Source organism: Rhodamnia argentea, chromosome 6, assembly GCF_020921035.1.
Source record: "Rhodamnia argentea isolate NSW1041297 chromosome 6, ASM2092103v1, whole genome shotgun sequence".
In the NCBI taxonomy this organism is placed as follows: Eukaryota; Viridiplantae; Streptophyta; class Magnoliopsida; order Myrtales; family Myrtaceae; genus Rhodamnia; species Rhodamnia argentea.
The window spans coordinates 18,163,827-18,220,801 of NC_063155.1; the positions used below are offsets into that span (position 1 = coordinate 18,163,827).

General features: G+C 38.8%; 3 protein-coding genes and 1 non-coding gene across 6 annotated transcripts; 2 read left to right on the plus strand and 2 right to left on the minus strand.

Moving 5' to 3' along the window:
* Positions 1-1,319: 1,319 nt before the first annotated feature.
* Positions 1,320-1,392, minus strand: TRNAA-CGC. Its single transcript has one exon. It is a non-coding gene; the product is annotated as a tRNA-Ala (tRNA).
* Positions 1,393-4,959: 3,567 nt separating this feature from the next.
* LOC115751709 (piezo-type mechanosensitive ion channel homolog) lies at positions 4,960-24,034 on the plus strand. 2 transcript variants are annotated; one of them, XM_048281388.1, is made up of 21 exons: positions 4,960-5,510; positions 6,163-6,243; positions 6,992-7,151; positions 7,253-7,410; positions 7,663-7,819; positions 7,930-8,116; positions 8,836-8,951; positions 10,006-10,087; positions 10,770-10,985; positions 11,062-11,239; positions 13,319-13,447; positions 13,660-13,833; positions 14,009-14,242; positions 15,344-16,885; positions 17,392-19,883; positions 20,288-20,683; positions 21,168-21,326; positions 21,918-22,421; positions 22,540-22,681; positions 22,771-22,915; positions 23,308-24,034. In XM_048281388.1, exons 1-21 carry the CDS (start codon positions 5,462-5,464, stop codon positions 23,441-23,443), a joined length of 7,437 nt encoding a protein of 2,478 aa, XP_048137345.1. In that variant the 5' UTR covers positions 4,960-5,461; the 3' UTR covers positions 23,444-24,034. The 2 variants fall into 2 exon arrangements, with proteins under 2 accessions (XP_048137345.1, XP_048137346.1); XM_048281389.1 differs by lacking the exons at positions 6,992-7,151; positions 7,253-7,410 and having other exon boundaries at positions 5,464-5,510; positions 7,766-7,819; positions 7,930-8,001; positions 8,864-8,951.
* A 91-nt stretch (positions 24,035-24,125) lies between these two features.
* LOC115751710 (protein DMP3) lies at positions 24,126-24,821 on the minus strand. Its single transcript, XM_030689672.2, has one exon. It carries the CDS (start codon positions 24,819-24,821, stop codon positions 24,294-24,296), a length of 528 nt encoding a protein of 175 aa, XP_030545532.1. The 3' UTR covers positions 24,126-24,293.
* Positions 24,822-34,830: 10,009 nt separating this feature from the next.
* On the plus strand, positions 34,831-43,810 carry LOC115751712 (phenylalanine--tRNA ligase beta subunit, cytoplasmic). 2 transcript variants are annotated; one of them, XM_030689675.2, is made up of 20 exons: positions 34,831-34,938; positions 35,069-35,124; positions 35,228-35,325; positions 36,068-36,197; positions 36,281-36,396; positions 37,066-37,132; positions 37,718-37,759; positions 38,226-38,267; positions 38,441-38,517; positions 39,044-39,170; positions 39,255-39,422; positions 40,493-40,621; positions 40,713-40,814; positions 40,916-41,047; positions 42,030-42,104; positions 42,676-42,783; positions 42,968-43,063; positions 43,143-43,226; positions 43,365-43,444; positions 43,558-43,810. In XM_030689675.2, exons 1-19 carry the CDS (start codon positions 34,881-34,883, stop codon positions 43,437-43,439), a joined length of 1,782 nt encoding a protein of 593 aa, XP_030545535.1. In that variant the 5' UTR covers positions 34,831-34,880; the 3' UTR covers positions 43,440-43,444; positions 43,558-43,810. The 2 variants fall into 2 exon arrangements, with proteins under 2 accessions (XP_030545535.1, XP_030545534.1); XM_030689674.2 differs by having other exon boundaries at positions 34,838-34,938; positions 43,551-43,810.
* Positions 43,811-56,975: the final 13,165 nt, after the last annotated feature.

The window sequence follows — 56,975 nt, forward strand, 5'->3', positions numbered from 1 at the left end:
TTTCACGTTGACTTGCATCTTAATTTCATATTCGTCTTCTTTTTTCTTTTTCCTTTTTTTTTTTACTTTTAAGTAATGTGTTCCTTGCTTGAGAGGCAAGTCAGTTAGGACAATTTGAAAAGCTCATGTACAATTGTCTACCCTTCTAAAATTTAATTCTTATTTCACCTGCTTATACAATATTTTTTTTTTCTTTTGGGATAGAAAATCCACATGGATCCATCCAATTAGGTCATTCCATAAATAATTTGCGATAATTCAAGCCACATATATTTATTAAGATGGGCCATTTCTAATTATTATCCGATATGAAGAATTCGGGATATATAGATATTCAATATTCTTTTTATAGTTATAATATGAACTTCACTTGTTAACTGAATTATAATTACGAATCAACGTCAACTCAATAATTATACTTTGAACCATTATAACACTCCATGTGAATACGTGTGACATTTTGAATTTTTGCCTAATTAATTAAAGGCAATATCGATATTAGAGTCAAATTACTTGACTTAGGATTGACTAATATCATGTAATTATTGAGTTGATAATGCGAGCTTAATTTTTTGGGGAGAAATACCAAGTGATCATAGTACAATTGTGACTACTAGGACTTTTCTTGATCGACTAAGAGTGATCGCGCTGTTATATTAGATATTAGCTATTAGCTATTAAGAGGCTAATTAAGGGACTATAGTGTAAAGTTGACCTCTAAAGATGGAAAAGTCGATTTTCATATATTGAATCTGATAAAAAAAAATATGATGGAAGTCGAGACAATCATTTTAAAGTGTGATTTATGCTCTGTTTGTTTCACGATGATTTGGAAACATTAATAAAAAGTTATCGTTTATATCGCTTGAAATAATTAATCATTATCGACACCGAAATTATGTCTAAAGTAGATGACGAGAATAATTTTCATTCACTCATTTTTGTAAGAGACATAAAGATCGGAAAATATTTTTCAAATCAATTATTTTTTGCCGGAAAAAACAAAGACTTAAATCAAAACATACTTGCAAGAAGTGGATCCCGTATATTTTTTTGCGAAACAAATGGAGCCTAAGTTCAACTTTAATTTGCAAGTTTCTAGTTTGCAATGAAATTATATTTTTTTGTTAAACAAACGGAGCCTAAGTTTAAGCGTAATAAAGCGCAGACTTAAATCAAAACATACTTGCAAAATGTAGGCCCTATGTATTTTTTTGTTAAACAAACGGAGCCTAAGATTAACTGTAATTTGCGAGTTTCTGGTTTGCAATGAAATTTATATTGTCATTAAATTAAAAACGAAGGAAATGAAAATAAAGTGGAGACGCGGGGAATCGAACCCCGTGCCTCTCGCATGCGAAGCGAGCGCTCTACCATATGAGCTACGTCCCCCGTTTGTTCTTTACCTGAGAAACAAAAATATGTATCCAAAGATATTGTTATGCTGTGGTTCATTGCAAATCAAACCCAATCATATATCTTCAAAATTATTTCTTTCGACAAACGTTTTAGAGAAAGAAGATATCTGAAAAATTATGCTGATTTTCGTTATCTCTTGTGACAGTGGTTACTATTTTAACTCTTGAGCAGCAAATTATCAGAGATCCGATAGTGATGTGTTTGACAATAGTACAATTTCTCTATGTTTGAAAGAAAGATTAAAATTTCAACGTTAAAACTTTCTCGAACATTTGTGAAATGCCGCTCTGGATGTTGAATTCTAAGAATGTTACAGTGCAATTATAAAGCAAAACAAATCGTAATTTGAAATTTCAAAGATGATTGTCTTATGACATCGGGACGATATTGCATACTCAATTTGAATTTGAATCTTGGTCGTAATACAGATTATTCAATGTATTTTTTCAAAATCCATTTATGTGACTTTTCATTGTACGAAACCCAAAAAGAAAGGATAAATAAGAGAATTCAGAACAGAAATGAATCAAATTTAAAATAAATTTTATGTTTTCAACAGTACAACTATTCAATGGGATTACTAATTGGACCAAACTAGTATTTCTCTAACTTGATGTTTGGTTCCAATACAACGAGTGTAGAGGAATAGAGTTACAATAAATGTTATATCGTTGGATTTTGATAATGTAATACCTATCACTTTGTTTGATTGACACGATCATGGGAGCACGGATGAAATGCCCAAGATGTCTTAAAATATGTATCCTTACCAAGCAAGACAGGTAATTCAAGGTTATGTGGTTATAGTTTTATACAGCACATGGAAGCATCAAAATAGTTCTAGTTATCTAATATTAAATACTCTAATTATATGATCTAGGGATACGATCATAATTAGCCGGTTAATTGGATGAAATTAGCATAGAAACCCAACACCATAGCTCTCACTTAAATCCGAGTTCCTCAAAGTATAAACCAAAGTGCAATCACCAATTCTGGAGCCGAAAATGTAGACACGCGCTTACCACTAGATCAATCCCGTAAAGTGTATTTGATAGTATTATACGGTGCGAATATTTCTTATAACTACATGCGTGTAATAAATCGTTTAGTGATGATTAGTCTATTTGTGATCAGTGGCTTAGTATAGGAGATAGGAGGGATTATATAGTATAGTAGCATAAAATATCTTGTTGTTAGATCAATAATGTTAATTTAATGATACTAGGGTTATTACCATGAAAAATCCTAAACCGATACACCCGTGACAAATTTACGCCAAATTATTTTTTTGACCACAAAAAATCCCAAATTGGTACACACGCGACAAATTTACCCCAAACTATTTTTTTGACTATCAAAAATCCTAAACTGGTATATCTGTGACAAATTTACCATGAATTAATTCTTTTGACCACGAAATATCCCAAACCAGTATACTTGTGACAAATTTACCCAACATTAAATTGAATTAATATCACAAAAAACCCCAAATTGATAAACTTGTGATAAACAAAGGGCAAAAATCCCAAAATGGTATACTTGTCAACCGCCACGTGTCATCCAACTCAGCAATTTGACAGTTAAATTTATCGAAAACTAATAGAGGGTAAATTTGTCATAAATGTACCAGTTTGGGGTAAATTTGTCACAAGTGTACCAGTTTGGGAGTTTTTTGTGATTAAAAAAATAGTTTGGAGTAAATTTATTACAAGTATACCGGTTTGAGATTTTCTATGATATGAACCCATGATATTATTATACAATTACCATTAGAGGTGTCAAAATTGAACTAGAAAATCGAACCGAACCCCTAACCGAACTAAAAAGTTAGTGCATTTCGGTTCGGTTCGGTTTCCAATTCAAGTAATTGAAAAGTAACCATTCTTTTTTTTTTTCCAGTTTGGTTAACCAAATCGCATTGAAAATCTCTCGCAATAACCTTTTTTTTTTATTTTTTCCTTTTTCTTTCTTTTCTTTTATTTTTCTCTTTTTTGGGCTGAGGGCTAGCAAACTGGTTGAGGATCGGCTGCTCCTGGCAATGATCGGGGTGGTTCGCCCGACCCTAGTGAGGGTAGGCAACCCCCGACAATACTTGGGCAAGAGGTGCAACGCCCTTGCCTAGGCCCTCCTCTAGTGTCGGAGGGGGCCGCGACGCCCTCACCTAGGGCCGGTGAGGGCATGGCGGCTCCCCCATCCCTCAGCCCCAAAAAAGAAAAAAAAAATAAAACAAAAGAAAAAGGAAAAAAATAAAAATAAAAAATCGAACTAAACTGAATCTAACCGAACTGAATTTTCAGTTCGGTTCATATTCAGTTCGAGGCCAGATTCGATTTAGTTCAAGTTGACAAGCTAATGGTTCAATTGGGTTTTATTTTTTTTAAAAATCAAACCGAACTGACACATTGACACCCTTAATTTTTAGGGGTGATCCTTGGTAACATGGTTATAATTATATTGGTGGTTTTCTAGTTAGCTTGTCCTACCAGTAGAAGGGAGAGGAAATAAAGATGGAGAGGCACTTGAGAAATAGCTTTATATCACAACCAAGCTGCAACAATGTTCGAAAAAAACTACTCACAAAAAACTGAAACAAAAATAACCATTGCTAAAAGAGCCAAAGGACATTAGTTAAGATCACTAACAATAATGAAATTGCATTTTGAAGTATTCTGAAACAAGTTTCAATAAAAGACACGTTTCACATCAAATATTTACCTATTCGTACCATAATGTTTTACCCTTGACTAGCACTTTAGACCAGATTAGGAGTAATAACTCGCGGTCACCAGGTCGTCTCGGTGTAAAGATGCACTACAGAACATGTCAACTCAAAGCGGCATGATTTAGAAAATATTTTTTTTTTAAATAATTGTTTATAATATTTACAAAAATGACTGAATAAAATACTTTCATCGTTTGCGAAAATGATTAGATATAAATTATTGACAATGATACAAATATTTTTTATAAGCTAATTCTTTTCAGCGATACAAATGTCATTTTTAAACAAATATTTCTTCAATTATTTATTTTTTGGAAAATAAATGGACCATAATGTCATAATTTTTTTAAAAGTGCGCTTGCAAATTATTGTAATATGTCAACACCATATCCCATCGACTGAAACCAAACAACATGTGACATATGGAGTATCATTACTTCAAAATCCGAAAACACATGGATAGAAGAGTGTTTTAAGTATCAATACTTACTCGTCAATCTAAATGAGTTACAACGTTCTATTCGATGTCTGGTGAATTTGACACCTAGAGGACAAGATTATCAATCGTGTCCTCTAGGTCAACACGAAATTGACCTGAGCATGATTAGGCTTGAGCGGGCTCTTCGTTGTGTTCGCGTTACTCCATTCGCGTCGGAAATTGTTGCCCTTCCTCTAAACAGGATTTTAAAAACATTTCCTAAGAAGATTTGTAATTGTAAAAATAAATGAGCTTCACGCGATAAAGGACAAAAAAAAACATGGCTAAGCGATCAAGAGATTTGGCGGGGTCCACATAGACGCATCGCGTAAACGAACATAACGACATGACATTTTCGTTCTTCTGCTGCGAAAGAAGGGGAAGAAGCAGAGAGCCTGAGCACACCAGCATCTTGCTCGCTCCATCGACGCCAACACCGATCTCTCCCACGATTTCCTTCGTCGGAATCTGCGTATTTCTCCACAGCTGTTCCGCCAATCAGCGATTGACGCCCCCTCCAGCTCTCACCACCCTCGAGGAAATCCGCCATTCTCATTCCTCGTTAGTCGATTTTGCTCTGTTCTGATTTCTGAGACGCTTTCTGATTTCCTCACGATGATGTCCGGGAGCTGATTGATGGGGATTCGTTTGTTTTTCCGTGTGGTCACGTCCGTCGTGGACTTCAGTTCATGCGAAGAGATCCTGATTAGCCTTCAGGTTCAACACTGGTTTGCAAACATTTGATCTCGTTGGTGTTATGGTCTCTGGGTATTGACTCGTCCGTTGCGTTTGGGGACTTCTTCGAACTGGAGAGGCAGCGGACCGAGAGGGGTTTGGCAATGGGGAAGATCTTGAATGGATTTATGTTGCCACTGCTTCTTTTAACAGGTACCATTTTGCTTGTCGAAGTTTACAGGAGAATTCAGTTGGTGCTTGGGCATGGCGGCTCTGGAATGACAAGGTCGAGGTTATGGTGATGTAACTGTGTTCACTAACAGAGATTCACTGAGATCGTTTTAGGTGATACGAGGGATTAGTTCTTAATATTTGTGTGCATACTCGTGGGTATACTGTTCGAGGATGATGGACAGTTTATCTGTTCGGTGTCGCTCGGTTGTTTTACGCTGTCATTTCGATCATGCTGCACATACATAGTATGGCATTGGAGGTATAAGGAAAATAAAAGCGCTGAGCGTTTTGTCCGATGGTCGGTTGAGTCATTAACATTTTATTTTGGTTGATTGGATTCTAAATGCTTCTGATTTTGGTCCATTGTACGCATGATGCAAAGCAACCAATATTTCAAGATGTGAAATAAATGTTGCGCTGGACTCTAACAAGCTAAGTTTTCAAAGTAATTGGTTGTGCACGTAATCAATTAAACACTTCACTCAGAGAAGTAGGAGCAGAGAAACCACAAATCAAGTCGATGTTTGCCTTAAGTGGGTTATCATGATGACTTGATTCCTCATGGGTTTTCTTATAATATTGTTACTTGGTTCTCTAATTGAACTTCATTTTCCTTTCATGATTTCTCCAGCTGCTTTACTCAGTTGGAATTTGATATCTCTTGTTGATTTGTCGGCTTTCCTTATCATGCAGTTTGATGGTTCAAAAGCAGGTAAAAATCTATGCTAGTGTTTCTTTTTGCAATGTATTCATCTCCTTATTAATACTATCTTAGTAGATGTTTTGATTTCACATTAAATGGCAAACGCAATGTTGTGTTTAGTGTACTTTTTAATCATTTTTATCTTCTGTGGGGAGTGGAGATGCTACTTGCCTAACTGAATTTGTATTTGCTTTCACACTTTGGTACTTTTTTGTACAGATTGTATGGTTATGCCCCCACTATGTCTCTTCTATTCGAGCCGTCTACGCCCCCCCTACTTGAGCCGTTGAGAAAGTTAGTTATTGCTTTCGTGGAAAAGAATCACAATAGACACTTCTAGCCCTCTAATGTCCTCATGCCTTGCCTCTTGCTGGTCTCCAACTTGCATTGTGCTAGTTGGCAAGTTATTCATTCGTCCAGACCCTCACAGTTGTAGCAGCCATTTCTTTGGTTACACCAGTTTCCCTTTCTTATACTCTCATTCTCCTCTTTTGTACTCTTGAACTACTGCTGTGGAAGTGTGTTCCCATGAATGTTCTTTTTCTTATTAAGTGGTATTTGACGCTCTCCATTTTTCTCGGACTTGTATTTTGCTGCGGAAGTGTTTTCCTTTCATAGTTGTTTTTTAGATTGTCAGGAGCATTATCTTGTCATAAATTTTTATGATAATGGGTTATTGGTCCAATTCACTTTCCTTTGCCAAAAAAGAAATCATTCTGATGATGGTAAGTATAATGTTGATCTGGGCTCCTTTCAGGTTATCTATCTAAGAGGCACCATTTTGTGTCATATTTTATTTGCATCTTCTCCTTTCTGGCTGTGTTTTTACATGCCATATTCCACTTCATATGGGCTGTTGAGGGAGATCAATGGTTTGCAGTCAATTCTAAGTGGGCAAAGCTAGCCGGATTTGAAAGGTGACTTTTATAAGTATTCAAGTTCTTGAAATTTTTGCAAAGATCATCAGTAGTGCTTCAGTGATACACAGTCATAACAAAATTTGGTTTTAGTTTTGCAGAATTTACTCATGGACACTGCCTTCTGAACTGTACTTTTTGCTCGTTCAAATATCCATAGCTTTGGTTGCTCTAAGAAGAATATTAAGGGGTAGGCTTGGACAAGACTCGCAGGGAGATTCACGGTTGGAACGTTTTTGTTCTTCTCTTGGCTACATAGGTTGGTTTTATGAGTATGCATTTTAAAGTTTCAGTTCATTTAGTCGATCTCTGCATTAGTTGGTTACTATGCAATTGCTTTTAGTTTGTCCTTTACTAAACAAATCATGATATTGATCAAGACAGTTTTATATAAGAAAACATCATATATATCTGTGATCTCCATAGAGAGTATTAAATCAACAGTGTAGTACTGACTAAAAATAATCAATACAGTAGATGGTTGTCTGATTATTGTATAATTTCTTTGAAGGGCCTCATCTCAGAACGCCATGCTGCCTGTTGTTGCCTGTTGTACAGTTAGTTGTGGGTATCAGTAGCCCATCCTGGACTTCTTTCCCATTTTTTATTTGCAGCTGCATTGGCCTCGTGGATTGGTCTTTAACAAGCAATTTTCTTGGGCTCTTTTGGTAAGTTGTCCGTATTTCACCTTCCAATATCAGCAGCTCTAGCTTCCGTGACTACTACCCATACTATTTACTTTTTAATCTGCTGATTGCACTCAACCGTCCATTTCAAGGTGGTGGAGGTTTCTTTTGCTTTATGCAGGTTTTAACATTCTCCTGTTGTATAGTTATCAACTTCCAATAGAGTATTCTGAACTCTTTGTGAGGATTGCGGACTTTGTTGGCTTGTTCAAAATTACTGCTAAGTCAGAGTGGTCACAACTGTGTTGTGGTGTCTCTCTCTTATCCTTCTACATATTGGTGAGCAGATCCTGTTCAGAATGAGACTTCCTTGATAAGTTGTTATTCTTGACTCTTGCTTCTTGCCCTTACAGTGTCATAAATAGATCCATCAGTCACGTCTCATGTGTGCAAATTTGAGAACGAAAATTTAGGAAAATATCATGAGAGGTCTCAATTGGGAGATATCTCAAACAAATCTTCAAAATCATATATGCCTCACGATTGGAGCTATGGAGGATGTAGAAGCTGAATATATTCACTACTGGCCTGCAAAGGCTTATTAGTATTGAAGTTATGGGTCTTTCACATACTGGAATATGGTTTACTGGTAGAATTCCTACTTATATGCGAGACGTTTGAGACGTTGAGACAACTTGTGACAACCTGTAGTTCTTCTGGGTTAGCACAAGAGAGTAACTGTAATGGCTTTCTAATTATATGTGAGACATTTGAGACAAAAGCATCTAGGGATGGTCCACTGTTGGAGGAGTAGGTCAAGTTATTTTCAGCCTTGTTACTTCTGTGTTAGGGAAACTTGTGTTTCTTCCCAATCAGAAGTGCGTGTCACAGAGCTCTACTCATCTTATTAAAGTCCATATTCGGTGAACTAGTCCAACCTTGTTACATGTTACTAAGTCATGCGTGAACTAGTCCATATATGTTTCTTCCTGAGTAGTATTATCTGCTTTCCAACCTGATGAACTTCTTAATAGTCACTTCATTGCTGCAATTCTCAGCTATCATTGATTCGTCACTATCTTGAAGACATGGATGTCATAATGTCCACTTGGGAAAGCGATTTAACTGAGCAGCTTCTTCCCTCAAAGCATTCCTTTTTATTCGGTGAATCAAGGTACAGTTCATATTACTTCAAAGTTCAAGGTGCTTTTAAGAACCAAGGACTCTCCTGTATATAATAGTTACGCAAAGAGATATTATTTCGCCAACATAAAAATGTTACAGGCATTCTACAGGAGATGGATCTTATCTGCATACATGATTTGAATGGCCATTTTGTGGAAAAAGAAAATTGTCCAACTTCAATTTCTCTCGAGGAGACTGAAATATGGTATATGACAAGCCCGATGGCTGCATGAATATTTATGCATGTCCCTTAATGGCTATATTGACAAATATTTGATAAGTGACAAACAACTGAAGTGGTCAAGTAGATATTTGAACCGAAAAAGAGCTCTGAGAGTTCTGTCTCTATATTTGTTCCTCTTGTAAATTACGATCATGTGTCTGAATTAGAGGTTCAGTTACTCAAAAACTATTTCCAGAAGTTTTGGAAGTGTAAATTGCTTTTTGGAGCATTATCAATCTCTATTACCTGAGAATGAGGTGCAAGAAGTAGTAGGAAGTTTGCTGGCGTTCAAGGAACCACAGGAAGTCTTTTTCATGGTGAGAGGTGGCAAAAGTAGAAGTTTTGCGACCAAAACAAGCATGTCCTGGACGTGCGGAAAAGCACAACACATTTCCCAGAAAGGGGAATAACCTGGTGCCATTAGTGACATGCCGATTTATTTCCTCACATAGAGTGGTTGCATGTCCTTCTATTGATTTTTGATGGCATTTGACTTGATTAGGCACATTGCATATTATTGTTTCTTGCTTTATTTAATGTTGTTTTTTCAGTTCTTCTTCACTGCTGCAATTAGTCTCCACCTCCACCAGACAGTTCCTGTGTTGTGAGAGAGTTGGAACTGGCAGTGATGTTATGTACCCGTTTTGCACCTTGTAATTTGTTTTTTTTTTTATTTTTAACCAACGTCATCTCACTGAGTAAAACTGTGAGACTATCTGCAGTAGACATGCTTAACCTACAATCTAATGTTTCACAGTGAGTTATGATGTTATCTACTATTCTGCGTAGCTTTTCCAATATCATTTTTTCAAATTTGCAGGTCTGATTTAAGGTACAGTAACCTATCAGGGAGGACTGTTTTCCAGGCATTTAGCATCAACTTCTTTACTTATGGATTTCCGGTAGGAGTTCCACCTCTGTTTCTCTAGAATCGCATTATCTCATCTCTAAGAGGCTAAATTGCTTTGACCTCTGTAAGCCATCCATAATTTTCCTGTTGCATCGCAAAAGTGTAAATGGAACTTTCCTGAGTAAAAAATGTTAGGTTGGACAACAAAAATAAAGAGTGCCTCAGCCAAAAAAAGAAAAGTTAAACTATTTCTGTCCAAGGAACATTAGCATAATTATTTTAAACACGCAGAAGCAAAATTCATGGAGAGCTCAGCATAATCACTCCAGAAGACCAGCCAATAGTTAGAGCCAGGGGACGGGTTACTTCCTAAAGTAGCTTCACATGTATATGCCATATGGAAAGCTCTTCTTCTTCTTTTTTTTTTTGGTTGCGGGAGAAGATGGTTGTTGGGGGAAGAAAATGTTGGCTTTATTGATTTGTACAAAAAATCTACATAAATGAACCATCCTTGTAATGCTAGTTCTAAACTATTAATTTTATAAGAGCATTTTACAGTTACAATATAGAATCAGGGAAAGAAGATATATTCATTTCAGTCGATATTATGTTGACCTCATCTGTGCAGTGTAGTTAAGCTGCATGTTTGAACCTTTTCTGTTATTACGAGTTCTTATAGCATGGGCAATGAAAATACTTGAATTGTCGACTAAAGCTTGCTTTGGAATATGCAGGTTTTATTGCTAGCTCTGACATTTTGGAGTTTCTACTTTGCAAGTTTATGTTCTTTTGGACTACTTGCTTATGTTGGCTATGTTTTGTATGCCTTCCCTTCCGTGTTTCTCTTCCATCGGTTAAATGGCTTGCTGCTCGTATTCATTCTCCTCTGGACTGCTAGCACTTATGTCTTCAATTTGGCATTTGCTGTCCTCAATATGAAATTACGGAAGGTACTTTCAACTATCTTCTTGCTTTGATGGCTTGCTTATTGTCACATTTTATTGTTCTTGTAAACCATTATTGCAGGATATGGAGATTTGGGAAACTTTTGGCTTGTGGCATTATCCCATCCCAGGATTTTATCTGCTGGCACAGTTTTGCCTTGGAATTCTAGTTGCTATGGCTAATCTTGTGAACAGCTCTGTCTTCCTCTTCTTGTCTAATCAGGACAGACAACTTGGCAATGACAACCATACTGTAGAAGGTACAATGATGGTGTTCAGTTGGTAATTTAACTAGTTCCTGGAACACTACGGTTAAAATGTTTGCTGGATTTTTTTTTTTTTTGGGTACTTGGTCTTGCATGCTTGTGACTCCTTTTTGATGGAACTTTGACGCTATCAGTTGTTGATTGCTGATTAAACATTGACCGTCTGATGGAAGAATTGGAAAAAGAAATTAGAGAAAGCAACAAGTACTTTATGCTTGAGCATGGTCGTTTGCCAATTTCATTCTTCGCAAGTTGGCTAAGATAAGTGAATGGGAAGACCATTCCAGTCACAAGTTCTTGACAGCAGCTGTGAGGGTTCTATGAATTCTTTTTGGTTGTGATGTCAATAGGAAATGTCATAGCATACTTCTAGTGTTTTTGAAAAGGTAACATTCTGCTTTCATCCCTATACTTTCGTGCCTTTTCTAATTAAGTCCCTGTTGTTTTAATCAATAAAATAAATTCCTTTTAGATTTTTTAATTGTAAGGACTTTAGGATCATCGGCACGAGGGCGGGGGGGTTGGGGTTGGCGGCGGTGTGGAAATCCAAAGGCTACATCTTTACCGAATGACTCAATGAAAGAGTACATAAGATGAGACACTAAGAAATCCTAATTACCTTAATTAAGACTCAACAGCTGACTACTGACTAGCACCACTGAATATACTGTCTACCACGACCTGAGAGAGCACAAGATGGGAGGCATAGTGTTGATGGCGTTGAATGAGGATGGTGGGACCAGGAGCATGAGGGTGAGGAACAATAGAATTTTTTGTTACTAACAGCAAGAAGGAAGAAAAAGTTAGGGTTTTGATTTGGTTCCCTCTCTTGGTAACTTCGATACCATGTAAAGATTCTAGGATCTTCCAAAGAGAGAGAGAGAGAGAGAAAATATTCAGAGGCTTTATCTTTACTCAACAGCTTAATGAAAATGTACATAAGGTGACTCTAGACGTCCAAAAACCCTAATTACCTTAATTAAGACTCACCTACTAACTACTGTAGCTCCACTTAATATACTTCAACACTAATGAAACCCCTTAAACATCAAATCCCACCAAACTTAGCTCAGTGACCATCCTACAATGCCAGATTACGATGTGGATAAAATTTAGTCATATGGATGCCTACATGGATGCCACAATGGAAAAATTTAACCAATGTGAATTATATTGGAGTATGATGCTGATAAGATTTAGCCAATGTGGATGACCGCGTTGACATCTATGTTGGAAAAAGTTTGTCCATGTCATACTTTGAAGGCCATGTTGGCTGGATTAGGCACAATTTGATGTCGGAAGGACTTGATTAGAAAATTTGTGCAAGTAGGACTTAATTAGACAAATTAAAAGTGTAGGGATTTGATCAGAAAATGTGTAAAAGGACACTGACGAAAGGTAGTATTTATCCCATAAAAGAACAATTTTGACACATCTTGGCCCAGCAAGAAGAGCACGGTCTTACTTTTGCCATTTGGCCATCCTCTCACTAGAGGATAAAACCCAGAAAAATTCATGGAAAAAGGAGACATAGCCTTCATTTGTTTGGTTGTATATAGACAATGAGTAATATCCTGTGTTTCCTAATTTCATCAAGCATCTTAGCGTTTGATTTGCAAACTCCTAATTGCTTGGAAGTTCCAAGATAATTATTTCTAGAACATTTGGATAAAAAGGACAAAAGGAGTATGAAATTCAGGAAATTAGTCAGCCTGAAATTTGCTTTTCACCCCAATTGAAGTCTAACATGAGATAATTCCGGAATTCATCTCCTCAACTGAATATGATGAGGGTTATTCAGTTAGTCAAAACCTTGGTGTGAGGTATGGTGGGGTACTATTTATCCTGGTCCTTTGTTGTCATGCAAGAAAGGTGAGACTCATTTGATATTCTTGACTTCTAAGCTAAATGCAAACTTTAATTCTCCGGGCTCTTCGGAATTTTTCTGCCATTCAATTTGACCATTATGTTTCATTTTTGACTAACGCCAGTTTTCTTTTTCCATCTCCGGGATGTTACTGGCTATTGCACTATACAGTGGACCAATAACATTACTTTTGGTCTTCATTTCAGATGAAGAAGAGATGAAAGTATTTATCATAGCTACAATCGCATGGGGGCTGCGCAAATGTTCGCGCACAATCACATTGTGTTTAATATTTATCATTGCAGTCAAACCTGGCCTCACCCATGCTGTATACAGTAAGTTCATGGACCACCTCTGCGTTCATTTCACCTGCTTGCGCTATTTGTCGGTGGCCTCTGAAGCACATTTTGCATATGATTGTACAAATTCATCCGATGCTTATGATATCTTGGCCCATTTAAGCTGTCTTCCAAATCCATTTTTCCGCTATCTTTTCGGCAAAGTCCAGCCTTGAGCTTACTGTTGCCTATTTTGCTTTATATGTCAGTGATATTTTTCCTGGTGTATCTTTTAAGCCACAGCATCAGCAAAAAGATATGCCAGTCCCTGATACTCCTTTGCGAGGTGCATTTTGCACTGCTATATATTCTTCACCTCAATCTCATCTCAAAAGTCTTGGATCAGAAAGGGTCATTTGCTGGAGAAATTCTGAAACAACTAGGTGAGGTGATCACATTTGAGGAGCCCATGTTTTCAAGTACCAAGACATTGCGCCTTTCCTGGAAGATGAGAATGTAAAATATATATTCTTTATTGCGCGCATGCATGTGAAGTTTGGTATATTGTGTTTACATAGTGATCCTTTTATGTCTGCAATTTATGAGTTTCCTTTTTAGGTCTTTACGAATGTGATCAGAGTGGGCATTTGTTGAAGATAGCAATGCTTGGATGCTTTTGTGCCCTTCACAATCACGGGATTGAAATGCTATTCAGATTTTCAAATGTAGTGCAGCAAACGTCATTCCCACCCATTGGGTTTAGTATCTTGAGAGCTGGCTTGATCAAATCAGTGCTGTTTTCTGTGTACACTTCACGATCCCGTGAGAAGCAACATGAATTTTCTTCTAACGGTACAGCTTCTTTCGAAACCAAACTTTCTCTCAATGGGCATGGCCAACCATTCTAGTTGTTGGAATGGACCTTCAATGTTGCATGATCAATACATGCTGCATTTGTGGAAATTAAGAGATGATTGGTAGTGAAAAATCCTTGCTAGTTGAGTAACTTCATTAATTTCTTCATCTGTCAATTAATTTGTTTGAATGAAGGAAAAGAGGATTAGTATTAAACCCATGGGATGGTTTACTGGTTAAGGGTTGACATGTCTATGTGAAGTAGGTGCACGGGATAAGTTTGATTCCCCATAACAACTCCATGTTTCTGCCACCGATCCTGGTTTGATTCTAGACTTATCTGATCAGTTAGTATTTTATGAGCCCAGGTTTTACCTAGCTAGACTTCCTTGTCATAATAGTAAATCAAAAAGAGGAAAAAAAAGGCTTAGTAGGATGCTATCGCGTAGAAGAGATCTAATTTTGCATGAGTTGAAGGTAACGTGCATTAGTTTCACATTATAGAAGTAGCATTTCCCCACAAACAAAAGTGATTCACTTGAATTGTTATAGTTGCCATTGCCATCAATATATTGACCACCGGGTTGAATTGTAAGAAAATGTGACCAATTCTGTAGTTCATCCTAGAGGAAACAAGAAAGCATCTACATATCTCACTTTCTTACAGCTGCCCATTGAGGAGTGATAACAGTTGCTGTAACCAAGTTTAGCCACAAGGTTGTGTGTCGCTTAGATCATACTATTCAGTGGGTTTAATTGAATTTCCAGATTTGAGTGAATTAGTGAGGCCTAACTGCTCTAAGTAGCTATGTCTGGAAATTGCATAAAGTAGCAGTTTAAATCCTCATATGAGATCCCGTAGTCGCTGCCCTGTGACTTCTGGAGAGATCTCAGGTGGAGTTTCTTTACACAGTTTGCTTTATTCTTCAGAGAAGCATTTGCTGAACACTTCTGTCCTGCATTCTTAATGTCAACTTACACTATGCGCGGTCATTGATCTGATTATACATTTTGAGCATATCTGAACATCACAAAAGTCTACAAAATTGATCAAAATCGACAATTCCAGGAACTTACTTGGTTTTCCTTTTTTTTCAGAGAGGAAGATAATGATACATTTGGGTGCTATTGGTGAGAAGTTTCTGTCAGTATACCGGTCATGTGGAAGCTACATCGCATTTTTTACTATTCTTGTTGCACTATACCTAGTTACTCCAAACTATGCTTCATTTGGTTACTTATTCTTTCTTCTGTTATGGATCATTGGGAGGCAACTTTTGGAAAAGACAATGAGACACCTCTGGCTTCCTCTACAGCTATATGCAATTGCAATCTTTGTGTTCATTTATTGTTTGAGTGTCTTTGACAAGATCCGGACATGCATTTCCAACTTGATAGATCTCTATGTGGTCTTTGGCTATAATCCAGAGGCTTCACCGTTGGAGAATGTGCGGCAGTCCCTAGCTGTGCTCGTTGCCATTCAACTGTTTAGCTATGAGAGGAGACGGAGCAAACATACCATGTCGACTGACGGTAATGCAACTATTGATAGGACTATTACTTTCTTAAAACGGCTCCTCATCTGGCATGTCGAGAAGATACTATATCTTGCCGTGCTATACACATCTTTGTCCCCAGTCAGTGGGTTCGGGTTCCTGTATCTTCTATTCCTAGTGTTCTGTTCAACTCTTCCAAAGTCCTCTCGGATCCCGTCAAAACTATTTCTAGTTTATTCAGGATGTGTAGCAATGACTAAATATCTTTTCCAAATGTTGGGTGACGAGGCAGAGATGTTCGCAGGTCAAAAGAATTCCTATTTTTCTCTTTTTCTGGGTTTGCAGTTGTATAAACCTGGCTTCTGGGGGCTAGAATCTGGGTTGAGGGGAGAAGTTTTAGTTATTTTTGCATGTATGCTTCACTACAACATCTTCCACTGGCTGGATAAAATGCCACATGAAAGTAACATAGGAAGATGGGATGAAGCTTGCACTCTGTTTGGGACAGCAGAGGAAATTTTAAGTGAAGTCTGCAATCTTACCAAAGAAACCGCGTCAAGCTCCAGTCCATTACTAGACAAGGGGAGTAACATGCCAAGTCACTCTTGGGCATCTTCTAACTCTGGTATATCTGGAAATATGGCTCCTATATCCTCTGGAAATAGAGGTCCTCAAGGTAGAAAAAGCAAAGAGTACCTATACACCTATTTCTGGGAAAGCTGCAAGGGAAGCAATAAGTGGAACAGAAAGAGGATTCTCTTCTTCAGAATGGAGAGACTTCACAAGCAAAAGAAGATACTAAAAGTATATCTGAAGCTGTACATAGAGAACATGTTCAGCCTTTTCGGCTTGGAGATTAATATGGTTGCATTACTTCTTGCCGGCTTTGCAGTGTTAAATTCTATTTCTTTGTTATATGTTGCATCACTCGCTGCTTGTGTTCTTCTACATCGAAATGTTCTACAAAAGCTGTGGCCTATGTTTGTGTTTTTGTTTGCTTCTATTGTCACACTTGAATACTTGGCCCTGTGGTCAAACTTGATGTCCAAGAAACAAGATGAGGGAGGCAAAGCACAAGTAAGGTGTCATGACTGTTGGAGGTTCTCTGACCACAATTTTGAGTTCTGCAAGAGCTGTTGGCTTGGTACGTTCATCAATTTTAAATGCTCCTGATTGTTATTTCGTTCACTATTCTCTTCCAGTTTCTGACACGATCGAGGAGTACATGTATCACTCTCTTCTGGCATTTTTACAAGTCTCTTTTTCAAGTGATAGATATCAGTGATAGAAATATGCCTTGATTCTCATTTTGGGGATCTTCTTAAGCTTGTTTAACCTTTCTTTTGGCCAAATATGCTTGTTTAACCTTGATCCATAAACAGGTAACTAAGTAATTTTCTACTGGTAAGTGAGAAATATTTGAAGAAATCTAAAGACAGTGAACAACCGAAAATAGTGGCTGGCATTATAGTTTCACATACATGTTCCATTTCTGATTGTACTTGAGAACAAAGCCCGAGGTCTCCTCTAGCAAAAATTTTGTTTTGGAACTTGATTTTATTAGTATTAGAGACTGTTCTGGAGAATCATCTTCATTTTTCTAGGAATCAGTTCCAAAGTTTATTTCAAACTGCCGTGTGCTTTTTGCAGGAATAATAGTTGATGATCCCCGAATGCTTATCAGCTATTATGTGGTATTCATGTTTTCGTGCTTCAAGCTTCGTGCCAATCACTTGTCGGATCTCCCACGATCACAGATGTATCAACAACTCATTTCGCGGTGCAAGAACACATCTCTGTTGAGTGATCTCTCTTTTGAAACAAAAGAGTTGTGGACACTACTTGACTATTTGAGGCACTACAGCTATTGCCATCTACTGGATCTTGTTCTCGCTTTGATATTGATCACGGGAACCCTTGAATATGATGTGCTTCACCTAGGTTACCTTGGCTTTGCTCTTATCTTTTTCAGAATGAGGCTTGATATTTTGAAGAAGAAGAATAGGATCTTCAAATTTCTAAGAATATACAATTTCTCCCTTATCGTCCTTTCTCTTGCCTACCAATCTCCTCTAATTGGTGATTTTATCGAGGGTAAATTTGCAACAGTTGTTTACATAGGTGAAGTGATTGGCTTTTATAAGTATGACTATGGTTTCCGAATTACCTCAAGATCCGCACTTGTTGAGATAATCATATTTATGTTAGTATCACTTCAGTCATTCATGTTCTCCTCCGAGGAGTTTGACTATGTATCGAAGTATCTTGAAGCAGAGCAGATTGGTGCCATAGTGCGTGAACAGGAGAAGAGGACTGCTTGGAAAACTGCACAGTTGCAGAATATACGTCGGTCTGAAGAGCTGAAGCGCCTGCGGAACTTGCAAGTAGAGAAGATGAAATCTGAGATGCTCAACCTACAAAATCAGCTCCAAAGCATGATTCCCAGTGCAAATAGTGACAATAAACCTCCGAAAATCCATGGCCTTCGGAGGAGGAACTCAAGTAAGACTTACAAACCTAGTAGCAATCCTGGGAAGGGGGACGATAAGTTCATGCAGCCAGATACTGATCCAAGCACTAATTTAGTATTTGCCATTGAAATGAATGAATCTCCTAAGAGTGAAAGAAGCGAAAGTCTACCAAGCATGGACTCAACTAAACCCTCGTTGGAGTCCCTCCATGAGATGCCAAAGCATGGGGAGAGAGATGTGGGCACAGGGTTATTGGATTTGGAGAGAAGTAATAAAGCGAACTTCCAAGCCAAGGAAAATCCGATAATTTCTGCAGTACATCTGATTGGTGATGGAGTTTCTCAAGTGCAATCTCTTGGGAATTATGCAGTTGCTAATCTTGTCACTCTTTTGAACATAGAAAACGAAAAAAAAGAGATGGATGGCCAGTCTTCTGAGGATGAGGTTTATTATGAGATTGAAAGTCACAACGCAGGCTGTGAACCTGTGGACCAAGCATTTGTTACAAGATCTGTGAATGAATGGACAGCTTCTAGTTCTTCATGCCTCCAACTCGGAGCTATCATTCGTTACATGTGGGCTCAAATGCGGTCAAACAATGATGTTGTCTGTTACTGCTGCTTTGTCCTGATGTTTCTATGGAACTTTAGTGTTCTTTCCATGGTCTACTTGGCAGCTCTGTTTCTATATGCTCTTTGTGTAAATATCGGCCCAAGTTACATGTTCTGGGTCATCATGCTTATATACAGCGAGGTGTGCATTCTACTTCAGTATCTATACCAAATCGTCATCCAACACTGTGACTTGTCCATCGAGACAGAATTCCTTCAAAAAATAGGATTTCCTGCAGACAAGATCGTGTCATTTTTCGTGATCGGCAACTTGCCTCTTTTTTTGGTGTACATCTTCACTCTCCTACAAACCTCCATTATGGCAAGAGATGGTGATTGGCGAACAGTCACAAAGTTCAGTATTCACGGGAAAAGGAACAAGAGACTGGGGGAAGCTTTAACTAATTTTAGCTTTAAGGAGAGAATATACAGACTGCTTTTGTTTGCAGGAAATTTAGCTAATCAGTTGGTTAGAGGCCTTTATAGATACTGGAAGTCTCTGACAACCGGAGCAGAAACTCCTCCTTATTTTGTCCAAGTTTCCTTGGAAGTTAAGCAGTGGCCTGAAGATGGCATTCAACCAGAGAGGATTGAGTCAGGAATGAACGAGTTACTCAGAATTATCCATGACCGAAGATGCAAGAAACCTGATAATGTAACCTTGGCAAGCAGGATCCGTATCCAGAGCATTGAAAGAAGCACTGAAAATCCTAATATTGCTCTGGCGGTGTTTGAGGTCCTGTATGCGTCGCCTTCAACAGAATCCACTCCTGGCGCATGGCATAAATCATTAACTCCAGCTGCTGATGTTTCTCATGAGATTCTAATAAATAGAGGGGCTGGTATTTTAGAAGAAGTAGGATTTCCATACCCAATAATTTCGGTGATAGGTGGAGGCAAGCGAGAGATAGACTTGTACGCCTACATATTTTGTGCAGATTTGGCTGTTTTTTTCCTGGTTGCCATTTTCTACCAATCGATCATAAAGAACAAAAGTGAGTTCCTTGAAGTTTATCAGCTTGAAGACCAGTTTCCAAAAGAATATGTCTTTATCCTAATGGTAAACTATTTGTTCTTTTGTTGGATGCTAAATCTGAAGCCTTACAATGTGTGCTTGAGAGTCTTGCTTGAACTCTTTGGGGCACATGTAATACTTTCAAATGGTTATTTAAGTTACTCTTCCCGTTTGCCTGATTATATTTAGATGTGTAGCAAAGTTCAGGTCTTATCATTCATGCAATTTCCATAAGAGGGAGTAGTACTTTGCTTTTGGCAAAAATGTTCACTATTCTGTACTGAGTCTTTCTTGTTGTATGTCCTTGAATCTTGAACTTATCACTGAATCAAGAAGAGGATGTGTATTGTTCATGGACCCCAAAACTGAGGCAAGATTATAGTCTGTTGACATGGATGTGTATAATTCCATGTTCTTCTGAAATGTATTTTGTGCTTTCCCCTTTGCAGATAGTCTTTTTCCTGATTGTACTGGATCGGGTTATATATCTTTGCTCCTTTGCCACTGGAAAAGTTATATTCTATCTTTTCTCGCTTGGGCTCTTTACCTACTCAGTCACAAATTATGCTTGGTATACAGCACTGCCAATTAAGCATCCCGGGAGGTTGGCACTTCGTGCCATCTTTCTCACCAAGGCCGTTTCTCTGGCTCTGCAAGCTGTCCAAATCCGCTTTGGTATTCCTCATGAAAGCACATTATATAGGCAATTTTTGACCAGTAGTGTTTCACAACTAAATTTGTGGGGTTTCCGGCTGTATCGAGCACTTCCATTCCTCTATGAACTGCGCTGTGTGCTTGATTGGTCCTGCACATCTACATCTTTGACCATGTATGACTGGTTAAAGGTAATAGTGCTGCTTTCTTCTATAACCCTCTCTCTCTCTCTCTCTCAGTTTCGTTTTGTGTGCTTTTATTAGCCATTGATGTTTATGAGTGATAACTTCTGCTTCTCTTTCCCTCGTGTGCTTACCAGCATTTTAATGTGTGCTAATCTTAATGAGAAAGTTCATGTAACTTGCTCATCATGCTCTCTCTCTCTCTCTCATGCATGGTTTATTCACGAGGTGACAACTGCTATGTGAGGATAAATTCTAGCATAAGAGTTACTTCATGATCGGAGTGGATGGAACATTACATGAAACTCCTAAAGCATAAGAACACTTCTCCAGAATAATCATGCAGCAAGCAAGCAGGAACACACAGAGCATAAGCACGCGTACACACAAATGGAGCACACATACATCCTATGGAACTTTTTTCAACTTTTAGTTTTTGCTTGTTACATGCTGAGGAACTTATATAGGTTAATCTGATATTATCTTTTCCCAGTTGGAGGACATTCATGCCAGCTTGTTTCTTGTCAAGTGCGATGCGGATTTGAACAGAGCCAGACACCAACATGGACAAAAACAGACTAAAATGACAAAATTCTGTGGTGGAATATGCCTATTTTCTGTCTTACTATGTGTTATCTGGGCACCTATGCTGGTAAGGCAAAGCACCATATATGAATCCATTAAGTATAGGAGATAATCATGCTTTCTGTCTCTACCATTCTTCTCAAGGCACCGTTTTCATCAGTTCTCCTTTTGATTGCTTAGCTGAGTAAAATTACTTGCATCTTATTAGTACATATCTCTTTTGACAATAACCTTTGTCCTGTGTCACATGACATGTTGCTAGTATTTCTCTGCACAGTGAATCTGCTTCATGATGTGAGAAACACGCAGATTACCATTGAGGACTGTGGACTTGTATGAGAACTCATGGTCCCATGGTGCTCTGAGTTAAGAGGCTCCTCAGTCTTAATTTAACCTCAGGATAAATTCTTACTGCATTCTGTTATACATTTGTTCTTCCGATATGAGTTATGTGACCAAGTCAAGTCCTGAAGTAGTTTGGGTATATATTTTGTCCCACAAGTCACAACATCTAACCTCTCCTTTGTGTTGTCTGGGATTCGACCCCCTATTCCAAGAGAGAAGGAAGTTGTGATTTTCCTCTTTGATGCCATTTCTTGTAAATTCAGTGATATGATTTTAGATCTCCCTGATTATGAATGCTTCATGTCTTGGACAGATGTACAGTAGTGGCAACCCCACAAATATTGCAAACCCTATTGAATATGCAAGTGCTCGAGTCAACATAGAGACAGAAAGTGGAAAACTAACTTTGTTTGAGACCACTTTGTGTGAGAAGCTATCATGGGATGAGCTTGATTCAGATCACAACTTGGATCCCTTAGGTTATTTGAGTGCATACAATGTGAAAGATGTTCAAGTAATCTGCTGCCAAGCTGATGCAAGTACCTTGTGGCTTGTTCCTCCGGTGGTCCAGGCCAGATTTATCAAGTCTCTTAGATGGAGCATGAAAATCACCTTTTCTTGGCAACTGACAAGAGATAGACCAAAAGGAAAAGAAGTGGTGAAGTACGAATTAGATGTTGACGATTTTAATCTTCCAAGCTCATCAGAAGTCATGGAAGTTCTGAATGGTACAGCAAACAGTTTTACAATTTATGATGTCTATCCTAGATTCTTCCGCGTCACAGGTTCCGGTGATGTACGGCTTCTTGAGCCAGTGGTATGCCATTCTTTGTTATACATACTACATGCTAGTAAAATTCTCTAATTGAACTAGGATTTGATTTCATAATTCTTAAGTCTAAATATCTAATAAGAAAAAGACATTGATCATGCAGGTAGTGTCAGTTAGTGGAGACCTTGTTCTAAATCGTGGCCATCCTGGATGGTGGTCATTTCATGATACCGATGCCCCTAATATCAGGGGATGTGGGACTTTGGCTGGACCCATGGCAATAGTCATTTCTGAAGAAACACCACGTAAGTTCTGAATGTTTATCATGAATGGGGATCTGTGTGCTCTTTCTTTCGACAATTTACTTTTGACGAAGTTGATTGAATTTGTGCAGAGGGGATTCTTGGGGAGACACTTAGCAAGTTCAGCATATGGGGCCTCTACATTACTTTTGTGCTGGCAGTTGGCCGCTTTATTAGGCTCCAATGTGCTGACTTGAGAATGAGGATCCCATATGAAAATCTTCCTTCTTGTGATAGGTACTAATCGAGCATAAGTTTCCATCTTTGTATATCCTCAATCCATTTTGTTTACCATCTTTTAGTACTCGGACTTGTTGTATCCTGTCCTGGAAATTATCTATCATCCAATTCGTCTTCCAAAACCTGTATATGCTGCATTTGCGCTCTTCTTTCTACTGAATATTACATAAGAGTTTCTCGTGGCAATATGGCGACAGCTCCTTTGTTTCTAGGGGGAACGAGTCACAAGGAGGACAAAAAATACTCAGTCTAGAATGAGGACTGATAAGTTGCATTTCCCTTAAATCTTTTACTGGCCGACACTCATTCATTGCGGGAATTGACATAAAGCCTTGCAAAATCAGTTTTGTCCCCTCACCCTCTTCATTCAGTCAATTTCATTGATGCAGGTTGCTCGCAATATGCGAGGATATATATGCTGCGAGAGCAGAAGGTGAGCTTGAGGTTGAAGAGGTCCTTTACTGGACACTGGTGAAAATCTATCGGTCACCACATATGCTGCTTGAGTACACCAAACGTGAGTGAATGTTGGCGAGATAGTTGGGGCTGAATGCACCGCAACGTACATTGCTTCGGCACAAAATCTGAAGGCCAGAAATATCAGAAATGCAAGTCTACTGGGAGGCTCAGTCAGAAATTCCATGTCCCTGTATAGCTTCTATCTTGACCAGAGATGCTCGCCGTCCTTTCAGGTGTCGTCTGTCTAGCTGAGTCTCGGTCAAACCTTCACTGAAAGATGTGTTGGTTATTCTCAAATACAAGGACGGGTCCCTCGTTCTAGTAGGATGTATTTCTTGCTGAACAAGTTTTGAAGCTGGTAAGTGATGAGAGCTTCTGTAAATCTTGTAGTGCAAAACTATGCCAATCAGCAAAGCGGTACTTTACATTCTTAACAATCCAATTTACCTGATCAAACATGGATAAGGGTACAAGTGATAGTCCTTAGATTTTGTGTTCTCTCTTTCTTTTCTTGAGCTCACAATCAAATGTGCAATGTTAACTGCAGCTTCATAATTACCAATACGAATGCAAGCAGAGTCTATAATTCTCTTTTTTTGGTTCGTCACGGCGACTCCTAGTTGACAAGCTAATATCATTCAAATAGCCTTTTAAATATCTCGAGTCTATGTATGTATAAATGCTCTCGTGTACATATTTGGATGATCTTGGAATTGTGTTCAAATAATTTGGTAAGCAGTGCTTCTTATCATGATTAACTGCATATGTAAGCAAACTTGAGTTCAACATAATCAGTTCAGAGAATACTTTGCCCGTTAATTGGTTGGCGGAGGAAGATCTATCCCTCTCCTTCTAGTTGGAAAAATGATGAACAAGAAGGTCGAGACAATTCCAGCTCCGAGCGGCAGATTCATCATCAATTCTTTTCCCGTGGTTCCTGCTTCGGGAAAGAAACAAGACCACACATTCGGTTGCTAAAGGCAAAGATCAAGAAGACAATGAGCGACACAAAGGCATGGACCACGTCTACGAAACTAATCCTCAACTTCTTCATCTCTGTATCATTTTTAACATCTCCTTCACAATGACGATAGTCAAAGATGTAAAATCCTCCGAATGTGGCAATGCCGTAATGTAACTTCCCGTCTTTGCCTCTAAAGCTGTCCGCGAATGAAGAAAGGTAACAGACGACGGCAGACAGCCCAATTAAGGAGCTAGCCAGGTACTTGTTGTAAAGCCGGCAAGAGCCATTGTCGGAGAATGAAGGTATGAGAGCTTGGAAGGATAGGACGGTGCCGGTGGGAAGAAGATTGGCAAAGTTGGAAGCACTTGCTAGGGTCTTGGGCAGGGCATGCTGTGAGCTAGGCTTTGGAAGAGATTTTGCTGGTGTTTGTGTTGCTAATTTGGCCTCATCGTTTGGGGATGGAAGAGATGGATCAGCCATCGGAGAGAGAGAGAGAGAGAGAGAGAGAGAGATGGGTTGGCAATTTTGCATGAGGTGTGAACCATTTTATAGCACTACACGTCAAATGAAGAGGCAGATGCTTTCTGTCGATGTGGGATTCGAATTCAGTTAAGCACGAGCATGTTTACCATGTGATCCCACGAGCTTTATTGCTGTAGAACGATGGTGTCGGGGACTCCTCCGAGCTGCCTTACTTGTATGCTTACAAGAAACATAGATGGAACGACGACATTGCAGTTATGGCAGCAACCTCTTTTCTTCTCAGCGTGGGAAAAATTTTGTTTTACAGTGCAAATCTCGGGCCAATCATTGTAACCAAAACCAAACAATATGGTGATCTCGTGCTTTTGAGTTCAACGAAGGTTGCTAGAGAAATTTGCCCTACCTTCAGCCACAGAGCCAGAGAGCAAGCGGGCGGAAGGAAAAATGAAATTTAGTAAGGATTTTTCGGTGATCAATAACTTTGCTCATCGAATTGATCCCGACAAGTTTTTGTTATTAAGCGATCGTTATCCCCTGTAATAACCTCCAAGAGCTTTCTTAATGTAATAACCTCCAAGAGCTTTCTTAATCATATAGCCAAGGGCTAATATCACGAAATATCTCATACTTGGTATATCTCGATAAATTTACCATAAATTAACTTTTTGACCTCAAAAAACCCCAAACTGATGTACTTGTGGTCAAAAAATTTAATTTGGGGTAAATTTGTTACAAATGCACAAGTTTAGAATTTTTTGTGATATTAACCCTATAACCAATATGCCATTTTGCAACATAATTATCATATGTAAAAACTATATACACGCAATTCATCTGCCCATTCAACTGTATTTGTTAAAGGAAGTGAGAAGGCAGATCTGTACAAAGCCATTGTAGCTGTCGAAAGAACGTGGCTTGTTATGGCTTTGGGCGGATTATGCTAATCCGAGATGTATGCCGTGAGTCATTCTGTAAATTTAAGAATAATTCTTCGGGTTAGTATCCAACTTTAATAAGTCTGTCTTCGTACAAAATCAGCCGCCAATTTCCAGCTATTTGGTTTGACCAAAATGAAATATTGTGTTTTTTTTTTTTTTTTTTTGGGGGGGGGGGATCGGAAAAAGGTGCTTTATTGTTAGCATTCAGTTTGCGATAAAGACATGAAAGACTCGGAACAAAGTAAATTCCGATGAAGTTAGGGAGGGTTTGATAAGCCAATTACGAGGTAAGCAGTTGATCTATTGGACCTTTGCCAGCCAGTCCGCGACCCTATTCGCTTCACGGCACTGCTGCAATGGTCCAAAGACAATTTCGGGAAAGCCTAGCAGTAAGGAACGGGCCTCAAGTCGTTGTGCTTCCCACGTATACTGATCAAATCCCTTCAAACGCTCCTATAAGACTTTAGAATGTCTGACTCCAACAGAATCTTATCAATGTGCACTTTGCAAGCCATCGAAAAGTTCATCATGCATTTGTCATTTTTTTGTCGACGTTAACGCAAGATGTCCCAAGTAGGACAGCCGGCGTCTATGTCGATGATTTCCGGTCAAAATTAGTCGGATTGACTAAATTAGCATAAAAACAAAAAGTTTTTGATTCAATTGCAAAAAAAAAAAAAAATTATGACTGAATTGATATAATTACAATATGTTTAGGACCTTTTGGTAACATTTCCATTAAAATTTACTTTCACGTGTTGTTAATACGGTGTGACATGACCATATTGTCAGAGGATTGATTATATGTAGATTTTGCACCAAGAACTAATTCACATAGGAATGTCAAGAAGCTATCCAGGAACAGAAGGAACACTTTCTTTCTTGGCATGGATATTGGCAGGAATTTTTCCATTTCTCACTCAATGGCGGAACCTTGCTTGTTATCTTTCAATGTGCGAAAAAGATTTATATAGTCATGTTTGTCCACCGGTCCCGAATCACTTTTTTTTTTTATTTATAATAAATCAATGCACGCCATGTTATAACTCTCTCTTTCACACACACACGCACACCGGGAGAGAGAGAGAGAGAGAGAGAGAGAGAGAGAGAGAGAGAGAGAGAGAGATCTTTAGCTTTTTTTTGTTTTTGTTCCATTGTCAACATCTTCCTTATCCTCTCATGCACAGAAGAGAGAAAGAGAGAGGTCACCGATGGCGATTAGCAAAAACATGAGCAGCATAATGGATGTGGATGACGGTCTCGCCATTGCTCCTTAAGCCAAAAGGGATTTTGCAGGGATGATAGGTCGATGGTTTTGCTTAGGAGATGTGCTTTTTGTGATCTGTTTGTTCCACCATGCATGTAATATGAGAGTACATATAAGTCAAGCCACTAATGACAGAATCATAGATGTTGTTGTTTCTCGTCTGGCTAATCAAAAGAGGATGCCAAATAATTAAAATAATATGTTGCCTTTTCGTAATCGTCCTATATGCTTCTTCCTTACCTATAAAACATCGACTTTACATTTTAAACATACCCAACTTTATTAGCATTGACCAGCAAGTTATTAAAGTTAATGCCAATCAAGCAAATGTATAATCCATCCACCTACATTGCTAATTATTTCAAATCTTATTTATTACACAAAAATTGGAAGGTCAAACCGGATACCTTTTTCTCTTTATATTTTATAACATTCTTAAGGGCGGAGAAAAATTCAGGTATCAACAAAAGTATATTGGGGTATTCCTGATCGTGAAAGCGCACATTTTTTTGGCAAAAAAAAGGTCTTCTAAGTGTCTTTTAAGTGTCGCTCCATTCCATTTATAGTTAGATATCATTTTCTTAATAAGTCAAATATTGACTTTTAGGTTGACATTTTTGTCAAAATAATTTTTTGTTCATTCATCTTTGTAAGTGATTTTTCAAATTATTCATTTTCGGCGAAACAAACGATCATTTGTATGTGATTTTTTCATAATGGTTATTAGCAATATTTGGGTATCTTATTTCATATATATATATATCCCACCGAACACTAAGCAAGAATTTTCAAGGAAACGTGGTGAGAGGTTACCCGGTTGCCTAGATTAAATCAAAGGGCAAGATTGCACCTTCTCTTGTGGAAGAATGACAGTGCCGTCACATAATCATTGCTCAACACATTTTGATTGAATTGGGTAAGAGGTTACCCGGACCAAATTTATCGTCCTCGCCACAGCCCCATATTATTGCTGTGAATTTGAATAGTTCTTTGCTAGAGGAAAAGCAATAACAATAAGCCTAATTTCCTACAAAATCTTCCGAAGAAAAAAGAATCGTATGAGGAACTCTTTTAATTTGCGAGAACGATTTATAAAGTCGTGTTTGGCCACCGGTCCCGACTCGCTTCTTTTTCGATCATTAGGCATCATCTGTTAATTCTCTCTTTCACACGAATGCACACCACCAGAGAAATAGAGAGATATCTTTAACTTCATTTTTTATTCTTCAAATGGAACAACGGTTAAATTTTTATTTACATATCAATAAGAGACATTATGGATTTCCAATTCTTTTCAAGGGACTTGTTGCGCCGTTTCCTTTTCCCTCGAGGTCTCCTACGAAACTCTCTCCTCGTCCGCATGTGCGCACACGAGAAGATCAGACATGTGCGGCATCTTGGTGGCCCGCAATCACTGTCCCAAATGCATCTGATAATTTTTGCTTCCACGATTACTTCCAATCCTCCCAAACCACACCCTACAAAAAAACACGGATTTAGCCACGAACAATTTGGGAGGAAAAAAATTCGTCGCTAATTTCCGACGAAAATAGCGACAAAATAAATATTCGTCGCTATTTGCAACACAATTAGTGACGACACCATCCGTCGCTAATTTGAGACGAAAATAAACACGAACTGTTTTTCGTCGCTAATGTGCAACGAAAATAGCCATGAAAAAAATTTCGTCGCTACATTGCGACGAAAATGGCCACAAAAAAAATTTCGTCACACATTAGCAACGAAAACGGCCATGAAAATATTTTTCATAGCTACACCTTTGTGACGAAAATAGGATTCGTTGCCAATTAGCGACGAAATGCCACATTTCGTCGCTAATTAGCGACGAATGTCTTTTTCGTCGCAAAATATTTTCTTAAAAGTTAGCGACAAAATGTTATTTTCTTCGCAAAATTAGCACTATTAATAAAAATAACAAAGAAAAAAAATTAAAATTAGCGACAAATAAATATTTTCGTTGCTAATTTAGCGACGAAATATATTATTCGTCGCTATTTAGCAACGAAATATATTAGTCGTTGCTAATGTGATATAAATAAAAATAAAAATAAACATGAAAAAATAATTAGCGACAAACAGTGTTTTTTTGTCGTTAACCTCCTATTGAGCAATTAGCGACGAAAACCAAAGTTCGTCGCAAATTTGTTGCGAAGCATTTAGCGACGAACATTGATTTCATCGCAAAATTATCACTATGTAGCGACGAATCATGGTTTTCATCGCTAATATGATAGAAATATAAATAAAAAAGAAAATATTCAATTTAGCGACAAAATGTTATTTTCATTGCAACATTAGAACTATGAATAAAAAAAACAAAGAAAATGTTAAATTTAGTGACGAATCACTATTTTCGTCACTAATTTAGTGACGAAATGTATTATTCGTCGCTAATATGATTTAAATAAAGATAAAAATAAAAACTAATTAGCGACGAACAGTGTTTTTCGTCGCTAACGTCCTATTGAGCATTTAGCGACGGAAACTAAATTTCGTCGCAAATTTGTTGCTAAGCATTTAGTGACGAAACCCTATTTCGTCGCTAATTTGCGACGAACAACTATTTTTGTTGCTAAATCCACCGATAGTTTTATGACGCTAATTTCAAATTGTGTTGCTAAAGTCCTCGCTAAATTTGTACAACATATTTTCGTCGCGAAATTCATGGCCGAGTAAAATTTCGCCCTTTAAAATGACATTACCTTCTCTCTCCATACTCTTCTCTTTCGCCCGCTCTCTTCTCTCTTCTCTCTTCTCTCTTCTGTTTTGCCTTCTATCTTCTCTCCTTGCTATTCTTATTTGTGCCTTACGGTAATCATAGAATAAATTGTTGTTTATTTCACTATTTTCTTCTATCAATTGCCACAAGCTACATGAATCTTAACTAATTTCTCTTTTTTTAGGTACATGTCCATTTGAATATCTCGCAATCCAAGTGAACCTTGCAATTTTTTTATGAAATCAACCACTTTCTCCTACAAAAAATACAATTAGATACTTGGGTAAGTTTTCTTGACATTGTAACTTTTTTTTTTCAATTTCAAAGTAAAGTTGAGCTTGTGGATTGAAATAAGTTATGGTGTCTGTTTAAAAAAGTGTAGTAATGTACAATTAGCGACAATATTTGTGACATTATTCCATTGGATTGTTCATATAGGGTTGCGGTGAATTTCATCAGTAGTTGGGGAAGGGGAGATGCCGTCGAATTAGCGACGAAAGTCCACGTTCGTCGCTAATTAGCCACGAAATTCCACGTTCATCGCTAATTAGCAACGAACTTTCCATTGCGTAGATAATTAGCGATGAATGTCTTGTTTTCGTTGCTAATTAGAATAAATTATTAGCTGTTTATTTCACCATTTTCTTCTATCAATTGCCAAACGTTTCATGAATCTTATGTAATTTTTTTTTAAGGTACATGTCCATTTGAAGGTCTCGCAATCCAAGTGAACATTGCAATTCTCATTAAATTGACCACTTTAGACTATAAATATTTTAGTGAAATACTTGGGTAAGTCTTCTTCACATGGTATTTTTTTTTTTTTACTTTTTTCAACTTCAAAGTAATTATTGCGTCACGGATAGAATTTTAATTTTTACGATTTTATGGTTTTAATTAAGAATATTAAATAGTAGATATGGTATTTTTAATATTTGATGAGATTTTTTTAATATTTATACAGACACAATGCAAAGAGATAGGAATTGGATGTATAATAAGAACTTACCTGGACGATGAGGATTGACCGGTGAGTTTCGCATCGGGTTGGAACAGTTTTTGAAATTTAATAGTAGTAAATTTGAGTTCATGGATGAAAAGAAGGTAAGGTATCCGTGTAAAATGTGCAATAATAGTAAATTTCATGTGTGTGACAAAGTTAGAGAATATCTTTGTAGATTTGAGTTTACTCCGAACTATTATAATTGTACTTGCCATGGTGAACCATTTATATCTGATGAAGAATATCAAAGAAGTGATCAATTTTCAATTAGGGAATAATGTAATTATTATAACCAATTAAACCCATATCGGAGGATGGTGATTGATGTAGTTGGTCAAAATTTCATTTCAAAATTGAACCATACGGGTACTAGTTTTACTCATACATTTGAACAAGTGGGTAGTAACTATGCATCACAATTGGAAGAAATAGGAGTAACGGGTTTTGATGAGAATGTGCACAACGAAACTTTTACAAAGGAGTGAACAAAATGCCAAGAATCAAGCTTCTAGTTCTAGTCAAGGGTCTTCGGCGTCTGCGACATATGCTAGTGGCTCCATCAACATTGGGGAGCATAGAAAAAGAATGGTAAGTTTGTTAAACATGTTGTAAGTTAATTTAATTCAATTACTCATTTATGTTTCAATTTTGTAGGCACATGAATTGGGGACGGAACCGACGTATGTAGCTACATTCGAACACACATTTCAAAAGAAAGATAAGATATGGATTGGTGACCGAGCAAAATCTATTAAATTATGTAAGGTTATACTTTTGTCTTTATGGAAATTACAATGAAAATCATGAATGCTTTTAATATTTATAGCAGTTACATATATGAAATTATTATATTTTCATATTTATTTCGTTGAAGTAGGAAATATATGACGAGCTTTTAATCAGCACGGCTGGTGGCGGTGATGGTGGGGCTGCGTCCGAGCTAGCAATCGGCAATATGGCATAATGGATGGAGGCATCAGGTGGGTGAAGAGAGGAAAAATATTTGGGTTGGGGTCCTTGTCAAGGGTATATACAGAAAAGACTGTTGGAAGTTCATCCTCCAATGTGGCTATTTCAAGGAGGACACAACTCGAGGAGGAAATGACACAACAAGTGAGCCAACTAAGACATTTACTTGCAGAGAAGGATGAAGAAATGAAAGTGGTCAAAGAACAAATGTCAGAACAAATGTCACAAAAAGATGAGCAAATCGGTTCTCTGCAAAGTCAAATGCAATTGGTCTTGCGACACCTCAACCAAAATCAAGATCAAGTTCCTCATGTACCTCCCACTCATGAAATAGATGATGGGCACGATGATGGGCAACACAATGAGGACGAGATTGCTGTTGATGATGATGATGAATTAATTAGACGTCTTATTGATTAAACAAGAAGGCATCAGAGCTTTCTTTTTTTTTGGCAGTCAGGTTAGTATTTTTTGTAAGCTTATTTGTTATATGGCCAGGAGAGAAGTGCTGAAACGAATGCTGACAATCTGCTGAATCTAAGTTCAAGAGGCAACCGCAAATGGTTATAACCGTATCAATATGGCGAATTTAGGAAGGATACTTGAAACGAATACTGACAATCTGTTGCGCATGGTATTGTATTGATTCAAATGATGCTTTCTGAAAAAAAATTATGCTTTCTAAAGTTCCCATTACTAAAGATGTTCTGAAAGTCATGCAATTGTTTTAGGTCAATTACTGTGAAAATGATGTTGACTGTCGACGTCACCTGCAGCTTGTCCATTTTGGAGAAAAATTTGATTCCAATAATTGCAGAAATACGTGCGACAATTGCCTCAAGATCAAAAGTTTTGTTTGTGTTCGATGCGACTGAGATTGCAAAGCAATTGGTTTGAATGCTTACTATTTTTCTTTTTCAGTTGCTTTTGCTCTAATCTCTTACGAGCTAAGATTTTTGTATTGCTCATATTCGAATGTGGAATTATTGTTGCGTAGGTTGAGTTGGCGAAGTCAACAGGGTAGCAGTTTCTTCGGCTCACCTATTAGAAGTTTACAGGGGTTCTTTGAGTCTATGTATGTTGAGAAAGTAACTTAGATGTTTTCCTTTGATCATCCTGTTCTTTGTCCACTTGATTCTTAAATTAGAGTGTTAAATCAGGCCAAAAAGCATCGGCACGAAAAGCTGAATTTGCATGGAGCTGGGAAACATCTATCAAAGGGAGAAGCTTCTCATGCGCTACGGCATGTTGTTACTGAAGATTTACTCGTTGAAGATGTTAGGAAAAGTGACCTTTATGGATCTTTGTCATCAATACTGAAGGTAAATATTGCTCCTATGACTCTGTGTGGACACGAAATTCATTATTAATCATTGACTTGAGAAGAAAATTGTCCTTCCCCCTTTTGGATGCTTGCTTTTCGCTTTGAGACGAGAAACTATGTTCCTTTGTTGATCTCTCTGTTCAGGTGAACGAATCCAAGGCTTACAATCTTTGCTCTAGGAGACAATCTATCATACCGAGGTTTGTCAGTTATTTTGTTGTTCTTTAGTTGCTGATTATATGGGCATCCCTTCATTGAACCAAGAAATTTTCTGTTTTCAGTGTCGAAACTTTATCATCAGCATCTCATGGTGCTTATTAACCATGTGCCCCCTTATGTATCTGCTATTCTACTCTGATAGGGTGTTGAATTGATTTGTTAGGAACCTTTTCGTTCCACAATTTTAGCTTGAATAGCACTCATGTCTTAGAGACACGAACTGTGGGTTTGGAGCTTCGAGTGTTGAAAGAGACTGATGATTCCTCTTCTAGGCCTTTGGCTTAATAGGAGAGAGAAACAAAAAGGGCATTTCGGAAGAGTTGAGTCCTCTTGGGATTCTTTAAAGGATAATCGGTTGCACGCTCTTCACTTTTGGTATAGCAGGAGATTTCGAAAGCAATCACGGCCGAATAAGCGTTGTGCGTTGGCTTTGGGCTCGGGCCAAGGCCCAGACCACATGTTACTGGAATGGCCCGAAATGAGATTTTGGCCCAAGATTAGAGCCGGATCATTCGCTCGAACCGGCCAGTCAAACCTTTGAGCCGGAGAAGAGAAAATATTGTGGACCGGAATCACATTTTTTTCCCTTTACTTTATGATGATCTTTTCTCTATTTTGCACGCAAATTGTGCATGCCATTTTCGTTATTTTATTTGTTTTCAGCAAAAGTTGTATTACATGTGCGACTAAAATAAAATTTCCTAATTGACATAATTACTAATTCTTTTTAATTCGAATGTGTAATATAACATAAAATTTTCGGAGAAATTGTGCATGATAAAGAGTCTAACTATTTATAAAATTAGAACAAAATTGTAATTATTATTTATGGTATTTGTCTAATAAGTATGGTAAGTATGATATATATATATATAGACATGGCCGCAACTCAAAAAGTATAGTGGTAGTGATCACATGAACTACGAAGTCAAATATGATGATGATGCTTATAAGCTTTGAGCTCAAATGGACATGCCCACATGCTTCGAGCTTGAGTGGTGACTAGTGACCACATGCTTCAAGCTCTAACGACCACGGTCGCAAGCTTTGATGCCAAATCTAGTCATGACAATCGTATGATTTTGGCTCAAACAGCCATTTCAGCAACTTTCAAGTTTGGGCTCGAATGATCACGGTGTGCACAAACTTCAAGGCCAAATTTTGTCACCTAGTTTTTATAAAATATTAACATCCCATCTAGCATATGTATTGTTCAATTGATATTGACTATTTTATGAATGCTGAAAAAAATACAAGAGAATTTAGACATTACAGGTATAATTTTACCATATATGCGTTGGTGTTGCGTTGCGATTGATTATTATTTAGCCATAACGTATAATTACATGGCACTCAGTCATTTTTTAAGATATTATTAGATTGTTATGTTGGCGATAAGAAAATAATCATAACAATTTCATAATTATATGATTCCATTAAAGTTTTAATGTGGGTTAATGTATAATTAGTTCATTTATGCCACGTAGGATTTCTGTAATTCTAGGGTTTTAGACACAGAACGCAATCTCACTTTCCTTCCCAGCATTCGCATTCTCATTCTCATCGTCTCCGCCGTGACGTTCCCGAGCCGAAGAAATGCCGACCGTGAGCGTAGGCAGAGACCGCCTGTTCGCGGCGCTCGGAAGAACTTACAGTGAGCACTTACGAACTTTGACCCTCTTCGTGCCATCGCCGTCTGATGCGTCTTGCCGGATTTGGAGGGTTGCTATGTTTCGCTTTTCCAAGTGGTCTCATTTTCTGTTCCTTTTTTTGGGAAATGGCAGCGCAGGAGGAGTTCGAGGATCTGTGCTTCAGCTTCGGAATTGAGCTTGACGATGTGGTGAGCAATTCGTTGTCCATGTGTCTCCTCCTATTTTTGTGGGGGAATTTTGGGTTTTTGGGATCTTTAAGACTGAAGCGTTGGACTTGTTTGTGCTCACCAGACGACAGAGAAGGCGATCATCAGAAAAGAGAAGCACCTGGAAGAAGAGGCTGATGAAGACGAAGAAGTTATCTACAAAATTGAAATTCCTGCTAATAGGTAACTGCGGAGCTCATTCGACCTTTGATTATATATTGCAAAATTTCAAATTGTTTGGAGTTGTTTTGCGGGTTGTGTATGAATGCCATCTTCAGATGGGTTAAGTCTTGCGCGGACCATGTTACTCATAGTGGCTCTTGAGATGCTGTGTGGTTTGAGCTTTTCTTTGACATTGGGATATTGCGGGAGGGTTTTTTTTTTTGTAGCTTTTGAGTCTTTCAATGTGAAAGACTATATGCATTGAGGCTATTCTTACTTATAGTTTTTTTTAATAGTCTCAAAGATGGGTACATGTTAGACATTTGTTCACCACTTTGTGGAGAATTCTAGGTATATGGAGAAGTGAGTTGATATTCTGTCCCATGAGATTCCTGGTTCATGATAATGGTCCTTAAGGAGGTCAATGTTAAATTTAGTTCATGTTCAACACTTTGTCATGCTCGATGGGTCAATTCCCAAATTTGGTAGCTACTATTGTCAGCAAGCAATGAAACCAGCCTTTTTAGATTTGGTGCAGTGATTGGCTATATTGACTCCTTAATGCTGTTGGCTTTATTTTGAATCATGTCATCTAGAAATTTCATATTTAGTTGTAAAACAAAATTTTCAAAGATACAAGGGACTTATTATCATTTTAGTCTATATTTGTAATTAACGATTATTCTTCTTTATAAATTCGTGCATGTATTATAGAAATGACTATACTATTATGATAATAAGGTATCCCCTGGGAAATGCACAGATATGACTTGCTTTGCCTCGAAGGGCTTGCTCAGGCCCTACGTGTATTCAATAAGCAGGAGGACACACCTCAATACAGTATTCGTAACATCAGCAAGGAATCAATGCTTAAGATGCATGTAAAACCAGAGGTACTGATATGTGAGGATTGATTTGTCTGGATTGATCTATGCTGGAATCATTAATTACTCAAGTGACCATTTATGTGTTGCAGACCTCACAAATTCGTCCATACATTGTTTGTGCTGTTTTAAGAGGGATAACTTTTGATGAAGCCAGTTATAACAGCTTCATTGATCTTCAAGACAAGCTCCATCAAAATATTTGCCGGTATTATGTTTTAGTCTTTAACATGCAGCATAGTACCTGTTTTCCTTCTTTGTTTCCAGATGTTAGGGGGTTGGGAGGGATTGGGGGGAGGAAAACACCTTTTTTGGGAGGCTTTTACTGTGTTTGTCTGAACCTTGACTGTAAAAAAGAGGACCATGATCTTATATTGAGATGCAACTTCCTATATGGCTTGTCCAGAACAATGGGTTCAGAAAATATCTAGCATGCATCCAATTGTCTAGGCAATGATGAATTTTAGTGTGATACAAGAATGTTAATTAAAAAATTAAAGATGTCAGGGAAGCATTAATTTTTTGTTTTACTTTTTTAAATAAGGCACAGCTTCACTGTTGCATATGCTCTGTGTGCTCAGGATGGGCCATATATTTTATTACCCTTAGGAGGGCTATAAACTGTGAGAAATGCCTGGATGTGAAGAGAGGACTCTGCTGAGTTGTTTTGAATACTCTGCAAGGCAGTGATGATAGATATGTTGCTTGAACTAGTTATTCATTCTTGAGATCTATGTTCAATTCGATTTTTTATTTGCATGTAATAAATGCCCAGCCCACTGATCCCTCCACTTAGGACATCAGATGCTTGTGCTTATGCTAGATCCTCAAAAGCTTCTGTTTGGATTAACATGCTCGGACTTTGTCAATATTTTAGGCGAAGAACACTGGTTGCAATTGGGACTCATGACTTGGATACACTAAAAGGTCCATTCAGCTATGAGGTGTGTGTTTGAACTAATCCCCTGAACTAGAATCTAAAATTAAGAGTTCTTCGCATGTGTCCTACTATCCTTGCTTGATGGTTATGCCCAGCTAGAATGTAAATGGAATATTTACAGATTGCTGGCGTAGTGGCGCTTGTCATGATGGAGAGTGTTATCCGGGCTGGAAGCTTGTGCTCACCTATTCGTTTCTTTTTTTTTCCCTCCATATATTAAACGCCTAAAGGATTCCCCTTTGAAGCTTTTTCAACCCCACACATTGCCTCACCATGTATTATGTGTTTGCAAGGAGTTGCAGCTAAGCTAGACGGGCTTTGACAAGTTCAATTTTTGTTATCCTCACCATATATATACTCTCTTTTGATCCCCAAAATTCTTTTTATTATGTCTTGCTGTTATGAGTGCTCATCTACTAGATAAAGTACCGATGGAAACACAGAAGACAAGGAATTGCTCATTTGCTTTAGCTAAATATGTGGGAATTATATATTTGCTACAGCTAATGTTTCTTAGAACAAAGTACAACAAGGTGTTATGAGGCATGCAGCGTATCACTGACTCATGTTCCTTTTCTTTTGGTCGTAGGCTTTGCCACCTTCCAGTATAAGTTTCGTCCCCTTGAAGCAGGTAGTTCTATGATAACGATTGTATTTTGGTGTTCATGCATATGCCATGAGTCTGATCCGTAGGGAAGATCTGTGCTGTATATTTGTAAGGATTTTGTTAACTGTTCTCTAGGGGCAATTGTTAAGTAGTTGATTAAGAAATTTTTATAGTTTTCAATGTAATGCACTGATTTTTCTCATAGTATGTGTAATTATTGCTTTGGAAAGTGAATCATATCATATAAGTACGCTAAAAAAGTGGCCTTTTGTTATCTGTGCTCTAAGGAGACTTACTAAATAAATAATAAGAAAATTTTGTAATTGCCAATGCATTATCATGTTATTTACAATTACACTTTTGCAAAGTGAATTATACCAAACTTTTGAGCTTCATGAGAGTGCTATCAATCTTATATTTGTTTTGTTTTCTTTACCAACTGTGATTGATGTGTTGGCTGATCACACCTTAGTTTCTGTTCTGATATTAGGTGAAGAACTTCAGAGCTGATGAACTAATGGAATTTTATAAGGTGTGTCCTCAATAGCTGCTTCTTTTTCATGGTCTTCTTATAACCATCGCATTTATTCTGTTACATATCTCTTATTCCTGAACTAGCTTATTCTGTGTGCTACCATGAAGTTATAAATGTAGAACATTATTTTTGCCAAGTTATTTTACCTGTTTTTCGCTACTTTGTTGCAGTCAGATATGAAATTGAAGAAGTTCTTGCACATTATAGAGAACTCGCCTGTATTCCCTGTTATCTATGATTCACAGAGGTATGTTGGTTCCTTCCTACACTCTTGTTTGTAATGGAAGTTCCGAGTATCAATATGAAGTGTGTAGATTGATGTTAAGGTGAAGTAATTAATTAACACTTAAATACAACAACATGTTGACTTGCTTTTGATTTAACCATTGCCACTTTAGTTGCTAATTCTGCGAACTTGATTTATATGGCGGTTGATCGATGCATTGGGTTCAATTATTGCGAAGAGAAAATAATCAAGGTTTGGTGATATTTGGTTGCTCCAGTTGTGGATAGATGACACTGTTGCTATTGGCTTCACAATTTTGGTTACCATTGAATATGCTCAATGTGAAAAAATTGTAGTTACTATTTAGCTGTCATTGCCAAACAGTGTGCACAAAGTGATGTACACCTTTTGAGCGTCTTGCAATTAACAATTTGACAGATATTTGTGATGTATATTCTGATAGATTAGTGAGCATCTATATTAACTGAAATGATATAGTTGACTAAGCTGCTTGCCACTGAAAAATCTAAGTTCTTACTCCCTGCAGAACTGTCGTGTCTCTGCCACCAATTATCAATGGTGCACATTCAGCGATAACTTTAAAGACAAAAAATGTTCTCATTGAATGCACTGCCACGGACCTAACCAAGGCTAAGATAGTTCTAAATACAATGGTGAGCATACTCAAATTGTTTGTCCTTGTCTCTACACCCATCCTTCTGTGTAGGGGACTAAAGTGGGTAAATGTTTTCCTTTAGGTGGCAACCTTCTCTTCATACTGTGAGAAGAAGTACGAAGTTGAACCAGTTGAAGTGATATACTCTAATGGGGAGTCATTCATTTGTCCTGATTTGTCCTTATACAATATGGAAGTGTCCTTATCTTATGTCAACGATTCAATTGGAGCGACCTTGAAAGCGGAGGAGGTATTGTGACTATTCCTTTCAAGCTGGAGTTTAAGTGTTCATTTTAGGTGGATGTGAGCTTATAGTAGACTTGGTTGGTTATATTTTTCTCTCATCAACTGAGTAAATTTTTCTGTTGTGCCTAATTTTAGCCTATGACTATTTCGGTATAATGCTAAAGCTAGTTTCCTTCCTGAAGCATAAGCTTATGATGACGCCAACCAGTTAGATTTATGTCTGAAGGTTTCTGAGAAGCCACATCTATGATTGCATGGACATTATTTTGTTGAAAGATGTACTTTTAAATGTCAACGTGAGTTCCTCTGCTATGTCTTTGTTCTTGCCGAGCTCATGGTTATTCTGCCATCATTGAGACTGTTGTGTGCTATATCTGTGTTTGGTGGAAGTGGATAGGAGCCATACTGACTTATGATGATGGACGACTTCATATGGGATGATAATTTGTCTTTTAGACTGGTTAATGTGCTCTGAATTATTTTAGGAATTAATTTGACAAGACCTGTTTTAATAAGGTCACTGATGCAAGTATCTGCCACCAAGAGCATTTCAATGGAAAGAAGGCAGAGAAGCCTCCCTTTTTAAGTTGAGTCAGTCTCTGATGTCACAGGCTGTACTGTGTGGCACTATAGCTGATGTAGCATATAATCGGCCTCATTCTTTTTATGGCCTTTTCTCTTTGACATTTGCATGTTGACTGATGCAGTGATGGGGTTCGTTATGGCAATGAAGAAGATGTTTTGAAGATGGAAGGGGATGGAAGGGGATGGGAAGGGTCGATAGACTATATTTGCCATTTGTGACAATCAATGGGTTAATAGAGGTTTTCTAATTGGGGCCTTGGAACAATTAATTGGGGCAGATACTTCTTGGCAGGAACCTTTTTATAAACACAATAGGTCTCTCTTTCCCAATTAATAGCCCACCAACCATGTCTGACCTGAGGCTGCCTTTCTGAACACTCCACGATGATTTTGTTGGAAGTTGCATTGTACTATAGCTTTATGTTGCATTAGTTTGAAAGAAAAATGTATATTTAGCTGAACTATGTGAATGTATCTTCTTAAGCTCAGGTGACTAGCTTGTTGAACCGTATGCAATTAAGTGCCAAACACACTGTGCCAGATGAGGGACCATGTAACATCACTGTGTCTGTACCTCCTACCAGAAGTGATGTTCTACATCCATGTGATGTTATGGAGGTAATGTATTTGTATATCTGTATCAGAGTTTCAACTAGAATTTGTCACTCTCTTTATTTATGTATATGCCATTCTTTCTATTTGCATTAAGGATGTGGCAATTGCTTATGGATATAATAACATTCCAAAAAGAAAGCCTGCATCTTTGAAGCCTCTGCCCTTGAACCAGCTTACTGATCTTATTAGATTGGAGGTAGGCTAATATGGAGTTTCATTATTTGCAGTATATGATTGGTTCTTCTTTTTCCCATATGCATAACATCTCTTTACTTTTGTCTTTTTATTTCTTTTTAGATTGGTATGAATGGGTTTACAGAGGTCTTGACATGGCTATTATGCTCCCACAAGGAGAATTTTGCTATGTTGAACCGTAATGATGATGGATCAGCAGTAATAATTTCAAATCCTCGTTCCTCTGATTTTGAGGTTTGTAACTTTTGATTTCAGCATCGATGAATCAAAAGATCCTTACAAGTAAAATGTTGTGCAGTTTGGCTATCAATTTTATGTTATTGATGCTGCTATTTCTTGCTCAGTTGACAGTAGTTTCCTTAAATTATGATCAATAATCTTTTTCACCATGAATCAATATCTCTTTATAATGGTACCCTTGCTTCGAAAATGATGATCTGGTTTCTCTTTCTAGAATTTTCCTTAAATTTTTGCTTTCCAGTTTTGCTGCCTGTCATATCTTTGACAAGATAGCTTATCCTGGCTACTTGCAATCTAAGAAGCACCACACCGACACGCAACACGACACAACAACGATACGCCAACGCGTCATTTCTCAAAAAATAGAAAATTCCAACATGTATATTAAGTGTATATTTTTATATATGCACGATAAGTTATCATGTATATCTAACTATATCTACAGTGAATTTCTTTTTTTTCTTCTTTTGTTAGGTATTCACGATTAGGTTTTTTTTGGGCTGGCTGGGTACATTAATTTTTGAGTGGCTGGGTATATAACTTAAGTATATATTTTTCATAGATTTATATTTTGACCCCTAATTTATTGAAAATGTTTAAACTTTACCCGGTGCGTGTCGGAATGATGTGTCGGAATGTTGGACTTGCATGTCATTGGCGGGTTCGGAGCGCCGATCACGTGTCGAAGAGTGTCAAACACATGTCGGAGAGTGTTGTTCGACACACGACATGGACTCCGACACAACATGGAGGCCTCCAAAGAGTGTCTGTGCTTCCTAGCTTGCAATTAGCAAATTCAGTGTTTTCCAATGCGTTGTACCTTAATTTTTTTTTTTTAATAGAGAATCGTCATGTTTGGTTCTTATTATTGGCTTTATTTTGTTCTCCAAGGCAATTTACTAGCTGCGTGAGGAAGCTCTTTTTTCGTGCCCTGATTTCTCTCTATTTGTTTAAAGTTTCTCGTCCTTTTCCACAGGTAGTTCGAACAAGTCTTATGCCTGGCATATTGAAAACAATTGGTCACAACAAAGATCATCCAAAACCTATTAAGGTATCCGATTTTCAGTCGGCCTGTTTTATGCCCTGGAATCATTTATGGCAACTGACAAAGTTGTTCGTCGCTAGAAATATTCTGGCATATCTTAGTTGGATCAATACAATAAACGTATGTATTTGTATGTATGATTACTCGATTCAACATTATAATGAAGTAAGAACAATAGGCATATCAATCCCCTTTCAATTTGGCTATCGGATAGGGACACCATGATAATATGAGCCTCTCTGCTATTTGTCTTGCAATCGTGCAAAGAGCAACGATATTGTTCTGGTATCTTTTCTTTTTGACTTCATTGGTTGCATATTGAAACGACGCATAACCCATAAACCATCCACTTTTATTGGATGTACACATGGAAAATAAGTTATTGTTTGTTGTTGTGTTTTTTGGGGGTTTGTTTGTTGGGGGGGAGGGGGCTTGGGGCGCTGGCTTTGTTTTTACCTCTGAAGCCTTCTGTCAAAGACGCACTGTTGGTTTGACAATATGAGCTTTGAATTGTCTGACAATATCTCTAGGATCTGCATTTGTATTTATAATGTTTTCCCCATCTTGTTAATTTTAGATTTATGAAGTGGGTGACATAGCACTGTTGGATGTGGAAAAAGATGTGGGTGCAACAAACCGTCGCCTTTTTGCAGCATTATATTGTGGCGCTAACTCTGGATTTGAGGTACTAAAATCTCAAATTACAGTTTTGAGACACTAATTTCGGTGTTTTGCATGATTATTCAGTTTGAACATCTAAACCTCATGTTTGGGAGTTTGGGAGTTTGGGAGCCTTCTTCCCTATCCATTTTTTTATTCTGATGATGTAATAATTTTCATATTCTGGTGTTTCAACTTCTATGCTGCAGTTGATTCATGGCCTGGTGGACAGACTTATGGAAGTGATTGGAGTTCCTTTTGTTCCTGCTGGTGACAATACAGGCTATTATATAGAAAGATCCAATGTGAGTTTCTTCTTCCCTTCTCCTTTTATGCTGCCTCTGCAGTAGGCTGGTCCCTTAACCCCATTCATATGTAATGAAGGAGCCCGAGTTTCTTTCCGGTAGGCAAGCAAGCATCATTTCCAAAGGAAAACAGATAGGACATTTTGGCATCGTCCACCCTGAGGTATCTTATCCTCTTTCCGAGCCCTTTCAAAGATAACTAAACTAGTCAATTTTTCTTGGCTTTCGGATCATCAATAGAGCGGTTATGTGATACAGTGGTGTATGAAGTTTATCATTGACTTTGTTGCATTTGTTTTAGGTGTTGAAGAACTTTGACATTACAGATCCGTGCTCTTTCGTGTCGCTAAACATTGAGAATTTCTTGGATTTTTGACAAGCGTGAGTCTGTTTTCTCAAGTCATGATTCCCGCTTTCGACAGTCAAGACTGTTATCACTATACACCAACTGCTTTTGAGAGCTCTCTGATTGCTGTAAAATCTGTAATCTGCAGGTGCAGTGGATGCCAAAGATTATTATTGGACGGCTAAATGAATTGATGCAATTCCGAGTCATGGAGGGGGATTTGAGATTGAATCCAATTCAGATTGTCTTCCATATTTTATGTGATTCTCCACATGTGGAGAAAAACTGGGCCTCCATTTCTGTTATCAAATTTTGTATTCTAACTTTTCGTTGAATTGTTGACGCATGATACCCCTGATGAGTGACCATAGGGTGTAAATGGAATGACACCTTCAGGAAAAGAAAGGATTATGAAAACTAAGGCATGCTACAGAGATCTATTTGTCTACCCAGCTGTTAAAAATTGGCATAGTTCAACGTTAACGCCCTAGAGAACATAGGATTTGGTCGTTACCAGACCCTTGGCTAAGAGTGGCAGGCCCAATGAAGTGGTTCTTTTTGGTTTTTGTTTTATTTTTTGGGTCGACGCAGGGAGAAGTGGTTCTATCGGATGGTAGGCCTGGCAAAACTTCCTTTGCCGATAGGCACACTTTTGGGCTTCATGTGCCGAGTCAAGGCCCCTAACCTTGTTCTTGTACTGGGCCAAGGCCCATTTAGGCTAAACGAATGCCCAACTCTAGGTTTTGGGCCAGGGCATTCGTTGGCTCGGTCTATAGGCCTTAAAGGACCTTCACGTGTGCCTTAATCGTCGCATAAGCCCCAATCTGGTTCAGCGCACCTTCGGGCTATGTTGTTCATGGGCCTTTGCAGCATAGGGATCCACTCTGTTGGTCCTATTTATGGGCTCCGTGGGCCTTAAATGGGCTTTAGCGTCGGCTCAGTAGTAGGCCATGTTGGTCCAGTAAGGTCGACGTTTCGATTTGTTTGAGATGAGTGCCACGTTTGGATTTGCCGGTGGTGGTTCTGTTGGTGGTAGGAATCCTGTTGGCGGTAGGAATCCTGTTGGCAGTAGGAATCCGAGCAAAGTTTGTCTTGTTGGGAGTGGTGGTGAATCTGCGGAGTTGCAGCAGTAGGCAGCGGCCGAGTTGGTGGTGGTGTTGGTGGAGGTGCCTTCTGAGCAAGCGGAGCAACGGTGTTGGCTCAATCAGTTGAGTTATAGCTGTGCTTTCTTGTTAATCTTTATATTTTAAGTGAAAGGAGATGATGCCGACGATGATGATGTGGATGTCCCGTCCACCCCAGATGTTAAGATTTACGGCAAGTTAGCTATGTTGGTGTACCCCGTTAGCTAATGCCACTAGTTTTCTTGACGAAAGATTACAATTATCGAAATTTGAAAGTTCGGAGATTAATTGAGCAGAAAAAGAAAGTTTAAGGACAATATTAAACATCGAGAAAAAATTCTGGGACAATTCATGTAATTAATAGAAAGATAAGTGCATATTACAACACCATGTATATTAGACATGATGGTTTATCCTTATTATGTCCTCCTATAGATTGCTCATCCTCGACAAAATTTGCTTCTCTTTTACAAGTGGCTGTGCAAACCAACAAAAGAATAACTCAAGGGTAGTGCCGGACTCATCTATGCCTTTTTCTATTCTTCGCTTTTTTGTCTTTGAGCTGGTGCAACTATACTTTACACCGAGTGATAAACAAATACATGGGGACTGAGACCCAATAACAAATTGTACCGCAATAAACTTAGGATATCTGTGTTTCCGAAGAAAATTACAAGACGGTATGGTGGTAATAAGTATAGTGGGAAATTCAGTCATATATCTATTGTACGGATGTCGATTCAGATTCAGACCAATTTTTGTGTGGGATTGCAATGTAATCATTCCGATAAGTTAATATTGGAAAATGGCTGATGCGGTGGCGATCTCCAAGATGTCTACGTCAGCATGCCATGTAGGACGATTGGCCAGGAGTGAATGCCACGTAAGCTATTTCTAGTTGCAACTAGCCGAAAGGATTATATTGGAGTCTCGCCGTAGAGGTTCGGGATTACACCGACAGAATCGAAAAATTTATGACTAAATTAGCATTTGTACGGTAGGTTTAGAACTGATTTGTTATCCCTAAGTATAGTCAAGCAAAGTAAGGCTTCAATTAAACAAATTAAAAGGACTTGAGGGTGATTAAAGTGCATAGGCGTAGAACATGCATTAAATTAGTAGCCTTCCATATATTCACCAGCACAATTAGTAAATTCAATATATATTACTCAGCAATTCTATATTTTCCACTGAATTTGTGGCAACATGGGAAAGAAAATCAACAATGCAGATTAATTAAACGAAGCTTCCTTAAGCCAATCACTATGACTAAGCAATGTCCAAAATCCACCTCACAATTTGCACAATGGGAAAGCTGTTGAACTATTTTAAAAACCATAAACCAAGGGAAAATTACTCGATCGGTCCTAAACCTATAATACGGACTCCAATTTAGTTATAAGCTTTTCAATTTTACTAATTTAGTCATAAATTTTTGCGCGAAATTCTAGTGTCTTCCTTACTTAAAATCACCGACGTGGCGGTTCGGTCATCTCCAACCGTCCTATGGGACACATAATCATGTCAGCGATTTTCAGCGAAAATTGAATAAAAGGATTAAATTAGAATCTCGCATAAAGGTTTAAGACTAAATTGACAAAATTATAAAGTTTAGGACTGTATTGGAATCCATATAATAGGCTTAAGATTGATTGGTTAATTTTCCCGATACACCAATTCAGCATTCCGACAACGTTAATTATTTTCCGAATTGCAAAGCAGTTAACTTGTAACTAGAAGTCATCATCCGACTTTCTCAAAGTAGTTCATGTTTTCTTATAGACCGTAAGCACGCTAGAACTAAATGCGGGTGATATGCTAGATGAGTCCCTGGAATCACATTCCTGAAAAGCGTAACCAAAAGTCAACGTCGGATTGTCGCGACCTAAAAAAAAATAAACAAGTTAATTTTCGGGCTAATGGATTATCGGGTTAATTAATTAACTAACCTAACTCGGACTCTCCCAAGTCCATACCAAATCGCAACTTAAGGTTCAAATAATTAACATGCAATGTGATTTGAATTTGGAGTCGCCACTAATCATTTTCGGTAGGTTGATTAGAAACCTAAATAAAATAGCGGGAGAAAACTATCTTATTTCCGCGAACCGTAGATTTTGAATTCGGGGATTTGGTTACGTCGGATTTCTCTAACGCCCTTTCGGTACCATTTTCATGAAAAATATTTGATTTGGCAATTTTGATGGATTTTACTCGAAATTCAAAGATGCAATTTTTTTGGTTTTTTCTTCTTTTTTATGGGGATGTAAAACATTGAACTTTGTACGATATACACCATGGGTGATTTAGAAAGAAAGAAAATGCAGCCAATCACGAGTATTTATAAAAATAAATTAACATGTAATAATGCTAAAATTTGAAACACGTGGCATGTCTAAAATAAACAAACAAATATTCAAACCAAACGATTACATTTTTGTAGATCGAGATGGAAAGGATTACCTTCTATTACACAAAATCTTACTCACATACACGTTATAGTTCCCTTCAAGATCTCGGAGCTGGAAGAACGCGGCTGTCGTCGAAAATGGCAAGCAATGGCCTTGTTGGGTTGCGAGGGGCGAAATATGTGTCGGGACTCGTCGAAGATGATGCTCGACTAAAACACTTTTCTTCACTCTCGAATTTTCTCTTCCGATTTTTCTCAAGAACTCTCTTTTTTCCTCTCTAAAAATTCCTCTCAAAAACTCTCTCAAAACTCTCTCAATTCTCTTCCACTCTTCCTAAAAAACTCTCTCAATTCTCTTCTACTCTCTCTCTCAATTCTCTTCCACTTCCCCCTTCTAAGAGCTCTCTAAATTCTCTATCACCCCCAAAAATTCTCCTCTACTCTCTCTCTCAATTCTCTTCCACTTCCCCCTTCTAAAACTCTTCTCAAGAGCTCTCTCTTTTATAGGCAAAGTTCTTCATCCTTCATTCTTCACCTTCATTTCTTCACCTTCCATCTTCATCTTCTCTTCTTCATCTTCATTTCTTCACCTTCCATTTTCATCTTCCCTTCTTCATCTTCATTTCTTCACCTTCCATTTTCATCTTCCCTTCATTATCTTCCCTTCATCATCTTCCCTTCTTCATCTTCTTTTCATTATCTTCCCTTCATCATCTTCCCTTCTTCATCTTCTTTTGGTATTTGCAATACAGTCCCCGAAGTTCCAAGTATTTGCAATTCGGTCCCTGAAATTTTAAGTATTTGCAATACAGTCCTTGAAGTTTCAAATCTTCTCGGTGTATTTTTCCATCCCGTGCCTAGTCTAGACGCATGCTAAATTAAGTGTTACGCTTGCCCGATTATATGCCAATGCAATGTACGCTAAAAATAAATATGTGAGATGATTTTTTATAATTTTTATGCAAAAAATAGATTAATCAAAATTTAGGCGTCAACAGCTGCCCCTCTTTGAGTGGAGGCTCGTAGAGGTTCCGCTCAAAGACAAAATTGAATCCTAAATTTTGATAGTGCAAATTATGGATGAACTTTTTTGGCGGGAGTTTTAATCCCATTTTTTTTTAATGTAATGAAGTGATGCATGATATGCAAGACTGTAAATAACATGTGTCATAATTCCTCTTTTCCATATTAGAGAAACATGCACATGGATCGCATACAAGAATACCTGTTTTACCAAATTTCTCGTAAGCCAATAGTTCTCTTAATTTCCAAGTTTCTTTTTGCAGATGCAAGGATTTTAAGGTATCGATGCCTTATCAGTTACCGGAGGCTTCTTTACGGTGCGAGACAGCGCAAGATATGTGTGTCGTTTGAGATCACAAGAGTTACGTCGTTGTGAGTCGAAAAAAGTGAAATCAAGTTCACAAGAGCTACGTCGTTGTGAGTTGATTAAATGTTGAAATCGCCAGTGCATATGTCTTCACGATTCGACAAAGGGGAAACAAAATCATAAGAGCTACGTCGTTATGATTTGGTTTGGATCAAAATCATGGGTGCTTATGTCTTCATGATTTGATAGAGGAGCCGAAAATCATAAGAGCTATGTCATTATGAGCCGACTAAAGGTCAAGATCACCAGTGCATATGTCTTCGTGATTCGAGACCGAAATCATAAGAGCTACGTCGTTATGATTTGATAAGATGTCAAGATCGCCGGTGCATATGTCTTCACGTCCCGATGAAGAGGCATATTGCCCGAATTGAACAATATTTGATAGGAGCACCATCCAAAGGAATCGATAAGTACAAAAGGGGCATATTGCTCGAATTGAATCATAACAACTATCATCGGAAGAGTTGTTAATTTGAAAAGGGGTTCGGAAAACTTACCCGGGTTCTCCAAACGATTAATCAAGGAACGAAACAGATTGCTCGTATCGTACCTGGAAGGCATTTGCCAGCAAAACTTGCTCATTCAATAATCCTTGGATGAATTTCGAGACCTTGGGAGGGAACTCGAACATCGGGAATGTATTACCTATCATAGAATGTCAGAGGTAACACACACAAACATATTTAACAATGAGTATAATGCAATCACTCATACTATGGTTCATGCATAACCATTCTGTCAAGTTTGCATTACCAATTTTGTCCAGGGAGGTTCTCACATTACGAATACCTCGAATGTGAGCTGAATGGGGGACTTCGGTCCGAAAGGGCTTTCTCTCACTCTCGAGAAAAGCTATTTATCCTGTCTCTGAGGATTCAAGAGAAATCACTCAATCTTTCCATCATCGCATTCGATAAGGATCCAAGTAATCTCGCAATTGATACGACCGAGCCGATATGGAGGTCTTGATTAGGACCGTAATGAGGGCTAGGTCAAAGGTTTACAAAGGGGACTCTCGTTGAGTCAAAGCTGCTGAAATGAATTTCTTCATCATCTGCTCCGGATTTACAAGTCAAGAACCCCGCAAAAATGAGAGAGAAATAATCTTGCTCGAACCTCTTCGAGTGATGCTTAAAATCATTTAACTCCACGTTAACTCAAGTGCCCTAATCGGAAGAGACTTTGGAGGGTTATAACGTAGGCTAGGATTGGGGACCGAGGAACGAAAAGGCTCATTTTGACTCAGAAATTAAATGAGAAGGGGCTTGACGTTGGTGATCATCGCCGACTAGTCACCGATCTTGGTCTTCCGGAAATGTCTTCGTAAAGAATACCATCATTGAATGAGGGATGGTAGTTTTCTACTGAAAATTGCACTTTGCAAACTGATTTCTTGGGGAGTCTTCTTCACAACAAGTGTCCGTCAAGGATTTGCAAGAGACACAATGCAAACATGTACATGGAATTTACAACTTAACATGCAAAAATGTACATTCAAAATTCAGAAGTACTTTACAAATGAATGTGCATTGGCCTTACTTTTGGTAGGCACTTTGCTTTTCCTATGCTTGAAATTTTCATATGAGATCGGCCTTTGCTTTTCTTACTCCCGACTCTCATTTTTCTTTTTTTCTTCTTTTTTTCGAGAAGAGATTTCTTTTCCTTTTTCTTTGAGAGCTCTTCGACATCTCTTTATTTTGCTTTTTTTTTATTTTATTTTTCGAGAGCAGGCCCTTCTCCTTTAAGCTGAGTTTGCCTCTCCTTTTTTTTACAATCCCATGATTTTGAACTAGGAATTACAACAAGCATAATGATCATTTGGGAATTCTCTGTTGACCCGACCATCTCCAATTCTAATCCTTGGGAAAATGCTATCTTCGTCTTTGGAATGAGCAAATGATCACCAACAAGGGTTTAAGAAATGAATTTGCAGGCTCAAGTGGGCTATGCAAAGAATGAAGTGTATAGGATAGAGAAATGAATGCTCTTCATCATCCTAAGGCACTTGAATTAAAATTCGAGTATAAATGCAAAGAAACACCCGAAGATTAATGTTAGTCCGAGCAAGAAAATTTCTAACCATTTACCTCGTGTTGCTGCTAGAATTAACCCGTCTGGACCCCGATGTGGGGTGGTTCTTGATAGGGGTAAAGAAATGAAACCACCGCTCAAAAGGGGTAATCAATGGATCACCTGTAGTGTCCGGGATAGAGAACTGAATGCCTCTGTCATTTCGGCTATCGTATCTTTTGCGAGAAAACCTTTTACCTTGTGAAATGCGGAACTTAGCCACCGTTCAACTCTCCTAAAAAAATGGGACGTGTTTGGGAAAGGATTGCCTTTCATCATCCCGCCCTGCCCCATTCCATACATTCGATGTATCTTATGTAGTTCATGTTCCTTATTCAGAGTTGGCAAATTAAACGTGAGGAACAGTCATGCGCAAACTATGCAATGTATGAGTGTTTTTGAGCATATAAAATACAGCAACTTTTATCTTGGTGGGCGGAATTCGCAAGCACATAAGAAACTTCTTAGGGGCGTGGATTGGGAGTTGCCCCTGCTCATGCAAATGAGTTGCAAAACTTCATTATCCGGTTCGAGACATGAGATTGTCAAAGGCTCCGAGAATTTCTCATTTCATTAATTTCTCGGGGAGAAGGGATACTTCCGTATCCGGAAAGGCAGTGACCCCCGTAAAAATCAAAAGGGAAAGCATCAATGTACGTTCTCATGTTCTAAACGAGTTGAAACGATACCGCTTTACCCTTGTACGAATTTCTTGTGAACTTTGAATTGAAAGGATCAACTCATCTGGATTGGATTGTATGTCCGGGATGTTATCTCTCCGGTCTTGTAACCATCTGGGCTGAGTTTCAATCGGCATTGAATCGCGAAGCAAAAAGGTTTTTATTAATCTTTGTACATTGATGCCAAATCCCGGGATCGAACCCGGGACGCCTCGGACCACTGTCATTCCCCCAACCACTAGGCCGTGGTGATGTTGGCGTCCACGGTTGGTTCGCTTTTTGCTATATTGTTCTCAAAACAGTTGGCAATCCCCCGTCGAGAATAAAATAAGCTTAATTTAGAGTTTGAAACGACTGAGAGCCAATTGGGACGATACGGAGTTACCCATCTTTGAGCCCGCTTGGCCTTTTACTCGTATTCTCCCAAGTAAGGCTATTCGGAATCTCTCTTTTCGGGCGTTCAGAGGCGTCGTCCACAAATTGATTTGCTACAGGCCTAGCTTAACAAGGAACTTACGCATTTGATAAGAGAGGAGAAACTTCGCCCTTCAACTCTAGGCGAATTCTAGACAGCTAGAAAGTAAAAAATATCCCACGCAGGGGAACTATACATGAAATTAAAGGAGTATTCACGCAAGACTGGTTCCACCTCTTTTGCTGGCCATTCCAATGATCGATCGATTTTGTCTTGGATCATACACCAACAATCGTTGTTTGAGGATCCATAATCACTTGCTTCGGATCACAACTCGGGAGGTCCTTCGCCTCCGAACCGGCTAATCAAGGTGGTGAGCTCATCATCAAAGTAATCTTCTGATTGATACTCGAATTGGGTAGTGTTACTTGCTAACACTAGCGACGGATTTCCCACTTTGTTTTCACCGTGAGCGGTCTGACTCCTTGAGCTTGAGCTTCCGCCGTTGCTCGGAAACTTGTAGGGATGATCAAGCGGTCTGCTGCTAGAACCACCAGCGGAAGGTTGGTATGGCTTGTATTCTTGATTGGGAAGTGGCCGGGTACCTTTTGCTCGGTAGGTTTTCCCGGTATTGATCTTCCAATCAACTTTGGTCCGGTCGCCTTGATTCCAAGCCGCATCGTGCTTCCTCGCCTTACCTCTAAACCTTTGAAGGTGATTCGTGACACTTTGCATGGTGAGTCCGTCTATATTCATTATTTTGAGTACGGCCATTGGCCGTGCTGAATTAATTCCCAACCGTCGAACCGCCTCAATGAATATAGAATGAAGCTCGGTGGACCAAAGGGGCCTTTTCTTTTCGACGAAATCGTCGTCGTCGCCTTGGCCATAGTTTTTTTGTTCGAGTAATTGCTTCCTTACAGCATGCTGCCAAACGTTTTGGAGCACTCGAACGCAGACCGGCTTTTCTAGGATGTATCGAGCACCATGCGATATGGCCCTCGTTATGAACTGCCGATCATCACTTGCCGATGCTACGATGACCTGTATATTCAACTCGGAATCAATGATCTTTAAGAGATCGAGACCGTCCATGTCGATCCCTACCATGGTGTGACGACGATGTCAAAATCATATTTGTCTTGCCTCGGCACTTGTAAGGTCACGTTACTTTCGCATAAGCTGAAACCTTGTACATGCACTTTTTCAGCATAGCAACGAGGATTGAGAGGGAAACGGGGTTGCCATCAATGGCCATGACTTGCGGATCCTCGGGATAGGAAGCTTCCCATATTTCCGCCTGGAATGAACGTGTACTTCTTCTAAAACCTTCCATATGTAGACCGAAATTGGTATTTCGACCGGAGATCGAGCTTTAGATGTTCTCGGACTTGCAAAACAATTTGCCCGAAAATCACAAAAGCGATGGTGGCCTTTCGTGACGAGTTATGGAGGTCATTAGGTGCATAGAGACTTCAAGTTTTTTATAAACTTTTTTCCGATCTGTTAGTCTCGCATATAGGTTCTCGCTTTCCCTACGAAAGAGGACAGCTTTTTCTCTCCTTTCCAGTCTTGGTGCCTTGGATCCATTTCGTAATAACTCTTATCTCTCACTCAATCTGTCATCTTTTTTCTTTTTCGATATGGAGGAGCCCTCAAATCTTTTCGCTTTCTCTACGAACGAGGCAGTTATTTCCCTCCTCAAATCTTTTCGCTTCTACCCGTGTGAAGGCTTTTAATGCTTTTCCTTTCGGCGTTCGGTCAAATCTGACAAGGAATTCACGCATTTAAGCATGATAACATTCGCGAATAGTACTGTTCTTTGCCCCTTGATTAACTCTAGGCGTAAAAAGAAGAATATCTCACATGGGGACTTTGCAAACAGTACATTCATTCACGCATGTCTCTACTCTTCTTGAGGATTCGTAAGGGCTAGCTAGTAATGCTCAAAAGAGCGACATTTTGAGAGCCCATAATAAAAAACTCAAGCTTCATGTAGGCTACTGATTCAGAGTTTCATCATCGTTGAATTGGCCGATCGTGATAAGCTCGTCATCAAGTAAACTCCCATCGTAGTGATGCATGTCCCCCCCGTCGAAGGGGTTTGTCTCCGTAAGATCGATTTTCTGGGATGAATCCCCAACAAAATCTGATTGTGCCAGAAATTGCTCTGAGGAGTGAGGTGATAAATGAGCATTTTCAACGCTCAAATGTGGCTCATCGAGGAACATTTCACCAAGGGCGATGGGACCGCTACGGTCAAGGCAAGCAGCGGTGTTAAGAGCATCTCTATACCTCTTGTTCTCTGCTCGAAGTTTTTCATTTTCCTCCTTTAGAAACGCGAGTTCATGACTTTTATGTTGATCCTTCAATTGGGTTTTCAATTGGGCCCGCTTGTTTTGAAACCAAAACTTGACCTTCAAGGGTTCCATTCCTAGCTTCCGGCTCAATTCATTTCTTTGTTTCTTGTCAAGGTAAGGGCACTCCTCGAAGGAAGCTTCGAGCTCTCTTATTTGCCTCCAAGCGTGGTGCTGTTTTCTTTTCCGGGGTTGGCTACGGCTGCTCTTGCTGTAGAGATCTTGAACTTCATCGCCAAGGGGATTGGGTTTTACGGCTTCAGACTTGGATTCGGCCTCGAAATCTTTAATGCCTCTCGCAGTTCACTCTCGGAGATGTCTAAGTCGGTCGCCTCCAATAAGTCTTTGGTAGCCTCTAAACATGTTGGATTGAAATACCTCTTCTTGCCTTTTGTTCACTCTACTCTCCGCTGTATGCTTACTCTCTCCAAATTCTTTTGAGTAAACATGTATGTTCCAAAGCCTCCCTTTTAACGTGGATGAAAACCACCAAGCCGGTGCTTCTCCCAAGATTTCGTGTTTCCCGCTCTGTCTTCTTCATTTCCTTCTGACATGGTGGGACCCTCAAATCTTTTTCGCGATGATGCTTGTCCCTCTTTTAATATGGCAGAACCTTTAAGTCATTTCGTAACTTTTTCGAATTCGTGAGTCTCGAGATGGTAGATCCGTGATCCACGGACGAAACGTCCGTAGTTTTACCCGGATAATTAACTCGGCCCCCACAATAATTATTGCTATGACTTTTCCTGCCCTTTAAATTAGGATTTAACGCCGGGACGATCATCGCTTTCATATCTTCATCTCCAACCTTCTAAGCACTCTTTCGCATCCATTCTTTTTCGGTTGCTTCAACAACAATGGCCTCCCTCCCCGCACACGTCTTCTCGGCCGAAGTTTTGGCCAAATGGGAGAAACTTTACAATCTCCTAGGCCAGGGCTACTCTTATATAGCCAACCACCCGGAGCAGAAAGCTGAAATCCGTCTTATGTTTACGGATATGGACACTGCTTCTATTGAAGGCACCAAGTTAGAAGAGGAATACGGGATCTTTCCTACTCTCTTCACTAACTTCCCGGAGGCTTACCATCTTGCTCATCAAGATGTTAGCTTGGCTCATCTTGTGAGAGCTCGCTATCGGGATCGGTCGGACAACTTGATGTTGGCCGGTCTTGTAGCCGACAATTATAAGAAAGCCCTTGACTACGGTAATGATCAAGTCTCACCGCTGATTCGTGAGAGGGGAAACTTGGTGGAACGTTTGGCCATGTCCCAGACCATCTTTGAGCGCGATCCGCTTGATATTGTTTTGAAATTTCAATGCTCATGGCTGGAAGAAAGGCTGGACGATCCGACCCTGGATATAGCCCGCGGGAGAATGCTGATCCATGACTTGGAATCTGCTGCCGAGTATCACGAGGACAGGGTGGCCAAGCTTAAAGAGAAATGTGAGCTCCTCCTCTTTAAGCTGGCGGATCTCGATTCTCGAAGCGATCGGTGTAGGCGGAGCATCAACCGTATGGAGAGTCGGTTAAACTCCTTTGTGATGCTCATTAGGGCTCGGTTTGGCTTTACGTTCCCACCCCGATGATCCGTTTGTAAGGCTCTCCGATGGATGAAATAAATGCAAGTTTTTACTCATTTGCATTTCGCTTTCGCATTATTCGATCTTCCATATCTTTGACAGATTGAAGGGGCTCTTCATTTTACTCATTTCATCTTGGTCGTCATATCTTTTTTGCAAGATAAGCCTTTTACTCTGTGAATATGTAAATCTCACGCTACCGATGGTCATTTCAATTGGGCCGGAGAGACTCCCCCATTTGAAACAATCTCTCAGCAAAGATTAGTAGCGAGGAAACAAACGAATGCCCAAATGTGAACAACTCGTGAATCCGTATTAATATTATAACTCGATTATGAAAACATCAGAGTGAATCAAGTATAATATTTCTTTACTGAGTCGGAACTAACTGGGTTGGTAAAGACATGACCGTCCATCTCGGCCATAATCAAAGCACCACCAGGGAGCACCTTCTTTACTATATATGGACCACCATAGTTTGGAGCGAATTTCCCTTTCGGGAGTGGGACTATTGGCAATAATTTTCTCAAGACCAGGTCATTGATCCGAAAATATCGAGGCCGAACTTTTTTGTTGAATGATTTAGCAACTCTCTGCTGATAACACCGGCCATGACATACAACCTTAAGTCTCTTTTCGTCGATCAGATTCAATTGGCTTGCCCTCTGCTGGATTCATTCGGTTTCCGTCGCCTTAGCTTGAGACAGTATACGTAAGGAAGGAATTTCCACTTCAACTGGTAGAACAGCCTCCATTCCATATACAAGAGAATACGGGGTTGCCCCCGTAGATGTCCGGATCGAGGTCCGATACGCCATAAGTGCAAATGGCAACCTCTCATGCCAATCGCGATAATTTTCAGCCGTCTTCGCTAAGATTTTCTTGATGTTCTTATTGGCGGCTTCTCTTGCTCCATTCATCTCGAGGACGATATGGGGAAGAGTTCGGATGCTTGATCTTGAATTCTTTGAACAATTCGTCCATTAGCTTGTTGTTCAAGTTTGAGCCATTGTCGGTGATTATGGCTTCGGGTGAACCATATCGAGCGATGATATCTCGACGGATAAATTTCACGATATTTCGTGCTTTGTGACCGCTAAATAAGATGCGGCTTCGATTCATTTAGAGAAATAGTCAATTGCTACCAAGATGAATCGATGCCCATTGGATGCTTTAGGATTGATAGGGCCGATAACATCAATGTCCCACATAGAAAACGGCCATGGTTCGGATAATCGATGCAACTCGTTCGGAGAGACATTAATCTTGTCACCATGAATCGACATTTGTGACAACTCCGGACATGCTGAACCGGGTTGGAAGTTCCATCATACTTTTCGAAGTCGGGCATCTTGAACTTTTTCGGCACAATGATCTTTGAAAAGACAGATGTGTCGACCCGGGGTATGTTGTGAGTCCCCTCGACCTCTCGGATCCTCTGTTCCATTTGGGCCAATAGCTTGGCCGTATCACCATTCAATCCGGGGCCACGGGGCTGGCTTGAGGGATTGGGACTACGGGCGGCGTGCTCGAG

Bases quoted from the DNA above. Each gene is read 5' to 3' on its own strand.
- LOC115751712 (XM_030689675.2), top strand. From the start codon at position 34,881: ATGCCGACCGTGAGCGTAGGCAGAGACCGCCTGTTCGCGGCGCTCGGA. The intron at 36,397-37,065 runs GTATTATGTTTT...TCAATATTTTAG, and splicing joins CTCCATCAAAATATTTGCCG to GCGAAGAACACTGGTTGCAA. The intron at 40,815-40,915 runs GTAGGCTAATAT...ATTTCTTTTTAG, and splicing joins CTGATCTTATTAGATTGGAG to ATTGGTATGAATGGGTTTAC.
- LOC115751710 (XM_030689672.2), bottom strand. From the start codon at position 24,821: ATGGCTGATCCATCTCTTCCATCCCCAAACGATGAGGCCAAATTAGCA.
- LOC115751709 (XM_048281388.1), top strand. From the start codon at position 5,462: ATGGGGAAGATCTTGAATGGATTTATGTTGCCACTGCTTCTTTTAACA. The intron at 19,884-20,287 runs GTAAACTATTTG...TCCCCTTTGCAG, and splicing joins AATATGTCTTTATCCTAATG to ATAGTCTTTTTCCTGATTGT. The intron at 20,684-21,167 runs GTAATAGTGCTG...ATCTTTTCCCAG, and splicing joins CCATGTATGACTGGTTAAAG to TTGGAGGACATTCATGCCAG.